The 72,089-nt window shown below is 48.9% G+C and overlaps 2 protein-coding genes across 3 annotated transcripts; one reads left to right on the top strand and one right to left on the bottom strand.

Annotated features, from left to right (window-relative positions):
* Positions 1–12,320: 12,320 nt before the first annotated feature.
* LOC135808207 (uncharacterized) lies at positions 12,321–14,609 on the top strand. 2 transcript variants are annotated; one of them, XM_065321364.1, is made up of 2 exons: positions 12,321–12,632; positions 13,225–14,609. In XM_065321364.1, exon 2 carries the CDS (start codon positions 13,362–13,364, stop codon positions 14,046–14,048), a length of 687 nt encoding a protein of 228 aa, XP_065177436.1. In that variant the 5' UTR covers positions 12,321–12,632; positions 13,225–13,361; the 3' UTR covers positions 14,049–14,609. The 2 variants fall into 2 exon arrangements, with proteins under 2 accessions (XP_065177436.1, XP_065177435.1); XM_065321363.1 differs by having other exon boundaries at positions 13,202–14,609.
* A 10,372-nt stretch (positions 14,610–24,981) lies between these two features.
* LOC135810697 (Krueppel homolog 1-like) lies at positions 24,982–46,481 on the bottom strand. Its single transcript, XM_065324186.1, has 2 exons — positions 46,087–46,481; positions 24,982–28,073 (listed from the first exon to the last, which is right to left on the bottom strand). The coding sequence occupies exons 1-2, from the start codon at positions 46,214–46,216 to the stop codon at positions 26,005–26,007; spliced, it is 2,199 nt and encodes a 732-aa protein (XP_065180258.1). The 5' UTR covers positions 46,217–46,481; the 3' UTR covers positions 24,982–26,004.
* Between the last annotated feature and the right edge of the window lie 25,608 nt (positions 46,482–72,089).

Here is a 72,089-nt window from a genome sequence, read left to right as displayed (position 1 = left end):
GACATGTTTAGGTGACACCGTGGTTTTTTAGGAGATACTTGTTCTCGTGTCGGCACTTGGACACCATTTCGGAGCGCTTGTTGAGGCTGCACGCATCAAAAGCCACAACAAAGCGGTCCTCTGCCCGCAAACGAAAAAACCGGAAAAGCCCTGCAACTGCCGAGACAAGCCATCTTGTCCACTCAACGGTGAATGCCAAACGACGGAGCTGATATATGTGGCATCCATAACGTCAGGCCCCACCAAAAAGGAATACACCGGTATGTCGGCGCCACCATTCAAGTCACGCCATGCCAACCACATGACTACAACAAGATACGAGAAGTACTCCAGCTGCACTGAGTTCTCCAACTACATCTGGAAGCTGAAGAAATCCAACGCCCAATACGAAGTCGAATGGAGGATAAAAGATCGCGCCCGGGCATACTCCAACATCACGAAGCGGTGTTCCCTCTGTACCAGAGAAAAGTATCACATCCTGAACACGCTAGGGTCACCGTCCAGCCTCAACAAGCGCTCCGAAATGGTGTCCAAGTGCCGACACGAGAACAAGTATCTCCTAAAAAACCACGGTGTCACCTAAACATGTCTCCACAGCCTCCTGCCCACACCATTCACGTTCACACACCTTGCTCATAACACCCTGCCCACACCAGACATATCCACTTACATTGCGCTATTATCACACTGCTAGCTCTACAGCCTCCTGCCTACAACATCCACACGCATTGTTCACCACCTCCTGCCCACACCAGCCACACACTTCGCGCTCACGCTGCACTGCTAGCCCCTGCCTTCAACAACCACACACTCTGCACACAGCCCCCTGCCTAAAACATCACCGCTACTGCGCTAGCCCCCACAGTCTCACACAGCTTTTTATACCACCATCTCCTGGCATATATACCGGCATGGTCGGCACCCGATCTTCATGTTGCCTGATGATTGCGTGAGCATGAAACTTAAAGTAGCAGCAAACAAGCCTTGATTGTCCTTGTTGTTCTGTTGTGTATTACGCTCTGCCTTTGTGGTGTTGAGCACTGTCAAGCACTCTGGGTACATCCTTTGGGGTATGTGGAAACCCCCTATATAATAGCAGTTTGGTCTATATTTTTAATCATTCAAGTTTATTTCAACATCTAACTTCACTGATGAGCTATATATATTATATTAGCGAAACAGCTGTCTGAAGGAGTTTATCAATATCGTCCACGGAAGTGTCCTCGCAATGGTGATGGTTGTGTGCAGGAGGGTCTAGTCGGCTAAAGAGCGCTGTTTAATGATGGAGGTGACTCAACATTCACAAAGTATGTATATAATTCAAATGGGTGTGTGCATGTGTAAGCATGCAGTGAAGAACACACAGAGAAAACATGCAGTAATGTGTAGGGATGCCGAGGAAGGAAGCAGCGCGATTAACACTGGTTACAAATTACAATAATATTAATTCTGTTCAGAGCCAGTTTAAAGGAAAAAGCCTCCCTGTGGAGGCGAATATCGCTGGGAAGGGCATTCCAAAGAGTGCTGCCCAAAAATGTCAATGACTGACGACCGGAAGGTCCAGGAAGGAAAGGCACTTGCAGTAGCCGCTGTTCCTGTCCTCCAGTAATTCGGCGATCATTCCGGGATGCTTGGCCTGTATTAGCCATTAACTGAAAGTAGGTGCAGAAAAGAGGACTTGCAAGATCATGTAGGCAACAGAAAACAAAAAAACCTTGTAGTGAAAAATTTGAGTTAGGGATCGAATAGATAAGCTCACGAGGAGAGGGGCTGTGGATGCACGGCTGGAGAGTCGGAAAAGTGCACGAATTTTAAAAGGATTTGCTGGATTTGATTAAACGACTCTGCAGCTGCTGTGTCAGCGACGGGAAGAATGCACTGGATGCGTACGTTAGTCGTGCTTGCACAATGCCAATGTACCAAAGTCTGCGGGCTCTGATGGGCAGAGATCGCCCATGGCGCCATAGCTGGCTGATGGCGACTGACGCCTTCTGCACAACACTGGAGACATGTGGCTGCAAGGATAGCTGGTCATCAATGGCTACGCTAAGGTATTTGGCAGTGGAGGTAACAGTAAGGCTTGACCCTTACATTTCACGACTGGTATGTTGCCAGTGAGTCCCCGAGATTGAATTACCATGACTTGGGCCGGTTTTGCCGGTATTCAGCAGAAGCCCAATTTCGGAGAGCCAGTCAGACAGACGTGTCACAGCCGTAGTCAAAGTCTTGCAAACAGTGTCCAGATCTGAATCAGAATAATCTAGGATGATGTCGTCCGCGAACTCCTGATGAACAACATTGCAAGGTATGACATCGGAAATGTCACTCGTGTAAAGGACAAAGAGAAGCGGCCCAAGAACACTGCCTTGAGGCTCACCTCTTGAGCATGGGACTGCATCAGAGAGCCTCACACACCTTGACACGCTGAGAACGACCAGACGGCAAGGAAAGTAAACCATTTCTCTCTCCATTTCATTAGGGGGATATCCAGGTACCATTGGGAGGAGCTTGTGATGAATAGCCTCCTCCAACGCTTGACGGCTTCGGCAGCACCCTCCACTGTCCGGCAAAGAAACGTCCATTTACTCTGCAGCGCACTCACCAAAGCATGGTAGGCTGCCTGCGGCTGCGACTCAGAAAACTCACACAACTTGTTCACCTGCCCGAGGAATCCACTCACTCTGTCAGCCAGGTATTTCTCGACGAACGAAGCAGTGCCGAGGTCTGCAACAAGATAACGACAGCCATCCATCCTCACTTGAACGCCTGTGTCAGGGACTAGATCAAGCACGGCATGATACCTGTCTGGCTTCACCAGAAGTATCGACTTGGTTGGATTCAAATGGTACCCGTACAGAAGTATCGACTTGGTTGGATTCAAATGGTACCCGTAAGCTTCCCCAAGGCTGCTCAGGGAGTCCCACCACGCACGAACTGCCGGCAATCGGCCTGCTCCGGAAGAATCATCCGCAAACCATGTTTGAATGATGTCAGCCGTTGAGATGCCCTCAATCAACGGCAGCCCCCCCCATGGCCCCAGCCCATACATGGTCATTGATAAGGTATCTCCCTGCGTGATACCCTCTGATGAGTGCACAATCTCACCATCAACATACAGACGGGCGGGATTATGGTATGTGTTGATGACCACGGTAGAGAGAGAAGGGCATGAATGACGTATATTTTGTAGACAGCATCTGCCATTCAGTCTATCGTGGATGGAGAAGAGAACAAAATAATGACAGTATCTTGGTGGAGCCACAAAGTGCAGCGACAGCGCAAACTAACGGTTAAACCAGCATGTACAGTACAATCATGGTAGTCATGGTAATCATGGTAGTCATGGTAATCATGGTAATCATGGTAGTCATGTACATATTGTTAGATTGATAGCATGAAAAAAGGTGGAGGACACTAAAAAGTTCAGGTCTCAGTAGCTACATGACTGCCAGGACGACATCCAGGAGCGATCAACGAATAAACGACGGACGTAAGGAGAAGTCTTAAAACTCCCCTAGCACAATGAGGGTCAGAACCGGGTTCAACACCCATATGGTTCAAATGGTCCGCAGGGACCGGGGCTCTGCCAACCGCGGAAGGTGGTAGTAAGGTCACTGTTTCCGAACACAGTGTCCTCCACCTTGTTTCATGCTGTCAATCTAACAATATGTGTGAACTATAACAAGGTTTATCTAATACTAGTTTTGAACTAGTGTTGGGTTATATAAGTCATGTCCCCGGATCCCTCTCTCTTTCTCTCTCCCTCTCTCTCTCTCTCTCTCTCTCTCTCTCTCTCTCTCTCTCTCTCTCTCTCTCCCTCTTTCTCTCTCTCTCTCTATCTCTCTCTCTCTCTCTCTCTCTCTCTCTCTCGCTCGCTCGCTCGCTCGCTCTCTCTCTGCTATTGGCGCGCCTGGTTGTGATGAAGCCGAGACCCAAGGTCGGCAGAGCATCCCAGACCACGCCACCACTCCTCTTATTCATGGCTCACACATGACGGGTTTACGTGGCTCTAGTAAAAACTTTAAAAAAAATGTACATATACATGCCGCCCATCTGATCTGGCTGCGAGCTTGTTAGTGATGTAATGCTCTGTGTAGCAGAGGGTATGCGAAAGCACGGTCACCTTAAGGCTAAGATTTCCTTTGTTGACAATGCATGTACATGTATGGTCTCCTAGCCTGGACTGGGAGTGGCATGTCTCTGCATGAGAATTCTCAGTTGGCACGTGACAGAGTTGCCTGGTAGTCACATCATGCATCTACTGCTTACACAGCTGCAGAAAGCCGTTTTCTTCTTTAAAAAAATTTCTCATCTCATTTTTGATTTTTTTCTCACTATTACACAGAGATTGTGCGCCTTAACCTGCAATAGTGCTCAAATCCCCGGAATGGGCAGAGCGTTGTACGCAAGAGGTACACAAAAGGAAGTAAATAGGGCTGTTTTTTGTAGTTCCCCAGAGTTTCATGGTAAAAACCAATCACCAGAAAGACAACATAAGGAGATTAGAAAAAAGCGCAGGTATATGAAGGCAATCGTGGGGTCGTTCTTCCAGCCGGATGCAATCCGAATGATCAGTTACCTCCTCCAGGACACCGTACTGAGGGTTGTACAGTAAGTATCGTTTATAAAGTGACCGGATATAATGATATACCGGTTATAGTGATAGAACACGTATTGTATTGTATTGTATTGTATTGTATTTATTTAAAAGGATTCTCCAAAAGCAAATGGATGCTTATCACGGAAGTCTCCCACATAAATATCGCAAGAAAAATGGGGAAATGGGGAGAGGAGAGTGGACGATGAAGCATGGGAAGAAGGGAAACAAGCACCTAAATATCGAGGTATAAAAGCAGGAAAGAAATCGACGAGGGAAGAAATCACCTCTGCAGATAATAGCGGGACATTTAGATGAAAAAAAAACCAGCAAGGATTAATTTCAAGGAAAAAAATTTCTCAAACGGAAAAGTTCGGAATTCCAGTCAGAGAATATCTATGCTGAGAGTAATGAGCCTTTAGAGCAATGCGAAAATTGACAGAGGACTGAACGCAGCGGATGTGTTCTGGAAGTTTGTTCCATTCCACAGATAAACTGAAGAGAGGGGATTTAAGGAAATGGGCGCCAGAACGAGGTAAAACTATAGAGGACGGGTGACGACAACTAAGGGATACATTGAATTTGAAACGAATTAGCAAAGACGGAAGCTGGTAAAACACATGATGAAAATACAGCAAGGACAGAATCTGACGACGCCACTTCAGGGATGACCAGTCACAAGTACGATTAAGAATCTGCTTCGGGGTTTCCCACTCAGGAGGGTGCCGGGTCTTACAAAGCAGATATGAACGAGCAGCAACGGCTTGCAGTCGGTCTAACGTGAGCGAATCTGAATGGGATACGGCGAATGACCAGACAGGGACTGCGTATTCTAACAGTGGTCGTACGTAACACTTGTAGAGCAAATTCACGGTTGAAGCAGAAAGGAAATGGGCCAAATGGCGCAACAGAAAAACACGACTGCGAAACTTATGGGTGATAGATTTTATATGGTCAGAAAAATTTAGTGAAGGAGTGATAGTCACGCCGAGATGACAGTGGCTATCACCTTTCTGAATAGGCACACCGTTCATTGTCAAGGGGGATGACGGGCCGGGGGCTAATGCATATTTTTGAAAGGGTAGGTGGACGCATTTACTGGTGTTAAACGTCATGGCAGTAGCTGATGACCATTGACAACACTTATCAATGTCAGTCTGGAGCAATGCATGATGGATAGGAAGTGAGGTGTTTGCTGGAGAAACAAGAATTAAATTAGAGTCATCAGCAAAAAGGGATAGGGTGCTAGAAGCAGGGGCATCAGGAAAGGAGTTGATGCACAGGTTAAAAAGAAGCGGGCCGAAATGGGAACCTTGGGGTACGCCAGCGGTGATGGGCAAAGGGTCAGAAAGAGTTTGGCCAATGCGAACGCAAATACTACGATCACTGATAAAGTCCTTCACCCAAGAACAGGCAGAAAGAGAACACCAACCTGAAACAGATTGAATAACTAAATGATGACTAACTCTGTCAAAGGCCTTAGAAAAATCAAGGAACAGCTGGTCACAAGAAGACTTAGAGTCAAATGCACGCGAAACAATTGAGGTAAGCTGTACCAATTGGTCAACTGTTGACCTCTTTCGACAAAAGCCAAACTGGCTGGAACTGATAATTTTATGGCTCTCAACAAACGAGTAAAAGTGACGGCTAATCATAGACTCATACAATTTGGCAACTGCATTTAACAGCGATATAGGACGGTAATTGACTGGGTGAGAAGGATTACCTTTTCCCTTGAACACAGGTACAACAACGGCAGATTTCCACTCCCTGGGCTGAGTACTGGACAGCAAGCAGCGGTTGAAAAGGGCGGAAAGAGACTGTGACGTGACCTCAGCTGTTTCACGGAGGATGCGATTGTTCAGCAGTCCAGCGGTTTTACGTGGAATGGGAAGTCTGGATAGCGTGTCAAATACGGACTGCACAGAGAATGGTTGTATGGAGAACTTCACAGTGGACGTGGGTGTTAAAATACCAGCTGAGTGCAGGTCAGGTGTTAGCAGTGGCGCCTGGCTGTAGCTCGCAAACACTTTGGCTAGGAGATTCGTCTTTTCCGTATTACTCGTGGCTGGGTAGGCTTGGTTGTCATGGTAGAGGTCAGGGATAACCGGAGACGGGCGATTCACATTACAAAGGATCTTTGCTTTTCGCCACCATGTACGAGTTCCATGATGCTGAGCCATGTCTCGCGCCATCCTCTCGTGATAATGGCGTTTCGCCTTCCGGAGCAAGGAAGTAAGACAGTTACGTGAGAGTCTATACGCTATCCAACTATCTGTAGATCCGAGACGTTTGGCCTTGGCGAAGAGGCGATCCCGAAGCCGCCTCTGACGATGGTGAACAGCAGAGTACCAAGGCTTGTTTGATGGAAATGTGCTTCTCCGGACAACGGGAACAAACAACGATACAGAGTCTTCCAGCGCTGTGCGCCACAATGACCAGGCCTCATAAACTGTTTGCGCATTTTGGACGGCATCTAGCAAGTGTAGATGCCACACGTGGTTGTTAAATGCTTGCACGTCAAAATCAAAATCAAATCAGAAAAAAATACAGCTAAAATATCACTATATACACTATTATCGGCTATACCGATATATCGCTTATTGTGATGGACTTCCGGAAGCGAACCATATCAAATGTACAGGAAAATATCGCATATAATGATCAAGAGTGATGATCACACATGTCCGTTTCTGGCTGTGCTACCCCTCGCAATGTGCTCCCTTTGTATGCTCTTGTCCGTTTCTGTATGCACATGTCCTTTTCTGGCTGCGCTACCCCTCGCTCCCTTTGTATGTATGGTCTTGTCCTTTTCTGTATCTTTCTGCATGCTCTTGTCCGTTTCTGGCTGTGTTGCCTCTCACGATGATGTTGCCAACTCACGTACACCATGGTACACAGCCACTCATGTCTATTTCTGGCTCTACGCAACTCGTTGGACACCGAGTAAATCTACGTGAGTACGGATCCAGCTCAGGCTTTTTTTTGGAGAACACGCTGAAGAAGCAGCCATGCCACATGATGTATCGAAGTTCTAGTACATGTACAGTCTGTACTCGTACTGCACTGCCATGCACTGCTCTGTGTCATGCACCGGTACACTAGTCCGCGGAGCATGCATGCACTTTCAGCATGCTTTTTCCAGCGTGTACGCATCATTTCGTGTGCAGTCATGTGCCATGTGTCGGTCAAACATGCAAATCGGTTATAGTGATGCACCGGATATAGTGATAAATTTTCGAAAATCAAAGGGGCACGTTATATCCGATATTTACTGTACTCCCATCCGCTAAAATAAATAAAATAAAAAAAATTCACGGTTCGCGTGAGACTCAGCTGGAAGCCGAGTTTTCCGCATCCACCGTGGGAACGCCACCACCCTCTAGGATCAAAGGCGCAGATGCAGCGCCTAAACGGTGGGAGGTGAGTAGATCAGACCCACCACCAAGTGGTCAAAGACCGAAATCCCATTAGCTGCATCCATGTTACCCTCGTGCCAGGCCACGAGTTCCCAATTAACTGTGGGTCGCAGCACGGCTGGAAAAATTCCTTCCGCTTCCAAGCAGGACTTGAACCTGGTACCCTCTGTTTCTCAATCATGGTCTTAGACCATCCCACTATGCCTGTCTGTTCTTCCCATCCGCTAAGGGCCCGTCATTCCCCACTCTCCGCGGCACACCCCAAGGTGACTCGTTGTCTCCTGTTCTTTTCATTGTGTACCTTGAGGGTGCGCTGCGTGATGTTCGGCCTCTTCTTCTACCACAACCCCCTGCCGATATCTCCCTGGGAGATAGCTGTAGCTGATTTTTATCTTGTTTTTGTTGAAGATCTTATTCAGTGCTGATCCCTTTGGAAAATGCTTTTTGATGAGACCCAGGAACCTTGCACCAACGTTGGTTCTGACCGTTGTGCTATAGGGCGGGTTAAACCAAATCACATCTCTGCTCCGCCGCTTCCTTCTTTTCCTTTATCCGGTTCGTCACTATATGCTATGGTTCTTGGATGTCCGCTTGCTGCCAGGGCGTCCTCGTATACGGGCTTGGCATTATTGAGACTTCTTCATTACAAGATATCCGCTGAAGACGCTTGTTAACACCAATCGGGATCTGCTTCAATACTTGTGGCGGGTGGCAGGAGCTGACATCAACATATATTATTATTATACTGGAGTGCTTTTTGGTTTTCTGTACGGTTGACAGGTACCGGGGTTGTAGTTCATTGATATGTCGAGGTAAGTAATCGACGACATTTCTGTTAGCGTCTATCGTAATCTTCAGGCCGTGTGTTTGGAACACCTGGATTATCTCCTTACGCAAGTGGTCAGGTCCATGGCCAGTGGCATCCTTCACTATGGCCAGACCATCATCTCGACACAACCCGACACATTCCTCGCCTACAAGAGGGCAGAGCTTGCTGAGCATAAAGGCTCCTACAAGCTCACAAGCCTCAGCTCCATCGTATGGTTTTCTCACTATTAAAGAGTCGACGAGGAATAGGCTTTCCCCAAATCGGCCCATTTTTTCACCTATTCGGCTTTTCGCTCGGTTCAAAAATACATCAGGTTTTTTTTACTTGGTAAACCGGCCTCTTGTACGGGCAGAATTAATTAAGTAACACAATGATACAATAAAAACAAGTACCAGTAGTTACATACATGGACCATACGAGAAAAAGCAATGATGACGAGGCATAAACAAGTGTCTAGTGCTGTATGGCAGCTTCCCAGACAGCGAGTCGAGCGGATGACTCAGCCACCTCCAGGTGTGAATACAGCCGTCGTGCACCACGTAGGCAAGCCACGCTAGCACGGAGAAGGGCAAAGCTGAACCTGCAGCGGATCCATGCCGTCACTACAGAGTATGGCTCACCAGAATACTGATTTGTTGGAGACCATTGCAGCTATTCTCTTGAGGAGAGCGGCAGCAGCTCGACCAGTACCACCAGTTGCTGCGAAAAACACAGGGATGAAGGTTCCACGCTCGACCTCCTTGACGCGCTGTTCGTATCGCCTCCGTTTTTCACGTTCATGACGCTGGTAGCAAGTGTCGTATCCATACGATTGGCACGTGCCTTTTAGGCCTCTACGGGACAAGTATGCCTTATTTAGTTGTTTTATTATTTATCTATCTCCCGTAAACGGGTTCATAATCGTCTTTATTTTATATTTCCCCACATGGCTCCCGCTCTTTATGCAACAGTTCGTACGCATATTTATTACGGTGATACGCTATTGCATGCGGGACCAGCAATCTCGTGGCCATGGATTTCCATGGCCGCAACTAGATCATATTGCCATCTCCTTGTTTTTCTCTCTCTCTCTTGCCTTCCGCCTTCAGGCGGAAGCTTCGGCTTTCGTCTGTCTTGCCTTGTGCTCTCATATCGTCTCTTGAACCAAGTTAGCTCCTTTTGAAGATGTGAGTCAACCTGAACGCTGGTGTGAGTGTACGTGTCTGTATATGCCTGAGTGTGTGTGTGAGAGTATGTCTAGGTATATGTGCGTGCGTGCGTAAGAGTAATTCTGTTGGTGGACTCTCTCCAAGTGGCCACCACTGCACGGCCTTGTAATGTGAAGGTTTATTAGTAAGTTAGTTCATGTCGACGACCGCAGCCTTGGGGTGCAACCCCGGGGCCGACCGGATACGACATTTGGCGCAGTGAACAGGATCCGACACCTTGTGTGCTGTCAACGAGAGAGACATTGATGATTATGACATTGTGATGCCCCGGTCGTTCGAATGGACGGGCAGTATGGATTTTCCGCTGCCCAATCCGCGAATGAACGGACTTCTACGAGATCTCAAGGATATCAAGAAGAAGGTATGGTTGTTCTTGGGCTGTTTCTCTTGATCGTAAGTCTGACGACAATTCCACGTGGCGTCGTAAATCCATTATTTTGGTTTGTGTCACTTGGTATGGACATTCGCATTCTGGAAACAGATGTGGAGCGCCGCCAAGTCAAGGGTTTGATCATGGCGTCAATGGAGAATTTGACCTGTATGACGAAGCTGGCATAGTGGCAGCAGTTTTCCTGCTGCCCTTGTGGCTTGTGTTTTTTTTTCGTGGTTTTGTGTTTGTGACCTTGTGGTTCAGCAGGTGCTGTGAAAAAGAGCTGCTGTTGCCTCCCGCGCTGTCTCAGCAGCTGCTCATGCTCGTGCAGCTATTGTAGCTGAAGCCATTGCTGTAGGGTTTCTACCGCCCCATCGGTGGGAGTGGAATCGATGCCCCTACAGTGCGATCCTCGCTGGTCCCCTGACCTTGCCGGTAAGGAAGAATTGGAAAAATACGCCAGTTTGTATTTGTTGCAAATTGACGCATTTGCAGCGCTTGTTAGCTCTGTGCATGTGGCTGATTGCAGACTGATTATTGCTGAGTCCTAGGCCTTGCGAGTTCCCAGAAGAAACCTATGAATTAGCCTCTGGGATGTAGCTGATGCTATTACCGCTCTTTAGAGATCGGATAGCTCTAGTCTAGTGCCCTTTTCTGTGGGTTCTCAGTCTGTGGGAGTACTTTCTCTGAGAGTTGTCATTATTAACAAAAGAAGGGGGGTCGTTTGCATCTGCTTCTGTAGATTTTCCCGGGAAGTGGAACCCTGGGGTTGAAGTCAGTATCTGCAAAACTTAGACTACTACAGAAAACAATAGCCTGATCTATGTGTTCTGTCTTCTTTGAACATGCGAGTGAGTGTGCGGACATGTTGGTGCCTGGAGCGGTGAATGGATGTCCAGTGGACGCTGTGATTGATACAGGATCCGCCGCTACATTGTTGTCAGAGGATTTTGCCGACCGCCTACCTAAGGAGCTGGAAAAGGAAACCTCTGACCAAGGCCCGAAGTTAATTGGCGCCAACGGGCAACCACTAGAAGCCGTGGCGTCAGCAATTGTTCAGTTGGAACTCGGAGATGCAACCTGTTGGCACCGGGTAAGAATTGTTAAGGGGTTGCCGCGTGATTGTATTATTGGCCGGGACGTATTATCCCACATTCCTTGCACAATTTCTTCGGGACAAGGGCGAATGTTCTTCTCTACCTCCCCCGCCTCAATCAGTACTGTGGGTTCGGATTATGGAGTGTTGAAACTGAAATCTAAAGTGAAAGTCTTTGACCGCCTCTTGAAGGCAGATCTGCGGTTGAAGCCCAGTAAGTGTTTCTTGTTTCGCACAAGTGTTGAGTTCCTGGGCCACATTGTTACCCGGGAGGGGGTTAGGACCGACCCGGGTAAGATCGAGAAAGTCGGAAACTGGCCTACCCCTGAAGCAGTTGGAGAAGTGTGTGGTTTCTTGGGATTCTGTGGGTATTATAGGCGGTTGGCCCAAGATTTTGCCACCATTGCCCGCCCCTTGTACAGCCTGACGAAAACTGGCCAAGTGTTTTTGTGGACCCCTGACTGTGAAACCGCTTTCCTGAATCTGAAGACAGTGCTGACGACCGCCCCAGTACTAGCTTACCCCAGGTTTGGGCAAGATGCATCACCATTTCTGGTAGACGTAGATGCTAGTGGACTAGGGTTAGGAGCAGTGCTGTCTCAGGTTCAGGAAGGTCTGGAACGGCCGAGAGCGTAGGCTAGTCGACTTCTGGCCGATACAGAAACACGGTACGCATCCACGAAAAAGGAATTGTTAGGTTTAGCGTGGGCTCTGCGACATTTTCGTTGCTACCTGCTTGGTGGACAGTTTGTGAGTCTTACGGATCATCGTTCTCTAGAACACTTGGCTAATTTCAAAAATCCACCGGCGATTGTGGCTCGCTGGCTGGAATTTTTGTCTGAATTTGAGTTCACCATATTGTACAGGGCAGGTCGATCGCACACTAACGCTGATGCACTGTCACGCCGCCCTGACGCTTCGACGACGCTGTTCGTAGGGGCCGTGAACAACGACGTTGGCAACATCCCCGCACCCCTCATCCGCCGTTTCAACTGGCCGTGGTCAAGATGGGAAACGGAACAGGAGAAGGACCGAGATCTCGCCCAAGTAGTGTCCTGGCTAGGTATGGACTCTCCGCCTTGCCCACAGGACATGATGGGTAGCAGTCCTGAGGTACGTATTTTGTGGAAAAATCATGAAATGCTGGTTCATCATGAGGGGGTGTTGTGCCGTCGTTGGGAGGACCCTTGCCCCGGTAAGCCGTCTATCTTGCAAGTTGTGGTTCCCCGGCATTTACGTTCATTGGTTTTGCAAGAGTATCATGACCAGGGGGGACATACGGGTTCTACACGCCTGCAGAAGAAACTGACGCAACAATTTCACTGGGTAGGCATGAAGAAAGATGTCTTGGATTGGGTTGCAAGTTGTTCTTCCTGTAGCCAGTTGAAGCGTCCCGTTGGCAGAGGGTCTGGCGCTCCAATGCAGTCTTCCTGGACGGGGTATCCTTTTGAGCGAGTAGCAATGGATTTGATCCCCAATTTGCCGGAGACAGCGGAAGGGAACCGCCATATTTTGGTTGTAGTTGACTATTTCACTAAATGGGTGGAAGCTTTTCCGCTTTCGAGAATGGATGCTTCCACTATTGCTTTGGTGTTTGTAAATGAGTTTGTGTCACGTTTTGGTGCTCCTGATCGGTTGCATACCGATCAGGGCAAAAACTTTGATGGCTCTCTGTTTCGCAGTGTTTGCTTTCTGCTTGGCATAGATAAGACCAGGACAACTGCGTACCATCCACAGAGTGACGGTCTGGTTGAGAGATTCAACCAGACGCTTGAGCGTGGCCTGGCGCACTATGTCTGCCGGAATCATCGAGATTGGGACATCAAGTTGCCAGCCTTCTTGATGGGATACCGCTCGATGCCGCAGACTAGTACCGGCTACAGTCCAAGCTATCTGCTCTTTGGTCGGGAGCTATGCCTACCTCAAGACTTGGCATTTGGATTACCGCCAGGAGCAGCATCCGCAGTAGCGTCCCAGCCGGAATTCGTGAGTGCTCTCCGCCGACGCCTGGAGGACGCTCATGCGCAGGTTCGGGAGCACTTGGGCAACGTGCACCGCTATCAAGCGCATATCCGTGATCGTAACGCTAAGGCCGTGACGTTTGCAGCTGGTGATGCAGTGTGGCTTCTGGTGCCGGCCATTCCCACGGGTACAACCGCCAAGTTTTCTAGACTGTGGCACGGACCGTACCTAGTCGAGGAGAAGCTCTCCGCCGTCACCTACCGCATCAAGCTGTCTGAGCCCACGGCACGTCGGCTGATAGTGCACGTCAACCGGCTGAAAAGTTGTCATCATCGACCGAGTCGGCTGCAGGAGGTTCACGAACAAGATGAGTCGGACCCACCGCAGCCCATGGCATCCACCCTGACTCCGTCCTACCAGCCTGATGCCACTGATGCCGCCGCCCGAGACGAGGAGGACACCGCTCGGGTATTCGACAGTGCTCCGCCAGTTGGCGTGATGGAAAGGCGAACCCCGCGTTCCCGCCATCCACCTCAGCTGTTTGGGAGTCCCGTCTGGCACGAGTAAGGATTTCAGTGGTATTGACTGGATTGGTTGTGGCCAATATTACAGCTAGTCTTTGAACAGTTTTTTTGATCGGAACTCCAATTTTGACCTGCACTCGTTTAGTTAAATTGTTAGCCATAATCTTAGTCTAATTTATTACGTTACTTATAACACGAGGACGTGTTCTTTTCCGTGTAAGCGAGGGGATATGTCGTATCCATACGATTGGCACGTGCCTTTTAGGCCTCTACGGGACAAGTATGCCTTATTTAGTTGTTTTATTATTTATCTATCTCCCGTAAACGGGTTCATAATCGTCTTTATTTTATATTTCCCCACATGGCTCCCGCTCTTTATGCAACAGTTCGTACGCATATTTATTACGGTGATACGCTATTGCATGCGGGACCAGCAATCTCGTGGCCATGGATTTCCATGGCCGCAACTAGATCATATTGCCATCTCCTTGTTTTTCTCTCTCTCTCTTGCCTTCCGCCTTCAGGCGGAAGCTTCGGCTTTCGTCTGTCTTGCCTTGTGCTCTCATATCGTCTCTTGAACCAAGTTAGCTCCTTTTGAAGATGTGAGTCAACCTGAACGCTGGTGTGAGTGTACGTGTCTGTATATGCCTGAGTGTGTGTGTGAGAGTATGTCTAGTGGACGCTGTGATTGATACAGGATCCGCCGCTACATTGTTGTCAGAGGATTTTGCGGTGATGGAAGAGGATCGATTTGAGGGAGCAAAGGGGTTGAAAACCCGAATATCGAGAAAGACTCTCTCGAACCGACCTCCCCAAACACCACTCGCCGCAACATCAAGTCGAGCCTGGTCTTCTGTGGAGGCAGTCTTGTAGCGGAGCTGCTCACCAGAGAGCGGTTGTAAGTGTGGCTCGATAGCGACACTATTGTCCACACGTTTCAATAGCGAGGCAGTGATGTTCCGCACCTCATTGTGTCGAAGTGACGGGAAACTTCCGGTGCTGCATGTCAGGGCATGGGCTACTGTGAAGCTGGCTCCACAGACACAGGTTGACGGTAAGCGAGAAGGCCGCCAGCCATAGCGCAGTGCCAAACCATCGCGGAACTCGCTTTTGGATAGCACAAATCCATGACGGGATAGCGGATGACAAGTGAGCCAGCTGGAGGCGCCAGGCTCACTTGCCAACTGAATTGTGTGCTGCAAAGTGGGCGATGCGTCGGCAGCGAAGCCACGGATGTCGGTCTTCGCTTTCTGGCTGTGATCTGCACGCTGTGACGCTTTGGCCGAGGCAACGCTGGCAAGAGCTTCCGTCACACTGAAGTCTTGGTCGAGGATGTTGGTGGTGAGCGCCGGTGTGATCGCGCGGGATGAGGCGCATTGGGTTGTCAGAGATGTTGGATTGACGATGCCCAGGCCATCATCCCGGCAAGGGAAGGCAAACAGCCGTCGCAGCTCCAGACTGACTTCTTCTCCAGTCAGGGCTGGCAGCAGTTTGGTAACAATGGCGTGTTCCAACTGATCAAGACCACTGGACGCATCCGGCAGAACACGACACAAGAATGTCCAGCGGCATGAGAGAGCACGAACAAAAGTAGTGTACGCTGCCTGGGGCAAAATACATCAGAATCGGCTGCAAAATGGGGTCCAGCGGATAACGCCGCCATCATATTCGGCATTATGAGACTATCCGAGCATCAGAGCATTATGGAGCATTAGAAAGGAACAAGACGAGCATGATGTGAGGTTTGAGCGGCATAACGAGTTTCATAGTGGATACTGTCGGGAAATGTCAGGTTTTTGGCAACAATCGGCTAAAGCCATGAGGTGCAACGCCATGTATTGTACAGGCTGATGATTTTGTGATTGTGTAGACACGAAACAACTTTAGCACTAATGCTACATTTAACTGACTACATAATGCCATTGATACATAAAGGCTTTATGTGGCAGTTTAGTCAGGTAAATGTACATGTGGTGTAGCATGCCCAACTAAGCGTTGCACCTGAGGCTGCTGCACAAAATCCGTTAGGATGATTTACGAGGAGTTTTACTTTTTAGAAATCATGGAGAACCACGGAGGAGACTAGACGTACGCGAAGTGAATATCAAACAGACGAAGAGGAGTTGTCCTCTTAATACAAAAGTGTTATGCCAAACACTCTGGCCATAGCATCTCTAGCGATACAGAAGTAAACACAGATCCATTGATAAATTTGGACCTGGATGAAGGAGCGACCATAAACAGAAAGAGCTTGTTCCAAATAACTACCTTTGCTGAGTCCAGCTCAGCAGGCTCGAAAAGAACTAGAATTTCTCATGGACGCAGTACCAAGTCGATTTGAGTGCTCAGCAGCGCGTGTCTTACTTTCCTGGTGAAGCACGTGCAGTTCGTTGTGGACGATTGTAATGCAAGGCCTACAGTCAAGTGCTATCAGAAAAGAAGAGTATTGTGGCCAACCATTTGTCTCCGCGCAACCACAGGAGAAGAAGACAGCGCAAGCAGAGGATGTAGAGCGGCAAAATAACTTCTGACCACGTGTGTTCAGGATTTCCGCAAATGGGATGGATCTAGATCTGAGATCGTCTCTCAGGAACTGGCCTCACGTGAGCTGTTTCAGATGAAGATATTATTAATTTTGTCACAGAGTGGAAGCAGTGACAGATTGTCTGCAGGCAGGAATATCGCTTCCCATGATAAGCTTCCAGCATCCAAATGATCACCAGCAATAATAGTTTCACCTCTCACTTCATGGATAAGCAAGGGAAAAGATTTGATAAACCCACTATGCAGCCACAGCCCTGCATCAAAGTTGCAATGGAGAGGAGCCAATGGAGACGAGCATGTCTTATAGTGCTAAGAAGTGGTGGCGCTCGTGAGAGATATTGTAGCAGCTTCAGAGGCAGATCGACTATATGCATCCTTTCCTGGAAGTTTGACAATGTGGAGCCTTTCTTTTATTTTATCCAAAACAAGAGCATTATAGACCTTGTCGAAGAATTATAATCAGCATTATGAGGTAGTTGTTCGAGCATTATAATTAGCATTATACGAACATTTTCGGAGCATTATCCGCTGGACCCTATTGCAAAATCAGCTGATTGTTCGAAAATCGGCTGCAAAATTGGACTTTTATTGTCTCCGGCGCTGGCTTGCGAATTGGATGGTTTGGAGGCAACAACATTGCGAATGGACAACGGTCCTCAGCGCTTGTTCAGCACACCCATGAGCGTTACTGACCCACGCTGTTATCTGGTGTTCAAGAGGTGTGTGTTTGTCGAGCTGGAAACGGAGCGTTTCTGTAAGTTTGTATCCCTGGTTATGTCTGTGCCTGGAGACCACTATCTACATGTATGTGGTGCATTTCAGGCACAATCTTCCTCAGCCTACTAAAACCCAACTGATGACGGGTGAATTCCCCGAAACACTGTGTATTGAGCAGGGAGTAGGCACCGGCGGATTATGCCGGCATAATTATTGGCATAATTTGGTGGTTGAAAATTTGGAGCATAATTTGGCATCTTCTCGGAGGTAGGAGCATAACTGCACGATTATACCACAGTTCTCAATTGTGCACAATTCACCTGATCAGTGCTGGTGGTCTGCATGGTAAAGAGTTCGGAGGTCATGCAGATAGTGTTTTCAATGAAAATCAGCGAAGAAATCATGGCAATACAGAATTGTATGCTCGAACTCGTCTTCTTCAAATTTCTTTCTCACACTGACACAGTACATGTAGCAGAAGATGCGAGTGAATCAGCCTTCATCAGGTATCCCGGGGCGGAAGAGATAGTGGCGGGTAGTCCGCAAAACTCCGTGTACATGTATATGAACATTACATGTGTACATTATCGTGCATGTTACGAAGTCATGACCTCTGCATTTTACCCATTGACACCGGATCTCCTCAAGTCTATCGCCGAGCACACAGAAGGCTCCGCTGGCCCTTCCGGTCTGGATGCTGCTGCCTGGCGCCGCATGTATTTGGCGTTCAAAGGAGCCTCAACACGCCTATGCGAGGCAATAGCTGATTGCGACCGCTTGCTTGCGACCCGTGTCATACCATCGGAGGGCCTCATTCCATTTCTTGCTGGTCGGCTAATTGCACTGGACAAGAAGCCTGGGGTCCGCCCAATCGGGGTTGGCGAGGTGCTGAGGTGCATTGTTGCTAAGGCGGTACTACGTGTCGCAGCCCCGGATAATGAGAAAGCCTGCGGATTTATCCAGAAGGCATGCCAATTTTATGTCGGTTCTCGAAAGTCACGCTCCCTGCGTGAAGTCAGAATCTCCACCAGGAGGACTCCCCCGCCATGGTCCGACCGTGATCTATTCCAACTGAACATGCGCAAGAATATACTTCACCGAAAGTGGCTACGAGATAAGACTAACGTGCATCTACATGAGGAGTACAAGCGAGCCCGTGCAGAAGCCTCAAATGCTTACCGGCGAAAACGCAATCAGCATTTCCAACAGCAGTGTCGTGATCACTCCTCCAACCTGCGGATGATGTGGTCCGTGATCAACTCTGTCACTAGCCGTTCTCGTCAACATCATCAGCCAACGTGCGACATTATAGAAGTCTCGGATGCCTTCCACAGCATTGTACATGATCCGTCCCGTCCGCCGCAGCTCCAGATTCCCATTGGTCCACAGCCGCAAGGCTCAATGCTGACCTTCCAGTCAACCACCCCAGATGAGGTCAAGCACCTCCTGGAACGGATAAATCCCTGCAAAGCCACAGGCAGTGATGGGATTCCTGGGTGTCTGCTACGTGCTTGCGCTGACCTGTTAGCTCCATCGCTTTCAGCGCTCTTCAGCTCATCGCTGAGGCATGGTGAAGTCCCTCTGGCTTTCAAACATGCTGTAATAAGCCCTCTCTTCAAAGCTGGCGATCCATCGGTAGCTGCAAATTATCGTCCTGTGTCGCTCCTGCCGATCGTATCCAAACTACTCGAGAAGATAGTCCAGAAGCAACTTGTTGCACATCTGGAGCGATCATGTGCCATACCACCGACTCAGTTTGCCTTCCGCCGTGACCACTCCAAAGAGGACGCCCTAGTTGTAGCAACAGATGCCATCTTAAAGGCCCGGGACAACAAGTTGACCATAGGCGTCTGCCTAATTGACATGTCAAAAGCCTTTGACAAGGTCAATCACAGCCAACTGGTCCGGGACCTATTCGATCTCAGCCTGGACAATGCCTCCCCTCGCTGGTTCTGCAGCTACTTAAGCGATCGAACCCAGCAAGTGCGCATTGGCCCCACCTACAGTGTTGCTGCTAAGTGCTCATCTGGTGTACCTCAGGGCTCGGTCCTAGGACCGATCCTGTTTAGCATGTACACCCGTGATGTCCCTGACATAGCCCATCCTGCTCCATCTCTGCAATTTGCCGATGACATTGCCGTGCACTGCCACAGAAAATCAGTGCTAGCCACATCAGCCTGCCTATCAGGGACCGTCACCAACGTCGCTGACTGGCTCAAGCATCGACATCTGCTTCTAAATGACAAGAAGAGCCAGGTCCTGTCAATTGTACCACAACGCAATGCGGGTCAGCATGTCGCTGTCCGCTGCAACCAGACAGAGCTTCCCCTGAGCCCAACAGCAAGGTACCTCGGCGTGACCCTTGACGCCGCTGTGAAGTGGGACCCCCATGTTGACGCGATGGCGAAGAAAGTTGTGCAGAAGATTGGAGCACTGTGGCGGTCCCACAGATGTCTGAGCCTCAGTAGTCGCATCCAGTATGTGAGGTCAGTCATCATGCCTGACCTCCTATATGGGTCTAACGCCTTCTCTTCCTCCCTCAAGGTTTCGCAGCTTGATCGCCTTCAGGTCCTGCAGAACCGAGCGGCGAGAGCGGTATACGGTTTGCCGCCTCACACCTCGGCTCAGCCTCTGCTCGAACGGATGTCCCTGTACAGAGTTCGCGAGTGCTACGCCCAGAAGCGGCTCGTCCTGGTGTGGCACTGTGTCAATGGGAAAGCCAGCAGTGTCCTCCAGGACCTATTCTCACCATCAGCTGGCAGCACCACCCGGCACCAGGTTTCCAGGGGCCTCACTGTCCCCTCGGCACAGTCAGAAGCCGGCATATCTCGCCTGGCCTTTCAGGCAGCCTTGGCCTGGAATGCTCTCCCAAGGAGTGTAAGGGAGATCAAGGCTGCCCAGCAATTTAAGCTTGCCTCCATCCCCTACACCTTGCAATGAATGCTCTGTCTGACTTTTCCCGTCCACACACCACGTCATTTACTCTTCTCTGCGTGCTTGTGCGCTTATGAACTCTTTGTGTTCCCTCTGTTGACGCTTCAAAATCGCTCTATTGACACTGCAAAATCGCTCTGTTGACGCTGCAAAATTGCTTATCATCTCCCTCCCTCCCTCCCCCCCTCTCTCTCTCTCTCTCTCTCTCTCTCTCTCTCTCTCTCTCCTCCCGTAGCTCTCTCCCTTTTGAAATTCGCTTCCATAGAATTGGGCACCATTGCCCGTTTGGCCTTGCGAAGTAAAATATAAATCAACAACAACAAGTGTGCGGGCCAACCAGCTGGGATAGAGGCGGCGGTGCATGCGGTGCAGCAGATTTACAATGAAGAGGAGACAGCTGGAGTGCTGTTGGTGAATGCTCGCAATGCATTTAACAGCTTGAACAGAGAAGCGGCGCTACACAATGTCCAGCGGCTATGTCCTGCCCTCTCCAGCGTCATCATGAACTCCTATCGAAACGGCTGCGAGTTTATTTGTTGCAGGTGGAGGGGAAGTCAAGTCGAGTGAGGGAACCACGCAGGGCGACCCCCTCTCCATGGCCTTTTACGCAGTTGCCACCATACCGATCATCACTCGTCTCCAGGAGCAGCACACATCAATCCGGCAGAGCTGGTATGCGGATGATTCCAGCGGATCAGGTAGGCTGAGACAGATTCGGTTGTGGTGGGACGAGCTGCAGGCAATTGGACGGCGATACGGATACTTCACGAAGTCCGAAAAGACCCAGCTCCTTGTCAAGCCAGAGCTGGATCAGGGAGCACGCTAAGTGTTTGCCGAGACAGGGATCCGCATTGTCACGGGGAGCCTGCGTTATCTCGGCTCCGAGATTGGATCGGAAGAGATGGTCGCGGAAAATGTGCAGCAACGGGTGGCGAAGTGGAAGGTAGAGCTGAAGCAGCTTACTGAGATTGCAAAAACGGAGCCACATGCTGCCTATGCTGCAATATCTCATGGTTTACGTGGTAGGTGGACCTACCTATTGCGTACAGTGCCTTTTCCTGCACAATGCCTTACCGACCTGGACAAGGTGATCACGGAGGAGCTTCTACCTGCTCTAGCGGGCCGTGATTCCTTCCTACCAGAAGAATTGAGCCTTCTCCGCCTGCCCTGTCGACTGGGGAGGGGATGGCCCTGCCGTGTTTTCAGCAAATGGGTACGGCGGAGCTCCCTGCGTCGAGAGCTGTAACGGCCCATCAGGTGGAGGAGATTGTACACCAGAATGATGTTCAATTCACCCATAACTCCACGGAGGATGTTCGCCAGGCAGCCCTATAGCGAGAAGACACGGCTAGCGCATGACCGTCGTCAGAGGGAGCAGAATGATTTCGTCACGATCAAGAGCAGTGCGTCCCCTGCCTTGGCTCGTCGGCTGGAGAGTTTATCCACGAAAGGCGTGTCGAGTTGGCTCGGGGTGTTGCCTCTGGCAGACCATGGTCACCATCTGTCCAAGGGAGACTTCCGCGACGCTCCAGCTCTCTGCTATGGTTGGTCTCTCTTGGACACACCAGCGAGCTGTGTGTGTGGGGAGCCGTTCGACGCCACGCATGCGATGATTTGCCTGCTAACCTGCGAGTGCGCATGTGATCATTCACATGCTCTACAATAATATTACTTACAAGAGCCGTAGCTACTACTACAGTCCATTCAGAAAAATATGAACTTCTAGCTTTTGGCCATAAATGGGTCAAACTTTGAGTTTTTTTAGAATTTTTTTTGGCAATCCCCTATGGAATCCTCTTCCAATTATGTTTCTGAAGTTTTTTTGTCCAAAAAGCAAGCCATAGCAAGAATAGGATTTCGGCCAGGTTTTGCCCCAAAAGCACAGAATTGGGAAAACCATCAAAATCTAGGCCGTTTGACCCCGCCTGGCAACAGTGCATTCTGCGGTTCGAACCCCAGTTCAGGCACCCTTTTTGGACCCTTTTTCAAATTTCAAAGTTCGCAGCACTGCACTGTGTACGATGAAATCACGAAAAACCGCCAAATACGGGAGCTCACCAGAGCCAGAGCCCATCTTTTTATGAATGGACTGTAGTTCTAGTAGTGTAGTCACACTATACATGTACATGTATGTACACCAATCCTACGCAACACTTGCCTATAGTCTATACAGTTTTTACTGATTTTAGCATTTTAAATGACAAATGTATGAAAGTTCTGAAGTGGAGACTGTCAGAAAATGCCACCGAATTAGTGAGTGTGTCAACGGTGAACAGGAAGGTCATCTTGAAAACGCTGGCTAACAGCTGTGAGTCAGAGAGATGTGGTTTCGCCCGCTCGTTCATTATCAAATTGCGCTACCACTCAAAATCCACCAGATGTTGTTGTTGTTGTATACTTTATTTATAGTGGAAATCAAAACAGGCAAAATGCCTAATAACATTGGACCCACTGTGAATAACATGTTAAAGGATATTGTGGAGAAAAAAAAAAAAAAAAAAAAAAAGTAGATACAAGAGAAAAAGAGAAAGGAAAAAAATGACGGAAGGTTGGTTGCAACGAACAGATATCAATCCAGTAAGCATTGGAAAACCTTTGTCGCTGATAATATATACTGCAAGGCTTGAGATTTAAAATCCAAATACCTATTTGAACATTTTGCTGCTGGTGGCAATCTATTCCACATAATGGCTCCAGCGTGCGTTAGGCGCTTAGCAGAACGAGCAGTGCTAGCAGGTGGGACCACAAGCAAGTTGCTTTGGCCTCCCCAAGTGCGAGTTGAGGGCACGACAGCAAAAAAGGACTCAAACAGGGTGCTACATGCATCATGCAAACATCGCAAGATGAAACACAACATATTCAAGTGCACAGAAACCTGTAGATCACATACATGCATTCGATTTAGCAGGGGAGCAGTACTGGTCCACGGTGGCGACTTGCAGACTGCCCGAGCGGCACGTTTGAACAGCCTATGTAGCCGTTGTTCCTGGGCAACTGTCAAATACGGGTAGTAACTAATAGAAGCATACAAAAATTCAGGCAAAACGATAGATCTGAAGTAGGTGAGTCGGCATGGATACGGCAGCGAGGAAGCATGTCGCAGCAGGACAGCAATTTTGCCGGCAACACGACGAGCAACATGGTCCACCATTGTGGTCCAACTCATGTCCGAGTCAAAATGCAGGCCAAGGTATTTGGCAGATGTGACTACTGGTAGGACTTGTGAATTGCATACAACATTGATGTCGAGGGCTGCAGCTCTATGGTGTGGTATGGCGAGTATCTGCGTCTTGGTCTCGTTAAGGATCAGTCCACGTTTCTTCAACCAAGTGGCCAGGTACTGAACTGCTGCAGTGAGGCGCTGGGAGACAACTTCTGGCTGTGGACTGCTCGCACGCAGCGAGATGTCATCAGCAAACTGAATAGTGGTGACGTCATGAGGGGCAAGGTCGCCGGCAATATCCCTCACATACAGAACGAAGAGCAAAGGTCCGAGAACTGACCCCTGAGGAACCCCTGACTGGCTGTCATAAGTTGTACTTCTGGTTTTTCCTGTCTCCACGTATTGCCGGCGATACATCAAGTAGTCTGAAAACCATTGCAAAAAGCAGTGCTAGTGAGACCCAGTTCAAAGAGGTCCTCAACCAGAATGCTATGCTTTACCTTGTCGAAAGCTTTAGACATGTCGACAAATGCTACTCCTGTGTGCTGTGCCAGTTATGCCTCTATTTCTAGCACTTTCCTTAGATAGTGGTTCACATGAACTTTTCGCTACTCTAGAACATGCATACATGATGTACTGGAACATGCAAGGCATAGTACCACTAACTCTGTCTTCATAGCCAGCAATCGCATGTCATCTCGTACATTGAAAATCAACATAATTTTGCGAATCGACCTTTTTTTCAGGATCACTTTTCAACGAGGACGAAGCAAAGTCGGCCGAACGAAGCCTAGAGGAAGAAAATCACCCTCTCCACTTCACCATCACGATACTGACATAGCTACGAGATGAAACAACTAAAAAATCCACAAGAAAACTGTACGACCATCATCGCGCTGACTTTGGTCTGACTTTGGTCTGAGAATTTCTATCACGATCAAAAATGTACGAGGAGCACTCAAAAATCAGCCACAGACGTACCTTTATCGCTCTCTACTCCTTTTTCAAGGCAGAAAAGTCGACTCTCCACTTTCAAACCAGGAACCAGACATACCAGTGGTCCTTTTCAGCTGCTCCACGAGCGCAGGAAATGTTCACCAAGGGGCGCAGAGCAGCATCCATTCCAGAAAAAGAGCTAAAATACGAGTGAGACTGCATGCCTGAGTACATGAGTACATGTATGAGTACATGCAGAAAATAGTCAATTTCAGCGTTTCTGCTCCAAACAGCAACTAGCTTCGACTAGAAACAAAGATTACACCAAAGGATCAAACAACAACCATTTTCTGCAGTTTTTTTGCAGATGGCTTCCTTGTGCTTGGCCCAGCACGCCAAAAATCACACCTCGGAGGAGTACAAAAATTACAACTCTCAGATGTCCTCGATTGCTGGCCATGTGTGCTTTCTCAGTCTAGCCACAAATAACTTTAAAAGAAGCGTCTCAAGTTACTTTCTTATGATTTTTGCTCACGAATACTTCGCTATCGAGTATTGTTTTCTATGATGTGCTTGCACATCTGTACTTCGAGTACTGGCTCACAAAATCCCATATGAATAAGAGGAAAACTCCATCCCATTATTTTGAAAACAGATACGATAATCATGAGTGTTTGAAGACTCAGCGCCTGAGACAAGACTTTCTTCAGCAGCTGTAGAATATGATAGGCCAGCATTAGTATTGACACATTTCTGCGGGATGAGCAGATCAGCCGAAAAAGTGAACTAAAAAGAAACGGGTACTATGGTTACTAATTGGAGGGGAAATACCCGATCCTGACAGTGAGTGGGTAGAAACCAGACTGAAGGCAGTGCGGATTAGGATGTTGAGCTGCAATTCTACTGATGCTACATACATGTGGCCAGCACCATGGGTGATGTTAGTGAAGACAATATGCGGAAAATGAAATTGACGAGACATTTGAAAAAGGAACTTCTACAAATGTGGCAGTCGTCTGATTGACTAGTCCCACAGCCTAATGAGCAACACCCCGGCTCCATCTATAATGAAATAACCTTGAAAACATTCAGCGTTGGACAGCGTTGATACGATAATTCAATATCACAAAAGCGAGTATTGAACTTGCATCTGTACACTTCATACCTCTTTTTTGAATTAGGTAATTATAATAAAAAAATTGTTAACTCCGTAAAACTTAGGAGTTTTGATAATAATTACGTTGAAAGTGATGATGTGCCTTAAAAACCTTATTGACAGTGTTTAACACGTCCATTCACGAAGCTGGCTGCAGTGCCATTTTGAAAAGGCAGTTGTCCAGCTCATGAGAATAGTGCTTTCAAGCGGTGTAATGTTTGTTTGCTTAGTATTGCCTTTTTGGGAGGTGTCTTCGTGCTGACAGAGAGTGAGCGTCATGCGAGGGCAGTACGGGGTGCAGCTATTGTCCTGCATGATTGATTGATTGATTTTATTTGGATTCGCGAGACCAAACGAGCAGGAGTGCTCAATAACAGGGTAGCGAATGGTTGAGTTGTGCTATGTGACAATGTAGTGTGTGCGTGGAGGGGGGGGGGGGGAGCTGCGGAGGCCCAATACAATGTAAGGGGATGGGAGAGAAGGCCAGCGGAGAGTCAAATTCAGAAGAGGGAGGAGAGAATAGCTGAAGTACACGGTTACTGAGCGAATTCAAATAAACCAAACAAACAGCAAAACAAGTACACAGCTCACGAGAATAAAGAGGACTGGATGAAATAGTGTTGGCTGAGCAGTTGCCGAATGCTGTGCAAAATGCTGCTGGTGCAGCTGCATCGGCGATGGGAGAGAGTGCTTCTGTGCCTGATGGTTGTGCGTCTGAGACACAGGTGATGACTGGTGCTGCGGTGTGTGAGCCACCAGTGCCGGCAACAGCGATAGCTGTGTGTGTGTGGGCGTCGGCAGCTGATGGTGGTGAGTTAGATAGATTTGCGACTGCTGACATTGGTCATGTGATGCCTGGTGCTGCTGATGCTGCTTCTGGAGCTGCTGTTCTGGATGTTGATGATGAGGTTGTTGCTGCAACTGCTGACGTGCTGCCGGGTATTGGAAGTGAGTATGTTGCTGCTGAACAAGCTGTCTGTTTTGAGTTAGTTCTGGCACAGCTGCTGGCACAGCTGCTGCTTCTGTTGCTGCTGTTGCTTCTGGCTGTGGTGGCGGCGGCTGTGGGAATGTCTGTATGGAACATGTAGGCAAGGGATCATTTATTGTTGCTCTACTGCCTAGGCTTGCCACTACTAGGTCACCCTTTCCGGCATTGTCATGGCATACTTCACTGAACACCGCATAGCTATCAGACGGCTGTCCAGGTGGTGTTGGTTGTGCACTGTTGACCAGATGACTACCAGCAGTTGCCTGGGCAGAGTGCAAATGATAAGGTAACTGAGGCAAAGATGACGTGGATGTTGAATTCACAGTCAGCATGCTTGAGGACGTTCCCAGTGGTAAGTGTTGCGGCTGTGCAGGCTGACACTGGTCCATGCAAGTCACAAGTGCAAAACCTTGTTGTTGATGTTGGTGCTGCTGCTGCTGTTCTTCCTGTTGTTGATGGTGGTGGTGCTGGTCTGCAAGTACCTCATCGGATGAAATCGAACTGCCATGATCACTTTCTCCGTCCACAGCAATAGAACCATCCGCAGACGGCAAGCCACTGTTCTCTGCGCTGGTGTCCGTGGTACTGTAGGAAAGAGCATTACCGCCATTGGCTGCATTTCGAGCATCATGCTGCTTAGTGTGCTTTCTAAGCGAGCTCGGGTGTGTAAATCTCTTCGTACATCCTGCTGCCCTGCATTGGTAGGGTTTATCATTCGTGTGCACGACCATGTGCTTCTTTCGATCCGAGGAATTTGCGAATCTTCTCTTACAGTCCGGGAAGGTGCAGGCAAACGGCGTTTCCTTTATGTGGACTCTGTAGTGTATCTCCAGGTTTTCGGCTCTTGCGAATGCTTTGCGTGTGCAGTCTTGATGATTGCAGACAAAGGGTTTTTCCCCTGTATGAACTCGTATATGGTTGACAAGCTTGTACTTGGCTTTAAATCCTTTCTTGCGTGAACACTGGTCCCAGTGGCAGATGTGGACGTTGCCATCCTCCTTTTCGGTAGTGTCCTGTTGCTGGAGATGAACGTTGCTTATGTGCTGCGCTAGTTCGGTGACACTATAGAAAGCCAACCCACACAATTGTAGACCGTTGTTTACACGCCATTCGCACAGGTTTCTGGGATGTCCGCCAAACAGTGGAGGGGCAGAGGGGTTGTCCAGTTGATACTCGACGCCTTGTGCTAGATGGTTCAGTGGGGTCTGTGGAAAGCCGGCGTGCATTTCCGCAGGATGGTTAGAGCTGGCCATACTGCCGTGCATTGCTGGGACACAACTCGGCAGATAGCTGCTAGCAGTGGCATGGAAGTGGTGACTCATTTGCTGGCTGTAGGGAGTCGCAAATTGTGCTGGTGATGACATAACACCAATGGTTGGTTGAGGCTGTGGTGGGAGACCCAGTGTTGACTCCACTAATGATGGTCTAAGCCCCACAATACTACTGCTAGCTCCTCTGAAGCCACCAGTGTTGATAGGTTGTCCAATAAGGCTGTGCTGCTGACCAACAGGCTGCGGTTGGTTTGCAATAGGCTGAGTTAAGCTAATGTTGGGATCAGGCTGTACTGGACCGACATTTGTCCCTGCAGCTTGCAGCCCTGGCTGTACCTGTTGATGTGTCCCATCGAATGCTGTGTTACAAAACAAGGCAAGAATTGCCAATGTGCAAATAAGGTATTAAAGATAGCAATTGTTAGATACTTGAAAACACTGACTGAAGTGGTCCCGCAGCATAGATGTGTGCTTAGTTTTACAATAGTGAATTGTCCCTCAGCACACATTAATTTTATGAAATCAATGGTCCCTGCGATGGCACACACACACACACACACACACACACACACACACACACAAACACACACACACACATACACACACACACAGATCATGCACACATACGGGCACACAAACACACATGCGCACACACACACACACACACGCGGACACACATGAACATAATTATGCACACATGCACGCAAGCACAAACCAACATGCACGCACGCACACACACGAATACACGTGTCATACAGGTACCGTTGAAGCAGTCATGTACATGACTGTACACACTGCTCTCTGAAGTAGCCAAGGACCTCGTTCTACATGGCTAGTACCAGGGAGTAGTATTTTACTACTCCGTGGCAAGTGAAGGCTAGGCTAACGCCGATGCCAACGCGAAAGGGCTGATGATGATGATGATGATGATGATGATGATGATGATGATTTTTTTTTTTTTTTTTTTGATCCCACCTTCCAACCCGGCAAATATTTTGATTTTGATAAAAACGATTCAAAGCCTCTCAATTATTTAGTACTACTTGATGTATATATAAGAATAATAACATTAGTTACACTTTCACACCAAACTAGCTCGATGATGATGATGATGATGATGATTTTTTTTTTTTTTGATGATGAAGAAGCCACTTCTTTGGGCAAACAAAACACAATTTCCCAAGATGAAGGAGTGGAACCCTACACAAATAATAGTTTAAATGAATCCACAGCAGCACGCAGCAAAGCAAAAGACAGCCGACAGCGGAGTAAACCAATGACCTGGGAATAGTGAGATCCCGATGACTCGGCCTGCATCTGGCACAGTCTCTTGAGGAACACATTGCACAGCCTCCCACAACCACCATGCACAGAGAACACGAGAGGTGTGAAAGCGGCTCTTTCTACATTTGTGACTCTTGGCCCATATTCGTTCCACTTACGCCGCTCGTGCTGCTGGTACAATGCAGGAAGGGTTCTGGACCCGTAGGAAGGAGCATCTGGGCAAAATACCCTTACATCAAAAAAAGCTTCCTCCCCACGGGTCCAAAACCCTCGAGCGGCTATGTCCAGGCGCGCATCCTCTCGGCGGTTCGTTGACCGAAGAGGAAACCTCTCACCAGAAAGAGGTTGCAGCGCTGGTTCTGTCGAAACGGCAGTGCAGACTTCAGTCAATTCCCTCGCCAGCAGGTCACGTATCTCGTTATGACGAAGTGTCGGGAAGCCGCCCCTGGCGCAACATAGCTGATGATGATGATGATGATGATGATGATGATTCTTAATATAATGCCATTTGGTTTTTCCCCTTTTTATTACTCTGTGTTCATTGCTTGTTTTTGTATTGATTTACTTCCTTGACTGCTTTTGTGTTTCATCATTTTCCGGTTGGTTTTGTGTTGATTTCCCCTGTTCACTTTACATATTGTAATGATATACATTTGCTTTGCCCGTAAAAGAGGCTTTTCTCATAATTTATATTTTATATTTTTATGACCTGATGTTTGTTTTTTATATTTGTAGTTCTATTGTTGACATCTTTTGTCTTTTCTTTGGGTTAAAAGGTTAACTTCATCCTCGTTTTCTTATTGCCTTGTATTGGAATTTGCCCATAAAAGTGGCTACGGTGTGATAATGCATTTTAATATTTCGTGTTTTAACATTATTTTCAGAAAATTGCTCTTACAATACCTTGCGTTTTATATTCATAATATTGTTGCCCGTAAAAGCGGCTTGGTCACATGATGATGATGATGATGATTTTTTTTTTTTTTTTTTTTTTTTTTTTGATGGTGATGAAGCCACTTCTTTGGGCAAACAAAACACAATTTCCCAAGATGAAGGAGTGGAACCCTACACAAATAATAGTTTAAATGAATCCAACGCAAAGATCGTTTTTCCATGAAATACAACAAATGAACACCATTCTCATCAATCTTTTTTTTTCAAACTTTGGAGCAGGGTGCAGGTTTTCGCGCTCTGAGGCTCCCACAGTTTCTCGCCAGGAAACCGGCATCAGGCCGGCCTGGTTTCAAACATTAGGTATAGTAGTAGTAGTAGGAAACTAGGTAGACATCGGATAGCTTTGGCCTACCTCCGCCATGCCTCCAGCAAAAGCTGCCGTTCGCGGGCTGACGGATTCGGAGGTAAAATTGTTGTGCTCCCTCCCCGGGATCGAGTCTTCGATTTTAGACGTAGTAAAGACGCTGGCAACATTTGTGACGGAGTCCGCAGACCGCGAGACACGACTAAAGAATAGGATTGATGATTTATCGAGGCAAATTGCAGGCCTGAACGAGGAGGTTGTCGCCCTCAGGGAGTCCGCCATTGTCGCAGCAGGTGCTTCTCCCCTGACTCCTCCAGCAGTTGCCCACAACCAGCACAGCCAGCGTACGATGGAGAGTACAGCGGGAAGAACCAGCAAGCGTACCCGTACTCGCGCAGGCCAGGCTGCCACGTGTACCACTGATGCAGACGAACACCGTAGCACTTCCCGTAGCGTGGGTGACCCTGCCAGTGACCATGAAACGTCAACGGAGGATGAGAACAAGTCCCAGGCAATTGAGCGGCCCACTGTCAAGCCCAAGCCACTGAAGCTAGAGCCAATCACGGATGACACGTGGAAACTGGTATCAAACGAACCTCACAGAGTGAAGAAAGCCGTAATCTATGTGGGCAATTTGAACTCACATAGCAGTGAAGAAAGTGTCAAGGAATTCACTGAGCAACGCTCTGCAGCAGTAAACAAACCGGTGAAGGTTCACCAGTGCAGCATACACACCACAGAAGATGGGAAAGTGTCTGCCCGCTTGATGATCGATGCGACTGACCTTGAAATCGCCACTGCGCCAAACTTTTGGCCTCGCCCACTGTACGCGCGGGTTTGGCGCCACCGTGAGCGTCCCAAGGGGGACACCTTGTCCGGCTCACACAGTGACACTCTCAGTGATGCTCCAAAGGGGGACACCTTGTCCGGCTCACACAGTGACGCTCTCTCCGAGTCCTCCGACACTCAAGCTCAAAGCTCCAATTAGATCCTTTCGGATCCTGCTGACGAACACATTTGGACTACTGAGTAAACTTGGTGACTTTCACCATGCTGTACACGTTCACCAACCTGACATTGCCATTGTCACAGAGAGCAAGCTAACCCCTGAGAAGGCTACTGATTCCGAACTGTCCTTGCCTGGGTACTACTCCCCACTGCGGAAGGATCGAACAGCTCATGGAGGAGGAGTTGCGGTTTGGGTTAAAGCCAGTCTGGCCCTCCGAGAACTCGATGACATCCAGGTCGGTAATGAGGAGCTAATCTGGCTGAGTGTCAGAACTGTGGATAAGAAGTCAGTGGCTGTGTGTGCTGCATATCGCTCTGGCTCCTGCCACGACAATGACATCAGTACCCTTGAAGCCATCAGTGCTGGCATTGACCTGGCCCGTAAATCTTGTCAATATGTGGTATTGGCTGGAGATTTTAACGTACACAACGTGGATTGGCTCGGCAGCACCAAGACAACTCATGCAGGTGTGTACACTGAAGACATGTGTGCTTTTCACTGCTTGGAGCAGCACGTGCATGAGCCCACCAGGGGCCTTAACCCACTCGACTTAATAATGACTGACCTACCGGGAGATGCGACCGTCAATACCTTAGCACCTCTGGGAAACTCTGACCATGCCTGTGTCCTAGCTGACTTTCATGTAAGTACAGCAGAGGAACCACCAGTGACCAGAACTGTCTGGCGTTACCAACGCGCAGACTGGGACAGACTCCGCCACTTCTTTAGAACAACAGATTGGCAGTCCACTGTCAGTGATGATCCTGATGCAATGTGTATGCACTTGACCCAGAATATTCTGGAAGGAATGCGCCGATACATACCGTCTAAGCAGTTGTGCATGAAACCATCTAACCCCTCTTGGTGGACACCGGAATGCACTGAGGCTGTAGCACAGAAACAAAGAGCATGGAGGAGACTCTGCGCCGACCGGTCAAGTGCCCAGCTGCAAGCCCGTTACAATGTCGCCAAGCACTCGGCTAACCATTGCCTGGCAACTGCCAAGCAGGCATTCACAGCAAGCCTGGCGCAGAAGTTAGCCTCTGGGTGTATGGCGTCTGGTGAATGGTGGCGAACCATCAAGAAGGCCTCTGGCCACGGAAACAGCCCATCCATACCTACTCTCCGCAGCACCGATGGTACGGAGCACGACACCAACCGCAGCAAAGCAGAGTGCATGGCCGAACACTTCGCCAACAAATGCAGTCTAGGGGCAGACGACCTATCCGCTCCATTTCCTTACGTCCGACCACGTACTGACCGCAACCTCTTCACCGTCCGGTTTCGCGAAACCACAGTCGAGCGAACTCTCCGCCAGCTCAACCCCACCAAGGCCACTGGTCCAGATGGGATACCTGCCCGCGTCTTGAAAGCTTGCGCTGCAGAATTGGCACGGCCGCTTTCAAAACTATTTACATGCTGTCTTCGCTCCGGTAGTCAGCCACAACAGTGGAAGGTTGCAAACGTAGTTCCAGTCCACAAGCGCAAGTCTAAATCGTCGCCATCAAACTATCGACCAGTGTCGTTACTGAGCATCCTCTCCAAGGTCATGGAGACCATAGTCAACAGGGCAATGAGCAACTTCATGGAGACGAATCACGTCCTGTCAGAACGGCAATTTGGATTCCGTCGCGGCCACAGTGCAGCAGACCTGCTGACTGCTCTCCACCACCAGTGGGTGCACACCGCCGGAGATAAAGGAGCTTCTCGAGTGCTGGCCATCGACATTGCTGGAGCATTTGACCGGGTGTCTCACACTGGTGTGTTGCACAAGGCTAGAGTGTATGGCATCTCGGGAGACCTGCATCGGTGGCTCCAAGACTACCTCTGCAACCGCACACTTCAAGTCCTCATCTCCGGCCAGACATCAGCCAGACGCCCAGTTAAGGCTGGGGTGCCACAGGGCAGTATCCTGGGGCCCACCTTATTCTTGGTCTACGTCAACGACCTTGAAGACCACCTCCCAATCGGCTCCAACCTTGCCTCATTCGCCGATGACACAACCCTATACGCCGAAATTGCAACGCTCGCTGCTGTTCCTGACAACGCTAGAGTACTCCAGGCTGCTGTCGACCTAGTATCCAGTTGGGGCTCGGATTGGAAAGTGCAGTTCGAGCCAGCCAAGTCTCAGGCCCTTACAATTTCCCACCATCGTCGGGACTGGCCAATACCCCCCATTGTCTTCAATGGAACTCCTGTCGAGGAGCAGCACTCCATCAAAGTACTCGGCGTCACGTTTGACCATCAGCTAAAATTCAGCCAGCATATCCGAACTGTTGTAGTCCGAGCAACGCAGAGACTTGGAGCCTTGCGCAAGGCATTTCACTTGCTGACTATTCCTGCCCGGCTTCGAGCCTACAAAGCCTTTGTCCGGCCGGTTATGGAGTACTGCCCAATCGTCTGGATGGGGGCAGCTCCTTCCCACTTGAATCGGCTGGACTGGGTGCAGGAGCGAGCCATCAAGGCAATACATCCGCAATGCTGGCTTCCTAGCCTCATAATTCGCCGCACCATCGCTGCCCTCTGCCTCCTGTATAAAGCCCTTTGCGATAATTCTCCCGCTCTTCTCTCGAGAATGGCTCCACCCCCGACACACCAACCCAGGACCACACGCCTCACCCTCCAGGCTGTACGACTGTCCACCGCGCATCCCCATCAGTTACAGAATGTTCTTCCTGCCAATTCCCGGAACAATGTGAGCCGAGCCTTTCCCCACTCCGTCATCCCAATTTGGAACCAGCTGCCTACCTCTATCATTCCCCACCCATTTCACCCAAAGAACATCCAAAAGTTCAAGACAGCAGCTTATCACCATCTCCTCAGAACGAACTGGCACTGGGCCACTCATAGCATACGCGAGTAAGAGGGTACAGTGTCCTACCCTGCTTGGACATACATGTAATCTCTCCTCACGGACAGTCTCCTCTTGAATTTAAAAGTCTAACAGCGTTCACATCAATATTCAACTTATTCTTTTGCTCACTGAGCAATACAATCTTTCCATTTTCTTTCTTCTGTTTTCTTTTACAATTTAATCCTCCCCACCCAATATCCCTTTGGTGCGTCCATGGAGCTATGAAGCCGAGACCTCTGGTCGGCGGAGCTTAATGGGCCCCACCACCACACTCCATCATTCACCCCAGTGTCTGGAGATATGTGGATTTTGTAGAAAAAAAAAAAAAAAAAAAAATTACATGCTTAAAGGCATGAAAGCAACAAAAGAGCAACAAAAGGGTAAGCGCCATACCAATCCCGCATGCACAGTCAGGACACAGCACGATACTTAACAAACTAGACCTGACTCGGCCACGGCAATCGAGACATCATGAAAACATCTCGCCGGATGGTGGTACCGTGACCGAGCCCCACGTATGCACAACACAGCAGCACGCAGCAAAGCAAAAGACAGCCGACAGCGGAGTAAACCAATGACCTGGGAATAGTGAGATCCCGATGACTCGGCCTGCATCTGGCACAGTCTCTTGAGGAACACATTGCACAGCCTCCCACAACCACCATGCACAGAGAACACGAGAGGTGTGAAAGCGGCTCTTTCTACATTTGTGACTCTTGGCCCATATTCGTTCCACTTACGCCGCTCGTGCTGCTGGTACAATGCAGGAAGGGTTCTGGACCCGTAGGAAGGAGCATCTGGGCAAAATACCCTTACATCAAAAAAAGCTTCCTCCCCACGGGTCCAAAACCCTCGAGCGGCTATGTCCAGGCGCGCATCCTCTCGGCGGTTCGTTGACCGAAGAGGAAACCTCTCACCAGAAAGAGGTTGCAGCGCTGGTTCTGTCGAAACGGCAGTGCAGACTTCAGTCAATTCCCTCGCCAGCAGGTCACGTATCTCGTTATGACGAAGTGTCGGGAAGCCGCCCCTGGCGCAACATAGCTGATGCTCAACTGAGAACAGCTCACCACACACACAGGTTGCTGGTGTATTGGCTAGCGGCCATGCATATCTCAATGCCAGAGCATCCCGGAAGTCCCGGAAGTCACGCTTGGTGAGACGATGATGATGATGATGATGATGATGATGATGATTTTTTTTTTTTTTTTTTTTTTTTTTTTTTTTTTTTGATGGTGATGAAGCCACTTCTTTGGGCAAACAAAACACAATTTCCCAAGATGAAGGAGTGGAACCCTACACAAATAATAGTTTAAATGAATCCAACGCAAAGATCGTTTTTCCATGAAATACAACAAATGAACACCATTACGTGCTTAAAGGCATGAAAGCAACAAAACAGCAACAAAAGGGTAAGCGCCATACCAATCCCGCATGCACAGTCAGGACACAGCACGATACTTAACAAACTAGACCTGACTCGGCCACGGCAATCGAGACATCATGAAAACATCTCGCCGGATGGTGGTACCGTGACCGAGCCCCACGTATGCACAACACAGCAGCACGCAGCAAAGCAAAAGACAGCCGACAGCGGAGTAAACCAATGACCTGGGAATAGTGAGATCCCGATGACTCGGCCTGCATCTGGCACAGTCTCTTGAGGAACACATTGCACAGCCTCCCACAACCACCATGCACAGAGAACACGAGAGGTGTGAAAGCGGCTCTTTCTACATTTGTGACTCTTGGCCCATATTCGTTCCACTTACGCCGCTCGTGCTGCTGGTACAATGCAGGAAGGGTTCTGGACCCGTAGGAAGGAGCATCTGGGCAAAATACCCTTACATCAAAAAAAGCTTCCTCCCCACGGGTCCAAAACCCTCGAGCGGCTATGTCCAGGCGCGCATCCTCTCGGCGGTTCGTTGACCGAAGAGGAAACCTCTCACCAGAAAGAGGTTGCAGCGCTGGTTCTGTCGAAACGGCAGTGCAGACTTCAGTCAATTCCCTCGCCAGCAGGTCACGTATCTCGTTATGACGAAGTGTCGGGAAGCCGCCCCTGGCGCAACATAGCTGATGCTCAACTGAGAACAGCTCACCACACACACAGGTTGCTGGTGTATTGGCTAGCGGCCATGCATATCTCAATGCCAGAGCATCCCGGAAGTCACGCTTGGTGAGACGAAAGCCATGCTCCGCCAGGGGCAGCACGCTCAGCCATGAGGATGATCCTTTCTCCGTGTGTTCTTCTATTCGTCGCTTCGTCATCTCATCGCTCGTGTCCACTATTTTGTTCCTGGCTGCCTTTGCGCGCTCCCGGTTTTCGGTGTGGACGACACGCTTTTTGTGACGCATTTCATCGATCATCCTCTGAAAGGGGGTACCAGCACCAGCAACATCAGCAGCCACATCCGGTCCAGGGTTTGAGTTGCCAGCGACCTCCCGCGGCTGCACCTCCGTTGCCGTCATCGTGGGAGTGGGAGACGCTCCACCACGGTCAGCAGTATCTGCAGAAGCCGGCACATCTCCAGCGAGAGAAATTGGATCGCTATCCTTAGCGAAATCGCCCAGAACCTCCTTCACCATAGGTCCGGACACTTGCTTGGAGCCCTGCTGCTCAAACCGTGGTCGAGTCGTGAGGTCCGGAAGGGCCATCCCACCATCCCGTGTCGGGAGCTTTAGAATATCAATGTCTTTCAGAGGCACGCTCGGTTGTCCCACGAGCTCCGGTAGAAGTGAGGAGTGAAGCTCCCGCTCCAACGGCGCCAAGTCCTCCGCAGAAACAGACATAGTTCGAAACACATAGTTCCATCTGTTGACTAAGCCATGGGTCAACGCAGAGTATGCTGCATGCGGCTCTGATGCGGCATAATTTGCTAAAATCTCTGTATGTTTCACCCACTCTTCTACTTTTGTCTCTTTGAATTCTCCGAGGAATGCCTCAGTCCCGATAGCAGCGCCCAGATACTGTACGCCACGAGACTTGACGTGGATAGTTGTAACAGGTTTAATCAAACTTGAAAAGTAAGAGGCCTGGTTGAGCGTGCCTCGACCAGTTATATGCAAAATGTGATAGTATACATGTGGCAATGGCGCCAATGAAGGTGCTAATAGACAGGCGTAAGACGCACGAGGTGCGAGGGAGTGTAAATTTAAAGAGAACAGGGGAAAACTGTTACATCATCCCCCTCCTATGGAGAGGAAGGAGCTTATAACCCAAATGCTCAAGTGGAATAGAGTACAATAAGCGCAAACACGTGCGAGACGAAAAAAGGCTTCGCACTGAAGTAACACAATAAGACGACTGAAACTCCATGCAAATAAAGTGTAATAAGCTCAACAAATGTGTAAGGTGAAACTAGAAGTTCAACTGCAAAACTCAGCGGGCAGAAGCCAAGGTTTTGTACTTCTGAAGTGGAACAATGTCATTACCAGATTCATCCAACAAATAATGTTCAGGCTCCCAAGTGGCATCAGAGTAGCCTTGCCACTTGACTAGGTACTGAAGCTGATTCTGCCGACGGCGGTGACTGAGAATGTTCTCCACCACATAGCGGGCATGACCATCAAGGTCCGTGATAGGCGGAGGCGTAGGCTGTCTCCTATTAGGAATAGCGTTCTTCTCGTAGGCACGGAGTGCCGACACATTAAATACCGGGTGACAGCGGCTGGTATGAGGCAACTTGAGCTTGTAGGCATTCGGGCCGACCACATGGGTTATAGGAAAGGGGCCAAACCACTTGGGGCGTAATTTATGGGATGGTCGGTCCCGAGCTTCAGGAGTCAGGAGGAAATCCCGGTAGACCATTACCAAATCTCCCACCTTCAGCTTTCCCTCGACCCTTGTCCGATCTGCATAGAAGGCCTGACGAGCTTGAGCTGCCACTAGCGCATCTTGTGAGATCTTGACCGCGTCTTGTCTTGCTTGCAACCAATCAGCTGAATCTCTGCCTCCCTGAATAGGGTTGAGGAAGTCGGGTGGCGCTCTGGGATTTAGACCGTAATTTAAGAAGAACGGTGTGTTTCCTGTAGATGATTGAGTAGCGCTGTTGATAGAAAACTCACAGAGAGGTAGGAGCATATCCCAGTTATCTTGTTTATGATTTACAAAAGCCCTCAGCACATCCTCTACTATTCTGTTTACTCGTTCAGTTAGGCCATCTGTCTGAGGGTGATTGGCAGTACTAAATGCTAGTTTCGTTCCTAAGCGATCAAACAATTCCTGAAAAAATGCTGCCGTAAATCTTGGATCACGATCACATACAATACTAGAACTCAAACCATGAAGTCGAAATACATGTTGAATATACAGATCAGCACTTCCTTTAGCGTCAATAGTAGAGGAAGTAGGTGCTAAATGTACACACTTTGTCAAGCGGTCTACAAATACATATATAGCATCATGACCTGTATCGGTCCTAGGCAAACCCATGATAAAATCCATCGAGATATCTGCCCACGGCTGACTGGGCACTGGTAAATTCTGCAAGAGACCAGTTTTTAGCTGGCCGCCTTTAACTCGTTGGCAGACGTCACATGACTTGACAAACGCCTTTACATCCAGTCCCATTCTGGGCCAATAGAAATATCTAGAGAGTCTGAAATAGGTGCGATCTCGACCGGGATGCCCCGCAGTCACACAGTCATGGTATTCTTGAAGCAGGGCGAGTCGGAGTTTGCTACTCTTTGGAATGCATAACCTGTTCTGTGGTGAAGATCTGAGATAAAGATAACCGGGTGTTTCATTTAGAAGGTAACGGTCGTGCAGATTGTCATGGCTTGAATTTTTCAGTCTCCTGATAATGGGAGCAAGATCCTTGTCGCACTTGTAACCGTTGACAATTAACTGCGCTAAGTCTGGATTAATCTCTAGGGTATGCTCTATGGCATTCAACTGAATGTTAGGAGGATAGGATGACCCGCCTATTTCAGAATCACTGAACAGATCTGGACGGCGTGAAAGCGGGTCGGCAATGTTTTTCTTTCCTGGTTTGTGAAAGACCGTAAAGTCATAGTCAGCTAAAAACTCTACCCATCTTGCCTCACGCTTGGTGAGAGTCGGTTTGGTTCGTAAATAGACAACACCCATATTATCAGTCATCAGGTCAAAGTGGCGGAATAGATAGATTCTCCAGCACTTTAATGCAAATACCACAGCCAACGTTTCCCTCTCGGCCGCAGTATAGTTGCGTTCTGCAGCTGACAGTTTCCGACTACAATAGGCTACGGGATGCAAATCCATATCTTCTCCCTGCTGCAGGAGCACACCCGCCACGGCAAAGTCACTTGCGTCAGTTTCTACCATGAAGCTTTTCTCAACATCGGCCAGTTGCAACACTGGCGCCTCGAGTAATGCTGATTTTAGAGACTCGAATGCCTTCTGTCTAGCAGCGCTCCATTCAAAGCGTGAATTTTTTCCGGTGATTCCTTCTAATGGACGAGAGATGGTCGAGTGTCGATCTATGAACCTTCGGAAATAGTTTGCAAAGCCAAGAAACTTCCTCACATCAGTTACTGACGACGGAGTTGGCCATGTTTCCACAGCACTTATCTTCTTGGGATCAGGGGAAATTGATGTGCCGTTGATTTTATGCCCCAAGAAGAGAACTTCTCTCACGCCGAATTCGCATTTAGACTGTTTGCAATACAGCTCACTATTTCTAAGTGTTTCTAGAACTGTTTGAAGATGATGCTGATGATCTTCCCAGGTCTTGCTGAAAACTAGAATGTCATCCAAGAATACTACAACGAATTTTCGGAGATGCGGTTGCAGAATAGAGTTCATGAGAGACTGAAAGGTGGCCGGGGCATTAGTCAGCCCGAATCCCATGACTCTAAATTGGAAGTGGCCGAACGGCGTATTAATGGCCGTCTTAGAAACATCCGAGTCTTGAATTCTGATTTGATTGTAGCCTGACCGCAAGTCCAACTTGGAGAAATATGCACTGCCCTGGATCGTGTCGAATAAGTCATCAATATTAGGAAGACAAGCTTTGTTTTTGATCGTAATTCTATTCAATTCTCGCCAATCGCACACCATTCTCAGAGTACCATCCGACTTTTTCACAAAAAACACAGGTGCACCGTATGGCGACTTACTTGGCTCAATGAATCCCTTCTCAAGTAATTCTGATAGCTGTGACTGGAGCTCGTCCATCTCTGGTTTCGGCAGGCGGTAGGCGGGTCGAGACGGTGGTCTGGCTCCATCTTCTATCTGGATTTCATGGTCGACTGGTCTCTTCGGTGGAAGCTCATTCGGCAGCTCGTCTGGAAATAAATCCTGGTACCTCTTGAGCAGGTTCTGGATGTCTTGTTGCTCTGATTCCTGGAGTTGTGGCCCGGAACGATTCTCCTCGTTTGCAGCAGTGACCCATGCAAGAAACCCCTCGGCTCCACTCCTCAGGGCATGACGAGCTTGTCGGCCACTGATAAACATGCTTTCCACAGATGGCCGGTCGGCTGTCGGCGGGTTAGCTGAAGGCAATTTGGCAACAAAGGGCTCACCGTCCAACTGAACTTCGTTCGTACGGAAGTTGATGCTGGGGTTGTTCCTTGTAAGCCACGGCTTGCCAAGAATAGCGTCGTAGCGAGTCAGGGGATACACAGTAAAGTGCTGTTCCTCACTGAAGCCCCCGACTGTCACCCTTAGCGTGCGTGTGGAAATCTGCGGGACCTCGCTGGTCGAGCCGTCCGCCAATGTTACGCTCAGCACTGCTGAGCTTGCATCCGTGTCAAGATGATGCTTTCGAACAAAACTGTCTGCAATGAAGTCATGCGTCGAACCGGAATCTATCAGCATCACTGCACGGCGACCGCCGATCTTTCCCTGTATGCGCAGTAGGTCGTGTTCAGGTTCATTGCCGACGCTGACGTTGCTGACATGACACCTTTCTGCAACGGGACAATTTCCTACAGCTATGGGTGTCTCCGGCTCCGTAGGTTCCTGGAGAGCAACGTCTTCAACCTCCAGAGCTCCGAACCGGTTAGCGACTGGTACCGGCGTGGGCGCTTGGGTCGTCGCCAGTAAGCGCACCCCCTTTCTTACTGGCGACCAGCGTTTGGGTAGCGCTGTCCACCCTCAGTACAGTCTTTAGCGAGGTGGCCTGGCTTCCTGCAAGCAAAGCAGTGTCCCATTGCTCGCAGTTGGACACGCTCTTGGTCCGTCAGCTTGCGGAGGCCCTGACCACGGAAGCTGGGCACGGAACGCGACTCTCTACTGGCTGGTGGCCCCGACGCCGGTGGCCCTGACGACTGCTCCACGGTGTTTGCTGCCATGACAGCTTGCTCCAGGGTACGTGGATGCTCACGCATGACCTGTCGCTGGATGTGCGGCACTAGACCCCTGACGAACAGCAGCGCTCTGGTGTGGTGGTCGATTTCCGGCACTTGCAGGCTGAGGCGAGTGAAAGCAGCAATGTATGCGTCCAGCGACCCGCGCTGCGCTGCGGAAATTAGTCCCATACGCGATGTTTCCTCGTTGTGCCGTGGTCCGTACACATCGCCAAGTGCCGCTTTCAGAGCAGGCCAGTCGGAAAACACTTGGTTAGCTTCCAATGCCGCTATCAACCAAAGACGAGCGTTTCCAGTCAAAAATCCTGCCGCGTAGTCGACCCTCTGTGCCGCATTTGGGAGTGCCAACGACCGTAGGGCCATGTCCATTGCAAACGTCCATTCTTTGAATGTAGCGGAATCTCCTCCAAACACAGGCGGCTCTTTCGTAAGGCGGGGTGTTGGCTCCCACGGTTCCGAGTTCGGATGTATCGTTCGGTGTCCTTGGCTAACGCGCTGAGCGGTCTTGATATCGTTTATCAGCCGAACGACGAGTACGAGGAGCGTAAGCAGAGCGACCAGAACACCTGCCAAAAGCAGAGTAGTAACCATCCTCTGCTACCAGTGTAACAGGTTTAATCAAACTTGAAAAGTAAGAGGCCTGGTTGAGCGTGCCTCGACCAGTTATATGCAAAATGTGATAGTATACATGTGGCAATGGCGCCAATGAAGGTGCTAATAGACAGGCGTAAGACGCACGAGGTGCGAGGGAGTGTAAATTTAAAGAGAACAGGGGAAAACTGTTACAATAGTTGTGTCACCAAAAGTCTCGGCAGCCAAGGACTCAAAGCCAGGCTTGACGAGTAGTTGCGTTTTTGTTTCGTTGATGTTGTAGCCGTATTTTTGGCCCTCTTCCTTAAGGAGGTTGTACCACTTTCGCAATGGGGAGAGCCCTCCGGCAGCTGCCGAGTCATCTGCAAACCATCCCTGGCACACATCTGCAACATTGGTTCCGACTGACTTGACGAGAGGGGTGAGAGCCGTGGCATAAATGGCCATCGCAAGAGGGTCACCCTGGGTTGTGCCCTCCTGTGACAATAAAGACTGGCCACCACGCACAAAGAGGGATGCAGGGTCTTGGTAAGTATTCATCATCATCATCATCATCATGATGATGATGATGATGATGATGATGATGCTGAAGTACCCACTAGTAATGGGCATACTACGCACCCGTTTGTCTTTCTGCTTGCTGCGATGGGCAGTCACCTGCTTCCGCGGTTGCCGCGGTTCGTACGGCAAGAGGCGACAGCCGAACTCATTTCTGGCCCAGTGCCGCCAGGCGGAGTAGGGTGCTGCCTTTGGCCTCAACTTAATATAATGCTATTTGGTTTTTCCCCTTTTATTACTCTGTGTTCATTGCTTGTTTTTGTATTGATTTACTTCCTTGACTGCTTTTGTGTTTCATCATTTTCCGGTTGGTTTTGTGTTGATTTCCCCTGTTCACTTTACATATTGTAATGATATACATTTGCTTTGCCCGTAAAAGAGGCTTTTCTCATGATGATGATGATGATGATGATGATGATGATGTAGTAGTTTTTATGACCTATTGTTTGTTTTTTATATTTGTAGTTCTATTGTTGACATCTTTTGTCTTTTCTTTGGGTTAAAAGGTTAACTTCATCCTCGTTTTCTTATTGCCTTGTATTGGAATTTGCCCATAAAAGTGGCTACGGTGTGATAATGCATTTTTATATTTCGTGTTTTAACATTATTTTCAGAAAATTGCTCTTACAATACCTTGCGTTTTATATTCATAATAGTGTTGCCCGTGAAAGCGGCTTGGTCACATGATGATGATGATGATGATGATGATGATGATGATGATGATGATGATTTTTTTTTTTTGATCCCACCTTCCAACCCGGCAAATATTTTGATTTTGATGATTTTGATGATGATGATGATGATGATGGCTAGTGCTACACACCTATACTAGCCTACAGTACAGTACACGTAGTGACGTACTACAACTTTTCAAGCATTACTATCTACTTATAGAGAATAGCATGACATCACGCTGGAGTAGCAAGTAGGTTCCTTCCAAGCCCTTGGCTCCCAATACTAGAAACAGGCACAAGCTTGAACCTGAACACTTCTTTCGATCAAGTGTGGTCTACACCCAGTCATGAGCTAGTACTAGTACTAGTACCAGTACAATGTATTGCCTACTATTGGACTTGAACACCTTGATACTGACTAACTTGATAGTGAACAAAACATGAACGACTTGCAGCTGTACATGATGGCTTCTTTTTACACTCTACACATGTTTTGCAGTATCAATATCCCCCCCCCCCCCCCTGACCACTCATTACATGTACATGATTGTAGTTCCGGATTTCAACACGAAGAGAACATCATTTTTCAACACGAAGAGAACATCATTTATCACACAGCTTGCGGCAGAGATTCCCCAGATAGTAAGAACGGTCCTTTGCAGTTTCTGATTTCATGCAGGAGACCCAGAGCAGGTGTAAACCTTCCGAACCCTTAGCGACCTCTCTCTGCAGCCGCACAACATGTTCCTCCGTTCTCCCTGCCGCTTGGCGACCTACAGTTTAGAAACTGTGATGCACTCATCGTACTCTCTGCTGGGGCTTCTCTCCTGGATCCTGCTTCACTGTGGAAGGAATGAAAGTCATACAGCGAGCTTCCCGTCTTGACTTCTAGAAACCATCCTCCGAACCACTCCACAGCACTGAATCTGCCAAGTACTAGTACACAGCTTCCTGACTACCTCCAAAGAAGTACGTGATTGGCTCAGCTGTGTGACACAGAAACGTACATTTGCCATCCTCTGCTCAGCTATCAACTCCCTAACGTTTCAGTGCAATGTCCCCTGAGTGCCGCCTTTCCTCAACCTCAGTTCGAAGTAGAAGACTTTGCCTTGATTGGTTGCAAAACCCAGTGAAACGGTCTACAAAGGTCGCACCGCACTTGTCAGTATCCCGGAGTTAGTGCATTCAACCAGCAATACCAGCACAGTTAATATACCATTGGCGATGATTTGCTTGTGGGCACCAGTAGATCCAAAGTTTCACGATTGCCACGCAATCATACTAGTTCTTCGCAAATTCCCACGCAATAAGTACTGTTTACTTTTCGTTTCAAGCGGCTCGTTGACTACTGCATTTTGGGTCAAGAAAGGATAAGCGACAGTGAGTAAACCCAGCGGCTAAAATGCACTCATTTCGCCCGAGCATTCTGACTGTCTCTGTGGGTAGTTAGCTGATTCGTTGCTACTGTTTTTTGCTTGACCTTTACTGTCAGTGTTGTGCGCTTACTTTCTACACATTGCCGGATCTGCAATTAGGAAATGACATTCTAACTGCGTGAGGAAAAGGAGATTCGCTGACTTGTGATAACGAGGACATGTTCAATATAAAAAAAACTGCTTGAAATAAGAGCTCTCCTTCTCTAGCTCTCCCGACCACTGGCAGGTTGTGCAAGAGCCTGATCCATGGCAGGTTGCTGAGGTCTAGTAGAGTGGTTGGCCGTGCTAGGCTGTCAAGGTCCGATAAAGTAACTGGCCATGCGAAGCTGCTGAGGTCTGACACCCTAGTATGTACATGTACATGTACATTCCGCTAACTGCTACATCAGATCAAAGTGCAGGGTGGATAGGGACTTATCACTATGCATAATTATCGTTGTCCAGCCCAGTCGCTCCATCAAAGATTCCTACCATGAGTGACAAACTAACTTCTCATCGTATAAAACTATAATTTACCACCTTTCCACCCTATAGTAAAACTTACTGCACGACTGTATACATAAGTTGAATTCCAAATTCAAAGTCATACTGCGAGGAAAATTAGATCTTCATTTTCGATTGGTTATACACAGCAATGAACACACAGAAAATTCACTGACAATTTTTTTTAATTTTCTAGAAAGGAAAAATTACCAAGGAGCTACAAGTTATGCTATAATGTCCACTAACACCACCAGTCACTGAACAATCAGCTCATGCCATAACTTTGCATGACACTGACCGACGGTACTGACGTTCTACAACTAACTGGCTATCAGCTCTAGCAAGCCTCGGATGCGCAGTCCAACAGCCTTCCAAATAATTGGAAGGTCCTAAGTTATAATGACAACATAGGAGGGGAAGGTGAGGGGAGGGAGGTGAATTGCTCACTAAATCCTTATACAATCCTATTGGGCTCTCCATCCCAGTCCATTCTAACAGGCTTGATAAACATTTACACTGTCTTGGCCAGACGGGGATTAGATGTAGTGACTGTGTTCCACAGCTTCTACTGACTGACTTAGACAATTCCATGCCGTGATTCACAGCTCGTTTCACACACACACACACACACACACACACACACACACACACACACACACACACACACACACACACACACACACACACACACACACACACACACACACACACACACACACACATGAAGTCCCATCCACGCTAGAGAGCAGAAACTAGACAATTTACAAAGCAAATAATATAACGGGGCAGAAACCATGTCTAGCAGGATAATATTCTCAAGTTTTTATCCGATACTGGAAGCACATAAAATCCCAAGACATTATGTACAGAGCATACAGGTGCAAAATCCCAAGACATTATGTACACTAGGTTGCAAAATGTTCGACTTTCGTCCTTACCCTGTACAGTAGGCATCTTTTGACGTTGTGAGTCCAACGGCGGAAAATACTGCATCGTGTATCTGGGTAGTTGAGCTCCCGTCATCCCTTGGTGGCCTTCTGCTTCTGACGTGTTCCTTGAGGAAGACATTCCGAACGTGACAACTAGGGCAGTGTCAAACAGCCAACCGAGTCTCTGCAAATTGGCTGTACTTTTTCGACCACAATGGTAGCCAAAACTAGTGAGGTGACTGGCTTGTCCAGAGAACAGCAGCAAGTTCTGGTCCGGGAGATACGGATAGAATCCACGGAACGACAGGATAGTCCTGATCCACACTATTACAGGAGAGTGACTGCTGGAGTCTCGCAACGTAAAGAAGAATAGGAGATGACCCGTTGTGAAGCGTACTCGTGGCCTTTGACTCGACGAATGGTGCCGTTTCTGCTAGTCAGAGGGTTATATTGTTGCGAGGAATCTACCTATGAAGCAAGTATGCGCTAGTGCCGGCTTGAGTCCACGGTGTTCGTGACGTCATTCAACAGGCATTACTTTACGCCTTTGTCTTTCGCTGTCGCCGGCAGTAATGTATAGCAGTAGAGATCGCACATTGTACAACGAGCCGTTCTGAGTTCGGTATATTTTTAGTAGCAGTGGGTAGACTTACTGCAGATTCATTCATAGGAAGTAGCTTAGAGCAGACCCGCTCGTTTCGGCAAAATTGCCCCGATCAGGTTTGTGATGGTATGCCAGCTTGAAAAGGAGTAGGCCAGTGATGAAACTGCAAAAGACATTCCCCTTTGTCTAACTTTCATCCGTGGTCAGCATGTTGACGCAATACGACTCAAGAGCAAGGTAGCCATTGCTATGACAAGTTCGCACTCTTCACAGTCTAACCAAGTTACTTCGTTATTATTGTTACCCCTTCACTTGTACCCTATAACACCTCTTTCTCGATTCGTCCAACGCTACTCAGTATGTGGTGACGTGATGGACATTGCGTGTAATCGGTAAACAGAGCAACGTAGTTTGCATCTTTGTGGTCTGGACTACATTGTTTGAGCGCCAACTCGGTGCAGGGTACCGCGCCTTGTACCATTAGTAGAATCCGCAGTGAACAGACACTGCAACGACACAGTTACGTGGGGTGCCTATCAAGATCTTAACCCTTTATGTACTGAAAAAAATGTACGCAGACTGAATTTGATCTTCGACTCGCCTCAAATTCCATAATTCTCCGGGTCATAACTTTATTATTATTATTATTATTATTATTATTATTATTATTATTATGAAATGACCCAAAGGCAATGTGCCTATCGAGGGGTTCATTTGATTGAAAGAACAGTAGATGTAGATGTATGTACAAAGAGAAGTAGGGATTGATGAGGAGAGAAATGGGGAAAATCAACTGCAAGGTGGCGGAATTCCGTTGATTGCATAAGCATAGTCAGCTGTAAATTTCCTGAGGGCAGCTTTGAACTTATAGAGCGAGGCTTCCGATGTTAGACTGGGGGGGTAAACAGTTCCATAGAATAGCAGTTCGGAACATGAAGAGAGACTTAGACAATGATTTAAATTTGGGAAGAATGATTTTATTTGGTCGTCGCTCACTATTCGTAATCTTGAAATGGAAATCAGCAAGGTAATCACGATGATGGAAAACATATCTGTGAAAAGTAGTGAGACTGATGATTTGACGACGATAGGCTAGTGACTCTAGGGAGCATTTAGAATTTAAGACAGATTTGGAAGAAGTGTAATCAAATGCAATTTTTTTCTTTTACAGTAGAGCTCTAGCAAACCTTGCCTGTAATCCGCGATATTCATGTTAAAACAAAATGGCGTCACGATTTATTGAAAGTGGTATAGTTGGTGGTACGAGTGTTCAAAACCAGGGAGTCGTAAAAGCCCGGGAGAGGACACGGGATGCGCGCACGCGGACGATGTTTGCCTCGGTCAGAAAGTGAAGCACGCTAGGCCGGCGCGGCCGGATCTGCTCGATCCACGGCGCTGTGCTCGCCATCAGGGCAGGGAGTCCTAAAATACCAATATCTTACAACTCGTTGTTGACACCATTATCCGAAACTGGTGGCGAAGGAAGCATGCCATAAACATGATTGTGTGTCTGTCTGTCAGACTCAGTACACAAGGTACAGGGGGTGGGGAGTTGAGTGTGTGTGTGTGGGGGGGGGGGGGGGGGGAGGCGTGTGTATGTGCACATGTGCTTGTACTTTTGTGTGTGTTTGTAGATCTACAGTGTTTGTGTGCGTGTGTGTGTGTGCGCGCGTGCGTGCGTGTGTGCGCATTTTTGTGCACAATTCCGTTATGAAGTACAAATGATAGGTTTACCTTTTGTACACTCGCCAAGACTTCGGTTAGATTCACTGAGAACCTTTCTGGCCAACCTGGAGGCTGAGCCTTCCGTTTCCTAAACGGCTAAAGTCACCGCGTACTCAGTATACGAGTAGAAAAGTGTTGAAATTATCAAGATTTATAAATAACGACCTGCAACCATGTACAATGTAGATAGATAGGGAACACACATTGATTGTTTTTAAAAGAATCCAGGCAATATCATGAATCATGGAACGAGTACGTAATAATGCTCTATGTTACGTTTTGACGATGCTGAAGGAAGGGAGCCGTTGCGATTCACTCCCAACACACGCACAGAAGTCCACTCGACTGCAATTTAAGTGCAATTTCTGACACAAATTCATAACTCCACGAGTACGAGGAAGCTCAGCGGATCTCCACAAGAACTTTCGCCCATCACCTGCAATGGAATATGGGCTGTATGATACGACCAGCGGCTTTAATACATGGGAAGTGGCTTCATTTCCCACAAATCTCGTTTCATTCACAACCATTTGGCTGCAATTTCAGTGCAATTTCTGCCACAAATTCAACTCCACGAGTACGAGGAAGCTCAGCGGATCTCCACAAGAACTTTCGCCCATCAACTGCAATGGAATATGGGCTGTATGATACGACCAGCGGCTAACACGGGAAGTGGCGTCATTTTCCACAAATCTCGTTTCATTCACGACCATTTGACTGCAATTCAGTGCAATTTCTGCCACAAATTCAACTCCACGAGTACGAGGAAGCTCAGCGGATCTCAACACGAACGTTCGCCCATCACCTGCAATGGAATATGGGCTGTATGATACGACCAGCGGCTAACACGGGAAGTGGCGTCATTTTCAACAAATCTCATTTCGTTCACCCCAACTCAAATAAAATTGAAGTACAATTAGGGATTTATCTTGCATTTCCAGCGCCTCAGAATAAATTAACTTCGATAAACTGAGAGAGAATGAGCGAGGCAGCTGGAAGAATTGAGGATGAAAATAGAGATCAGAAGACTCGACGGAGCAATCGTCTCCGTGCTCTAAGAGAAATCGGAGAATGTCCCAATTAGTATTTCAAGAAGACATCACAATTTTCGAAAATAATAATTAATATTATTTCCTTGCCTCGCAACACCGTTCCCTGGCAGCGTTCCCCGGCAGCGCGAGGCAAAGATGTTTTCTGGGAATGTGTGCCGTGTCCTCTCCCGGGCTTTTACGACTCCCTGTTCAAAACCATTTGAACTTCATACTGCTCGTCTTCTTTTTGACATGCTCTCTTTCCATCGTCCTTAGCTTTTGTTTGTTGAGAGCTGTTTTGGCTTTCTCCTATACCTCTGGGGGATGCCAAGTGATGGTTTTGAGAGGCTGGTGATGGCTGTGAGCGAGAGTTTGCCGATCGGCGTCGTCCTCGCTATAGCGATGAAAATACTAGTTACTGCGCACCTGGCAGATATCACAACACGTTGGAGCGTCCAGGAGCAAAGGAATCTTGGGTTTTCACTGGAATCTAGTTCCTCCAGCATCATGTAGCCCACCGTCGGTGAATGGCGGTCCAGAAAGGTCGAACCTGGTCTTCTGCAGCATCTCGCAGTCCTGCGAGGCACACTGAATACGCCTGTCATGTATTCTACAAATAAAAATCACGAAGTAGTGGACTTTACAGTGATGAGTGTATCCTGTATGCTGCAAAAGACGCAGGAAATGTGACTGGTGTCTGTACACTCAGTGACTGGACGCCAACACCCCAGTCTTCTCCTGCAGGATCTGTTTGACATTGACATTATGCAGTAGGTCAGTATTGACCTGGTTTGGCAGCTATCGTGATAGTATCTGTCTGGTTGGATGTAGCAGGTTGGTGTTTGCTCGTCGTCCAGTCCGGAATTTTCTTGTAACTCACGGTGGAGTACGCGCAGGGTTTGTGATCATCCCTGTTCACTTCAATATTATCAAACACAACGTTCCCTTTGTCACTCATTTTATCCTGAGTACTGAATTTGCTGACAATATTGCACCACACGTGTCACAACCTACCGCCACTGCTGGCGGTGGCGACTGGTTCGTCAATGGCGGTGACCAGGCTGACTGACTAGCTTCGAGACAGCGGCCTCGTTGTCAACCCCGCGGCAGCCTAAAGGTTGATTTTATCGATCCAGCCTCAGCGCCATGTTGACGATGCCCTAGTGACTGTGTGTCATGGATTGCCTTGCCATCAGCGGTCATTGCCGTCCACCTTGGTGCAGCCCTCAACAACTGGCTCAGCCCATGGGAGTCTCAAGTGGACAAAGTTGTTGCCAAAGTAGCTCAGAAGATTGGTGCATCGTGGTGTAGGTGAGCACATAACTAGGATTTCCCAGCGCCTATTTGTCCAGGCTGCGATACTATGTGACATGCTGTACTGCACATTCTTTTCAGCACTGCAAGGCCGGCAGCTGGACCGACTGCAGGGGCCGCGCACATGCAGGCCGCCTGTTGCCAGTGCAGCATTCTGGAACGTTCCTTCCTTCTGAGATCCGTGGAATAATAACTTTCTTTGCTTCAAAGCAAGTTGCTTACCTTTCTGTTGTGCTCCCAGTGTCCTTACAACAATAACCTACAGCAATGTTTTATTTTCCTTTCCATTCCCCAACCAATGAATACGATGTCGATTCTATTTCTGAATACTTTAGTGTGTGCCCGCGCACGCACGTGTGTGTGTGTGTGTATACCTCACTCGCCACTCGAAGTTCTGTTCCCCATCACTGGAACACTGCCTGTTCTTTCAGGACCTGCCATCATCTGCGGATGGGCATTCAATGATTGTATTGTGTGTGTGTTTCATTCAGAATCAGATCCGCTATCGATGCTATAAGAGAAAATCTGTGGGTTCACATCCAGTGCATTTGTAGATTTGCGTGCTTTTCTCGCCACGGGCGCATACATGGGACATTGTGTGTGTGTGTGTGTGTGTGTGTGTGTGTGTGTGTGTGTGTGTGTGTGCGTCTGTGTGTATGGGGATATTGTCTGTATCGGCTTTTGGTACTAATGTTCAGGTCTGTGCTTGCATGTGTGAACATGAAATTGTTCGGTTCTGTGCATGCTATTGCTATGTTGTATATTATTGTATGTATGTGTGCATTTCCACGAACAGTGTAGATGAGCGTGGAGAGTGCATTCATCCTGCATCAACCACTTCCCCTTGGGCTTACGAGAGTTTTTTCTGCGTACCTCTCATTTTTGTTTGTTTCTGATACTGTATTGATGCCGGTACCTGTACCTCGATGTGTTCCTCTATCTGCAGTCACCCTTCGGTCAAGTTAACGTTTATTGTGCTCTATTTATCGTGCGAATCAAAATAAACAATAATAACACAAGTCGTGCTAGAGTGACGACATGTGCGTGTAGTAGGGTTGATGCGATGGGACGTTATAATTGGGTGGAACAGAACACACATTGGGCAGATTGATTGGGCATCATTGATTGGGCTCAGTATAAACAGTGAACATAATAATTATCTCCAGTGACAGACTGTAGCGGCTAGCCTCCAATAGGTAGCTGGCACTAGTCGCTACTGCTTGTTTGACAGGTGCCGCCAGAACCCCTGTTGTGTCATGCTATAGATGCACATGCCCTATTCTGGGGCATACTGAGGTACTTTGATTTTGTTGACTGCATGTAGACAGCATCCAATAGTAGTACTCGTAGACCTTGGCTCTTTGTAGGTCAACCACCATCGCATGGATCGATCGGTGACTATGCACTTGGAGGTTGGAATAGCCCGCGCTGAACAGATCTTGCCATGGCCCAAGGAGTGAACTCGCTTACTCGACTATCCCGGTTTTAGTTAACCAGCATGAGTGGTGCAATTTGTCCATACCATGTTGCGAGCTCAGTTTGGTTGGGCAGGTTTTGAGCTGCACCACGAAACAAAGCGAAATAACAGCGTGACTGTAGAGCAAGGAAGCGGCGAGACGGCACTTCCAGGACTAGACAGGCAGTAGAGATGTGTTCACAGCACGAGCAACCTCTCAAACCCTGCCAGTACTCCACAGTTACAAGAAAATGTCGGACTGGACGACGCGCCAATGCAAACCTGCTACATCCAACCAGGCAGATAGCTGCCAAACCAGGCCAATGTCGACCCACTGCATACCGGTATGTCAATGTCAAATAGATCCTGCAGGAGAAGACTGGTATGATATTGGCGTCCAGTGTACGGACACCAGTCACATTTCCTGCGCCTTTTGCAGCATACAGGATACACTCATCACTGTAAAGTCCACTACTTCGTGATTTTTATTTGTAGAATACATGACAGGCGTATTCAGTGTGCCTCGCAGGACTGCGAGATGCTGCAGAAGACCAGGTTCGACCTTTCTGGACCGCCATTCACCGACGGTGGGCTACATGATGCTGGAGGAACTAGATTCCAGTGAAAACCCAAGATTCCTTTGCTCCTGGACGCTTCGACGTGTTGTGATATCTGCCAGGTGCGCAGTAACTAGTATTTTCATCGCTATAGCGAGGACGACGCCGATCGGCAAACTCTCGCTCACAGCCATCACCAGCCTCTCAAAACCATCACTTGGCATCCCCCAGAGGTATAGGAGAAAGCCAAAACAGCTCTCAACAAACAAAAGCTAAGGACGATGGAAAGAGAGCATGTCAAAAAGAAGACGAACAGTATGAAGTTCAAATGGGTTTGAACCAGGGAGTCGTAAAAGCCCGGGAGAGGACACGGGATGCGCGCACGCGGACGATGTTTGCCTCGGCCAGAAAGTGAAGCACGCTAGGCCGGCGCGGCCGGATCTGCTCGATCCACGGCGCTGTGCTCGTCTTCAGGGCAGGGAGTCCTAAAATACCAATATTTTACAACTCGTTGTTGACACCAAATCCGAAACTGGTGGCGAAGGAAGCATACCAGTAAACATGATTGTGTGTCTGTTTGTCAGACTCAGTACACATGGTACAGGGGGTGGGGAGTTGAGTGTGTGTGTGGGGGGGGGGGGGGAGGCGTGTGTATGTGCACATGTGCTTGTACTTTTGTACAGTGTTTGTACAGTGTTTGTGTGTGTGTGTGTGTGTGTGTGTGCGCATTTTTTGTGCACAATTCCGTTATGAAGTACAAATGATAGGTTTACCTTTTGTACACTCGGCTAAAGTCACCGCGTACAATGTAGATAGATAGGGAACACACTTTGATTGTTTTTAAAAGAATCCAGGCAATATCATGAATCATGGAACAAGTGCGTAATAATGCTCTATGTTGCGTGTTGACGATGCTGAAGGAAGGGAGCCGTTGCGATTCACTCACAACACACGCACAGAAGTCCACTCGACTGCAATTTCTGACACAAATTCATAAATCCACGAGTACGAGGAAGCTCAGCGGATCTCCACAAGAACTTTCGCCGATCACCTGCAATGGAATATGGGCTGTATGATACTACCAGCGGCTAACATGGGAAGTGGCTTCATTTTCCACAAATCTCGTTTCATTCACAACCATTTGACTGCAATTCAGTGCAATTTCCGCCACAAATTCAACTCCACGAGTACGAGGAAGCTCAGCGGATCTCAACACGAACGTTCGCCCATCACCTGCAATGGAATATGGGCTGTAAGATACGACCAGCGGCTAACACGGGAAGTGGCGTCATTTTCCACAAATCTCGTTTCATTCACAACCATTTGACTGCAATTCAGGGCAATTTCTGCCACAAATTCAACTCCACGAGGACGAGGAAGCTCAGCGGATCTCAACACGAACGTTTGCCCATCACCTACAATGGAATATGGGCTGTATGATACGACCAGCGGCTAACACGGGAAGTGGCGTCATTTTCCACAAATCTCGTTTCATTCACAACCATTTGACTGCAATTCAGTGCAATTTCTGCCACAAATTCAACTCCACGAGGACGAGGAAGCTCAGCGGATCTCAACACGAACGTTCGCCCATCACCTGCAATGGAATATGGGCTGTATGATACGACCAGCGGCTAACACGGGAAGTGGCGTCATTTTCCACAAATCTCATTTCGTTCACCCCAACTCAAATAAAAGTGAAGTACAATTAGGGATTTATCTTGCATTTCCATCGCCTCAGAATAAATTAACTTCGATAAACTGAGAGAGAATGAGTGAGGCAGCTGGAAGAATTGAGGATGAAAATAGAGATCAGAAGATTCGACGGAGCACTCGTCTCCGTGCTCTAAGAGAAATCGGAGAATGTCCCAATTAGTATTTCAAGAAGACATCACAATTTTCGAAAAATAATAATTATTATTTCCTTGCCTCGCAACACCGTTACGCGTTCCCTGGCAGCGTTCCCCGGCAGCGCGAGGCAAAGATGTTTTCTGGGAATGTGTGCCGTGTCCTCTCCCGGGCTTTTACGACTCCCTGGTTTGAACACTCGTACCACCAACTATACCACTTTCAATAAATCGTGACGCCATTTTGTTTTAACACGCATACGGTCCATTGATCAAGAGTGGTCATAGTCCATCGGCCAAATCTCAGAAAGGGCCTCTTTCGGCGAAGGTGATGCACTGAAGCTCCAACTAAACGCCCTTTGGCACACTAGCTCATGAGACCCCATAGAATACGAATCCGATTGTTGGACGTTGCCAATCCAGTCCAGGATAGTCGAACTGGGTCGAATACCTTCTTCCGATTTTCGTAATTTCGTCCACCATTACATCTTTCTCATCGACTTTTTTTCGCTTGGCGAATGTTCTTGAGCCGCTGAGCAGAATCTACGCACGCTCGAACACTTGAAATGCCTGCATGTTGACGGTTCGCAAGATTCTAGCGAGCTTGGTGGAAATCTATTATTTATTTTGACATTTTTGGGGGAATCTGAATTAGAACGGTAGAAGCTCATTCGGAGAAGACGGCGTGTCGCCGCTGTCGGATTGTCGCTACAGTGTTTCAGACGTATTTGCTTGAACGTGCTATTGAGGATGGACAGAAGATGAAGTGACGGCTTTCTTGAACACGGACGTTGTGTCTACATTGTAGCTGAATCATCTCATCTGGCGTCTAGAACGCAATTATTATGAGTTGTGAGTGCCAGCTGAGCTGAACACAAGCTGGACACCATTCGTCAGCTGGGAATTTGCATCGAAGCTCTTGATAGCCACGATAAGCATAATTATACAGAGGTAACCTTGTTTGACTCAATACGCATGCAGGTGATACCACTAGTGGCACTACAATGTAAATGGTGCAAAATTGATGCAACAGCGAATATGTACTTCGTACAATCACGAACAATTGTAAGGCAAGTGTTCATGCCTGTCATAGAAGAATTTCAGCCCGGAAGTCTTGTTGTCATGGTCATAAATAATACAGGACTTGAGTTGGCTCTGGACATAAACACACTTGTGGTGAATACGGTCATTGTTGCGAGAAAAATATTTAGCCACTGTATGTTAACACCTGATGCCGCACTACACGCAATATTTCATGTACATGTATGTGAGACTCAATTGCATCCACAAGGCCGTAGATGCATGTAAGCACACAATGCTGTACAGTATAAGTAGTAGTCGACATGTGGTGCCTTCCTGCTGCACATGCACATGCGGCAAGTTGGCAACGACACATGAACTATCTGCACCGCACAGCGTGAGCTTAGAAAGGAATATTGCACACATGGTGCTATTTGTGTTCCGATATCGTTAAGCCGGTATACATGTACTAGTATCCTTATACATGTACCTGGTCACTCGATAGGCGATGCCGACTGTACTAATCTTATCCATATTACCCTACAGGCTATAGCACACTGCGTCAGATCACCATGCAACAAAACAAGAGCTTTGCCCGGGGCGAATATACACTGAAGCAAAGTAGGTTTCAACGGTACAGCACTAGTCACGATGAGGGGAGTTACGAGGATGGTTAGGCCGTGACACATAGATGATGATTGTTAATGATTCATGCACGATGGAAAATTACCACCAATGGCGATGATATTTCTTTCACAACAATGACATCAGTAGGAGCAGTGACACAACCTTACTGCTCCAAGTAGGATTTACAAGCGAGTGAAGGGAGAGCAGACTGGTCTAATAGCAGACCGGGTCTAAGCAAGGAAGTAATCAGCATCAGAGGTGAGCTTGCACATCAGAAAACAGATGATGATCACCAAACACAGAGAAGTTGGCTATGTGTATGTTTGTGTCACTGTGTGTGCATGTGTGTGTGTGTGTGTGCATGTGTGTTTGTGTGTATGCGCGCACATCTGTGTGTGAGAGAGAGGCAGACAGACAGATAGCATATGGTGGGAGGGATCAAGGTCTGACCTCAGAGTTAAATGCTGACGGTGTGGAATAGCAACAGTGCGAAATCGGGCAGGGTGGTTAATGGCCCACACTGGAGCCGAGTAGGAGCGCCAGTGGTTGAGGGCTAGCACAGGAGTAGCAGCAGCTCCAGCCTAGGAAGATCAGCTTCTGGATGAAAATCTCCCGGACACAGTAGGTAAGCCAAGCCACCAGAGCCGCAGTACTTGGACACGATCCAGGTGCTTACCCGCCAACAATGCTGAGAAGGCACTGGAGCCATACAGGAACTTATGATCGAGCATGACCACAGACTTGAAATACATGGTCCGGCGTTGAATACTGAGACAGCGACGTCTCCTCCACAGAACACCACTCAGCCCCACCATTGCATTATTTTTGCTTTTTCATGATTTTTACAATTGTGTTAGAGCACACAGCACTCGATGCAACATTTACCAGTGACTAAATAACTCCGCGTCTCCGACCATAACTGCAGCGTTCCCGTGAGCCTGTTGGATTTCCGTCAGCCTGTTGAGATTATCTTCATCTCGTCACATGTGAGCCTGTGTGTTTCATCCGTATCGTGGCACAATTACACAGACACGATTTCCAACTCAGGCCGGTTCCGTTGCTCGAAGGGTTGGCGGTAAGAATTGCTACGCCGTCTGTGGCTGCATGGGAACTTGGCGAGTCGTCGTCTTTCTCCATAAATCCTGATCGTCACGCGAACAACAGCCACTATTGCCTAAAAACTACGACACAACAGTATCAAGCTCGCCCCAGCAGAAGGACACGAATGACGAGCGCTAAGACGGAGAAAGAGAGACAGGGTTAGCGAAAGCTGACTAGTGCAGGTACGCTGTCATCTCCTGAGGTGGTGGGCGAAGTAGCGAAGTGAAACGAAGGAAGATAGAACTTATTAGAAGGCATACGGAGGCACCAAAACCTATTGCCTGTCACATACTAAGTGCCATTTAGGGTTGACAGCTGTCAGCTGACAGCCTCAAAAATTTGAAAATCTGCTCAAAAAACTCTCGATCAGAACTCTGCGCACTCTCAAATGGAGCGCACAGTAAAAAACTCGGCGACGAAGAACGCTTCGTATCGACGGCCTGGACTGAATTCGGCACGTCCAACAAACGGAATAGTGTTCTCTGATATATTCTCTACGTGCTGGGTATGGTCGCGTTTAGTTGGAAGCTCAGTGCATCACCACTTTCGATTTTGAGACTTGGCCGATGGACTATCATGGGTTTCTTATTAGATCCAAACGACCACACCGTACAGCTATATTCGATCACAGGTCTTTGGTCTCCTTTTGACGATTTTTTCAATCTTGAGCTTCCTGGAAAGCTCGTCGCAAGAGGAACACATTGAGTCCACACTTGCCACCACGAAGGTCAAAACTCCAGCGCTACAGCCCAGCGTCTTAGTTGCAACGCCAATATTCCGACAGAAGTCGTCTTGTATCAGCCATTTCGCTCTCCTTGCTTGTAAAGTTTGGATGAGGAGGTGACGTTCCTCAGGCTCCTCTTGGAGCTCAATGTCTTCTTCACTTCGAACGCTTGCGTCTCAACGTAATGACAGTAGTACAGAACAGGACTTTGGTGTGGGTTCATTCAATGTCCGCGGCTTGTCGTCAAGCCTAAAGAAACAGCAGCTTGCTGATGACCTTCGGAAATACAAAATTAAAATTTGCAGTTTGCAAGAGACTAAAATAAAGGACGGCTGCGACGAACTAGCTGGTGACTACAGGATATTCTGCTTACCAACGGCGAACAGGCATTATGGGCTTGGGTTCGCTATTCACAACAGCCTGTTTGAACGTATTCATCGGATATGGTCAGTATCAGACCGAGTAGCTGCGATACAAATCAATTTGTCCAAGAGAAGTACTTTATCTCTCGTCAATGTGTATGCGCCAACGGCAACCCGCGTAGCGGCAGATGATGTCCATCTCGACGAGTTCTACTCAGCGCTCGGAGATTGCCTGGGTTCAGTAAGGTCCAGTTCGCTCGTTCTCGTCGCTGGCGACTTCAATGCCAAACTCGGCCAGAGGGATGACTCAGGCGGCTCGTGCACTGGACGATATGGTCGTGGACGTCGTAACTACAGCGGAGCTATGCTAGCGGATTTCTGCGAGTCGTTTGATCTCTTTGCATGTAACACTGCCTTTCAACATCCAGCTAGGCATCTGACAACCTGGACAGGTTGGAGGCACAACCCAAACGGCGGTTGCTCTATCCCTATATACTGTAACAGGTTTAATCAAACTTGAAAAGTAAGAGGCCTGGTTGAGCGTGCCTCGACCAGTTATATGCAAAATGTGATAGTATACATGTGGCAATGGCGCCAATGAAGGTGCTAATAGACAGGCGTAAGACGCATGAGGTGCGAGGGAGTGTAAAGTTATAGAGAACAGGGGAAAACTGTTACATCATCCCCCTCCTATGGAGAGGAAGGAGCTTATAACCCAAATGCTCAAGTGGAATAGAGTACAATAAGCGCAAACACGTGCGAGACGAAAAAAGGCTTCGCACTGAAGTAACACAATAAGACGACTGAAACTCCATGCAAATAAAGTGTAATAAGCTCAACAAATGTGTAAGGTGAAACTAGAAGTTCAACTGCAAAACTCAGCGGGCAGAAGCCAAGGTTTTGTACTTCTGAAGTGGAACAATGTCATTACCAGATTCATCCAACAAATAATGTTCAGGCTCCCAAGTGGCATCAGAGTAGCCTTGCCACTTGACTAGGTACTGAAGCTGATTCTGCCGGCGGCGGTGACTGAGAATGTTCTCCACCACATAGCGGGCATGACCATCAAGGTCCGTGATAGGCGGAGGCGTAGGCTGTCTCCTATTAGGAATAGCGTTCTTCTCGTAGGCACGGAGTGCCGACACATTAAATACCGGGTGACAGCGGCTGGTATGAGGCAACTTGAGCTTGTAGGCATTCGGGCCGACCACATGGGTTATAGGAAAGGGGCCAAACCACTTGGGGCGTAATTTATGGGATGGTCGGTCCCGAGCTTCAGGAGTCAGGAGGAAATCCCGGTAGACCATTACCAAATCTCCCACCTTCAGCTTTCCCTCGACCCTTGTCCGATCTTCATAGAAGGCCTGACGAGCTTGAGCTGCCACTAGCGCATCTTGTGAGATCTTGACCGCGTCTTGTCTTGCTTGCAACCAATCAGCTGAATCTCTGCCTCCCTGAATAGGGTTGAGGAAGTCGGGTGGCGCTCTGGGATTTAGACCGTAATTTAAGAAGAACGGTGTGTTTCCTGTAGATGATTGAGTAGCGCTGCGAGGGGGATGATGTAACAGTTTTCCCCTGTTCTCTATAACTTTACACTCCCTCGCACCTCATGCGTCTTACGCCTGTCTATTAGCACCTTCATTGGCGCCATTGCCACATGTATACTATCACATTTTGCATATAACTGGTCGAGGCACGCTCAACCAGGCCTCTTACTTTTCAAGTTTGATTAAACCTGTTACACTGGTAGCAGAGGATGGTTACTACTCTGCTTTTGGCAGGTGTTCTGGTCGCTCTGCTTACGCTCCTCGTACTCGTCGTTCGGCTGATAAACGATATCAAGACCGCTCAGCGCGTTAGCCAAGGAAACCGAACGATACATCCGAACTCGGAACCGTGGGAGCCAATACCCCGCCTTACGAAAGAGCCGCCTGTGTTTGGAGGAGATTCCGCTACATTCAAAGAATGGACGTTTGCAATGGACATGGCCCTACGGTCGTTGGCACTCCCAAATGCGGCACAGAGGGTCGACTACGCGGCAGGATTTTTGACTGGAAACGCTCGTCTTTGGTTGATAGCGGCATTGGAAGCTAACCAAGTGTTTTCCGACTGGCCTGCTCTGAAAGCGGCACTTGGCGATGTGTACGGACCACGGCACAACGAGGAAACATCGCGTATGGGACTAATTTCCGCAGCGCAGCGCGGGTCGCTGGACGCATACATTGCTGCTTTCACTCGCCTCAGCCTGCAAGTGCCGGAAATCGACCACCACACCAGAGCGCTGCTGTTCGTCAGGGGTCTAGTGCCGCACATCCAGCGACAGGTCATGCGTGAGCATCCACGTACCCTGGAGCAAGCTGTCATGGCAGCAAACACCGTGGAGCAGTCGTCAGGGCCACCGGCGTCGGGGCCACCAGCCAGTAGAGAGTCGCGTTCCGTGCCCAGCTTCCGTGGTCAGGGCCTCCGCAAGCTGACGGACCAAGAGCGTGTCCAACTGCGAGCAATGGGACACTGCTTTGCTTGCAGGAAGCCAGGCCACCTCGCTAAAGACTGTACTGAGGGTGGACAGCGCTACCCAAACGCTGGTCGCCAGTAAGAAAGGGGGTGCGCTTACTGGCGACGACCCAAGCGCCCACGCCGGTACCAGTCGCTAACCGGTTCGGAGCTCTGGAGGTTGAAGACGTTGCTCTCCAGGAACCTACGGAGCCGGAGACACCCATAGCTGTAGGAAATTGTCCCGTTGCAGAAAGGTGTCATGTCAGCAACGTCAGCGTCGGCAATGAACCTGAACACGACCTACTGCGCATACAGGGAAAGATCGGCGGTCGCCGTGCAGTGATGCTGATAGATTCCGGTTCGACGCATGACTTCATTGCAGACAGTTTTGTTCGAAAGCATCATCTTGACACGGATGCAAGCTCAGCAGTGCTGAGCGTAACATTGGCGGACGGCTCGACCAGCGAGGTCCCGCAGATTTCCACACGCACGCTAAGGGTGACAGTCGGGGGCTTCAGTGAGGAACAGCACTTTACTGTGTATCCCCTGACTCGCTACGACGCTATTCTTGGCAAGCCGTGGCTTACAAGGAACAACCCCAGCATCAACTTCCGTACGAACGAAGTTCAGTTGGACGGTGAGCCCTTTGTTGCCAAATTGCCTTCAGCTAACCCGCCGACAGCCGACCGGCCATCTGTGGAAAGCATGTTTATCAGTGGCCGACAAGCTCGTCATGCCCTGAGGAGTGGAGCCGAGGGGTTTCTTGCATGGGTCACTGCTGCAAACGAGGAGAATCGTTCCGGGCCACAACTCCAGGAATCAGAGCAACAAGACATCCAGAACCTGCTCAAGAGGTACCAGGATTTATTTCCAGACGAGCTGCCGAATGAGCTTCCACCGAAGAGACCAGTCGACCATGAAATCCAGATAGAAGATGGAGCCAGACCACCGTCTCGACCCGCCTACCGCCTGCCGAAACCAGAGATGGACGAGCTCCAGTCACAGCTATCAGAATTACTTGAGAAGGGATTCATTGAGCCAAGTAAGTCGCCATACGGTGCACCTGTGTTTTTTGTGAAAAAGTCGGATGGTACTCTGAGAATGGTGTGCGATTGGCGAGAATTGAATAGAATTACGATCAAAAACAAAGCTTGTCTTCCTAATATTGATGACTTATTCGACACGATCCAGGGCAGTGCATATTTCTCCAAGTTGGACTTGCGGTCAGGCTACAATCAAATCAGAATTCAAGACTCGGATGTTTCTAAGACGGCCATTAATACGCCGTTCGGCCACTTCCAATTTAGAGTCATGGGATTCGGGCTGACTAATGCCCCGGCCACCTTTCAGTCACTCATGAACTCTATTCTGCAACCGCATCTCCGAAAATTCGTTGTAGTATTCTTGGATGACATTCTAGTTTTCAGCAAGACCTGGGAAGATCATCAGCATCATCTTCAAACAGTTGTGGCCCGGAACGATTCTCCTCGTTTGCAGCAGTGACCCATGCAAGAAACCCCTCGGCTCCACTCCTCAGGGCATGACGAGCTTGTCGGCCACTGATAAACATGCTTTCCACAGATGGCCGGTCGGCTGTCGGCGGGTTAGCTGAAGGCAATTTGGCAACAAAGGGCTCACCGTCCAACTGAACTTCGTTCGTACGGAAGTTGATGCTGGGGTTGTTCCTTGTAAGCCACGGCTTGCCAAGAATAGCGTCGTAGCGAGTCAGGGGATACACAGTAAAGTGCTGTTCCTCACTGAAGCCCCCGACTGTCACCCTTAGCGTGCGTGTGGAAATCTGCGGGACCTCGCTGGTCGAGCCGTCCGCCAATGTTACGCTCAGCACTGCTGAGCTTGCATCCGTGTCAAGATGATGCTTTCGAACAAAACTGTCTGCAATGAAGTCATGCGTCGAACCGGAATCTATCAGCATCACTGCACGGCGACCGCCGATCTTTCCCTGTATGCGCAGTAGGTCGTGTTCAGGTTCATTGCCGACGCTGACGTTGCTGACATGACACCTTTCTGCAACGGGACAATTTCCTACAGCTATGGGTGTCTCCGGCTCCGTAGGTTCCTGGAGAGCAACGTCTTCAACCTCCAGAGCTCCGAACCGGTTAGCGACTGGTACCGGCGTGGGCGCTTGGGTCGTCGCCAGTAAGCGCACCCCCTTTCTTACTGGCGACCAGCGTTTGGGTAGCGCTGTCCACCCTCAGTACAGTCTTTAGCGAGGTGGCCTGGCTTCCTGCAAGCAAAGCAGTGTCCCATTGCTCGCAGTTGGACACGCTCTTGGTCCGTCAGCTTGCGGAGGCCCTGACCACGGAAGCTGGGCACGGAACGCGACTCTCTACTGGCTGGTGGCCCCGACGCCGGTGGCCCTGACGACTGCTCCACGGTGTTTGCTGCCATGACAGCTTGCTCCAGGGTACGTGGATGCTCACGCATGACCTGTCGCTGGATGTGCGGCACTAGACCCCTGACGAACAGCAGCGCTCTGGTGTGGTGGTCGATTTCCGGCACTTGCAGGCTGAGGCGAGTGAAAGCAGCAATGTATGCGTCCAGCGACCCGCGCTGCGCTGCGGAAATTAGTCCCATACGCGATGTTTCCTCGTTGTGCCGTGGTCCGTACACATCGCCAAGTGCCGCTTTCAGAGCAGGCCAGTCGGAAAACACTTGGTTAGCTTCCAATGCCGCTATCAACCAAAGACGAGCGTTTCCAGTCAAAAATCCTGCCGCGTAGTCGACCCTCTGTGCCGCATTTGGGAGTGCCAACGACCGTAGGGCCATGTCCATTGCAAACGTCCATTCTTTGAATGTAGCGGAATCTCCTCCAAACACAGGCGGCTCTTTCGTAAGGCGGGGTATTGGCTCCCACGGTTCCGAGTTCGGATGTATCGTTCGGTTTCCTTGGCTAACGCGCTGAGCGGTCTTGATATCGTTTATCAGCCGAACGACGAGTACGAGGAGCGTAAGCAGAGCGACCAGAACACCTGCCAAAAGCAGAGTAGTAACCATCCTCTGCTACCAGTGTAACAGGTTTAATCAAACTTGAAAAGTAAGAGGCCTGGTTGAGCGTGCCTCGACCAGTTATATGCAAAATGTGATAGTATACATGTGGCAATGGCGCCAATGAAGGTGCTAATAGACAGGCGTAAGACGCATGAGGTGCGAGGGAGTGTAAAGTTATAGAGAACAGGGGAAAACTGTTACATATACAATCAAATAGATTTCATCTTGAGTAGCAGCAACCAGAAGCAGATTTTCACAGATGCCCGATCCTATGCTGGGACACTGGTGAAATCAGACCATCGGCTCGTTGTCGCACGCGCCCGTCTGAGCAGGATCTATGGTCTGTGGGCACATAACAACAACAAAAAAGAACCGCGAAAGCTCAGAAGTTTCAGGTTCATAGATTGAGCGAGCACACCTGCCGTCAAAACTTCCAGTCCCAACTCACCCATCGGATCGCCAACGGCGCAGTAGACACATCCACACCGGAAGCACACTGGACATCGATCTCGTCTTTCATCCAGCAAACGGCAAAGAATACCATTGGACCGGCACAGCCCCCAAAGAAGCAACAGCGTTTCATGGATGATCAGCTACATTCCTGGTCAGAAGAGAAAAAACGGTTACGACTGCTGATAACTACAAGTAGGGATCCACGGCAAGTGACTGATCTGAAGCATCGGCGGAACACCCTCTCACACCGCATCCGGCTGCGGGCAAAGGAACTAGCATCGAATGAGCTGGATGCTCGGGCGAGGGAAGTAGAAGCAAAGAAGGATACAGCACAGATGTTTCATGCAGTCCATCTACTCCAGCGACAAAAACAACAGCCTATCACTGGCACGATCGGTTTATGACTGTGTTGGACACACATGCCCCGCTTGTACAAGGGGCAATGAAATCTGCAGAACCTGTGCCTTGGTCAAACCGCGACATTTATCAGCTGGACAAGAAGAAGAAAAGGTATCATCGCCTTTGGCTGGCCGACAAAGGAAATGTTCAACTCCACCAGCAGTACCGGAAGGTTCGAACTCAGGCAACGAACATGTATCGCCGTTGTAGGAATGAGTACTTCGCACGTCAATGCCAAGAACATTCCAGAAACCCCCGCCAGATTTGGAAAGTCATCAATACCGTCACCGGACGCGGGAAGCAGAAAACCGAACCAACCTGCAACATCGAAGAGGTAGCCAACGTGTTTCATGACATTGTGACGGATCCAAAGCGCCCATCATGCCTAGCCTCTCCCGTCGGCCCACTTCCATCAGATAGCCTGCACACGTTCCAGCCAGCCTCTTGTTCCGTAATCTACCGTCTACTAAGTCAAGTCAACCCTGCGAAAGCAACGGGCAGCGACGGTGTCCCAGGATTCCTCCTGAAGTCCTGTGCCGAGGTCCTCACACCATCTGTCACCACACTCTTCAACCTGTCACTGAAATCTGGTGCAGTGCCTGCCGGTTTCAAGTTGGCGGCTGTAAGCCCGCTGTTCAAGTCTGGGGATCCGTCTCAGCCGACAAACTATAGGCCAGTGTCGCTACTTCCGATTTTGTCAAAGTTGCTGGAAAAGCTGGTCCAGCGGCAGCTTGTACGGCACCTCGACCACACCGACGCTATCCCGGAAACTCAGTTTGCATTTCGCCGGCAGCACTCGACGGGTGATGCACTAGCCTTACTGGTTGATCAGCTGCAAATGGCTCGCGACAAGAAGGACTCCTCTGGAGTGTGCTTCCTTGACATGTCGAAGGCCTTCGACAAAGTGCGGCATGCAATTATGATCCAGGACTGCTTTGAAATTGGAGTTGGCGGTACGGTGATGAAATGGCTCGTTAGCTACCTTACAAACCGGACACAGCAAGTCCGCATCGGTAGCGAACTGAGCAACATCACAGTATGCACAAGTGGAGTACCCCAGGGATCTGTATTGGGGCCCATCTTGTTCAATATATACACCCGAGCGGTAGCTGCAGTAGCTCACCCGACCCCTAGCATACAATTTGCTGACGATATTGCACTGTACCAAAGTGGTTCCAACACGGCAACTATTTCACTGGGACTCTCGTCATCCGTCACTGCGCTGGCCGACTGGCTCGAAAACCGCGGCCTGATATTGAATGAACGCAAAAGTCAAGTTCTGTCCATCTGTGGGAGGGATGCGCAAACCAGTATCGCTGTAAATTGCCATCAGACCCGCTTACCTGCTTGTACTGCGGCCAAGTACTTGGGTTTAACCATCACCGAGCAACTGACCTGGGACCCTCATATCCACGATGTTACAGCGAAGGTGAACAGGAAAGTCGGAGCATTGTGGCGAGCCCGGCGATCCCTTTCCCAGAAGGCCAGGGTCCAATACCTAAAATCCGTTGTGATGCCCGACCTATTATATGGAAGTGTGGCCTATAGCACGTCCCTCTCAGCTTTCGCTCTAGGGAAACTCCAACGTCTTCAGAACCGTGCCATCCGCGCTGTGTTCAGCCTACCACCCACATCTTCGGTAAGCCACCAAAGGGAGAGCATATCCCTCCGGAAAATCGAGGAGACACAACACCACCGACTCCTCGATCTCATCTGGCGCGGCCTGAACGGCCAATGTAGTACAGCGCTTTCAAAGCAGCTGAAGCCCGCAACCACGGCCCCAACTCGACATCAAGCCAACGCCGGGCTCATTCTCCCGCTGGCCAGGACGAATACAGGCACTCGCCGACCGTTCTTCCGTGGACCTGCGCTGTGGAACACTCTGCCAGCCAGTGTACGTTCCTGCAAAGCCGTGGCCGATTTCGCAGCAGCCGTGTACCCGTACACTCTCAGGCCATAAACGTTTTTAAAAGAAGAGAAACAGTGACATGCCCCCCCCCCCCACACACACACGGACAGTATGTATAGGCATATAACGAACGGTCTTTTCCTGTTAGCTCTGTTTGTCCAATACATGAGATATAACGTCTTTCTTGTTGTTTTTCCTTCTCCATGTAGCTGCTTCCAGCATGGTAAACGACAGTACCATGGCCTTTTCAGATTTTCATTGTACCTATTTGTAGTACCTCCCGGGATCAGTATTTTCCACTTGAAATAACATCCACCCCAATGCCTCATTCTTAGCATTCTTTTATTCGCTTCCATATAATTGGGCTTATTGCCCGTTTGGTATTGCGAATTCAAATAAAAAACAACAACAACAACTGTGCATGATGAAGCGGGTAGACAAGTAATACAGCCAGTCTCGGTAGCCATCCAAATCACCGACCACTTTTCTAAGCTGTACACACCGGAGCCTGGTGCACTGTTGCTGCGGCGACCGGGCCTTGCCGACCAGGATTGCGCTATTCAGTACCGCCGGCTTGACCGGCCCATTTCTGAGGCAGAGGTGACACAGGCAGCTGGAAAGTTGAACAATGGCAGGTCAAGTGGCCCAGATAACATGCCAGGGGAGCTGCTAAAGTACTCACCTGCCCTCGTCTACTCCAATATCGCCCAGGTCCTCAACTCTGCCGTCGAGACAGGCCTGCCCCTGAACAGCATCGGTAGTGGGTCGCTTATTCCGTTACAAAAGCCTGGCAAATCAAGGGGACCAGTCGCTCACCTACGGCCCGTGGTTTTACTCACAGCGCTCAGGAAGATTCTATCATTGATTGTGCTGCGGAGGATCAACAAGGACGTCAACAACTTCGTTGCACACACACAGAGTGGTTTCCGCCCCAGCAGAAGCACCACAGATGTTGTGTGGTCATACCGATGGTTGGCGGCTCGATGCCAACGCTATCGCTGTGCGCTGGATATCCTAGGCATTGATATGTCAAAAGCGTTTGACTGTATAAGCAGGCCACGGCTCATCTCGGTGCTGGGATCGTTCTTGCAGCCGGATGAAATCCGAATGATCAGTTACCTCCTCCAGGACACCGTACTGCGGGTTGTACTCCCATCCGCTAAGGGCCCGTCATTCCCCACTCTCCGCGGCACACCCCAAGGTGACTCGTTGTCTCCTGTTCTTTTCATTGTGTACCTTGAGGGTGCGCTGCGTGATGTCCGGCCTCTTCTTCTACCACGTCCCCCTGCCGATATCTCCCTGGGGTTACCAACTGAAACTGCCTACGCCGACGATGTGGATTTCGTGACTACTGATGGTGAGAGGCTGAGGACCCTCCTTCCAACCATATCCAACAAGCTCCTCGAATGGGATTTGAAAGTGAATGAGACCAAAACAGAGCACACGCACATCGAACGGCACACTGATCGCATCGAGGAGGAGTGGCGAACCACCAAGAAACTCGGGTCCCTATTAGGTGATGCCGAGGATATGCTACGGCGACAGCAACTGGCAACTGTTGCCTTTGGTAAACTCTGGACGCTGTGGATCCGTAGGTCGCTAGTTTCGGAGGATCTCCGCATCCGGCTCTATAATGCCTTTGTACTCCCTGTACTCTGCTACAATTGTGCAACATGGGCACCAACGAAACAGCAGCTGAGCCGTATTGAGGCCTTCCACCGAAAACAGCTGCGGGCGCTAATCGGCATTGTGTTCCCGAATCGGATTAGGAACGAGAGGCTCTATGAGCGTACCGGCGCGGTTCCTCTCCGCATTATCATCTTGAGAGCTAGGTGGAGGCTCTTTGGGCACGTCCTCCGGCTCCCGGCTGACTCCCCACCATCCCTGGCCATGGGAGCGTACTTCGCAGAGCCTCGTCCAGCGGGCTGGAGGGGACGACCAAGACACACACTACCGACGCTACTACAAGATGATGCCAAGCGGATTGGACTTTCCTTGTCAAGCAAAGTCGATCTGGAGGCGTTCCGTGCCCTTGCTGCTGACCGAAGCGGTTGGGTGGGCATCTGTGCCCGAGTGGTGTCGGCACCCTAGTTTTTGTCTTCTTTTCGCATATTTCTTCTTTTTTTTGAAACTGTTATGGTCTTTTGTATCTATTCGAAGTGGCTTATGCGAACATTTTTGGCTGGTTTGCATGATTCGCATGCCCATTAATGCAGCTGCAGGCCATGCTGATGTCTACGCGAACAAGCACATAATAATAAATAATATAATAATGCTTGTAACAACTAATTTTTACTTCCAAAAAATTTTCACAATCTGCCACGAGTCCGTTTGCCATTTTGAATGTGTTTCTACGTCACTGGATGCCCAGAAAGATGGGGAAATCCCTTATTCAAATCTGCGCACGCGGCTATTGAGCGACAATTGCCGCGATTTGACTTTCGAGCTTCGTAACTCTGGAACCGCACATCAGAGTGTTTCTGCGATTGTTTCAATAGACAGCTGGGAGTTTTCTCTTCGACCTACATAATTTAGATTTTGGAAATAACCCAGAAATGATTGAGTTACGATCGATTGAAAATTTGAAAAGTTTCGATCCCAGGGGATCGAAACTTGTACAGTCCGTACACAAAGGGTTAAGTTTTTGCTCATCGCGCCCATGCCCATTGTGCTGACTATTTTCTCACGTCAGCTGATCACTAGCTAGGATTACGAGATCTCCACTCTTATTGTCTTAAGGGGGTTCGGGACAAAAAATTAATTTCAACATCAGCCCAATCTGACATCAGGTTTGAATAGGTACAGCCTTATATTTTCGCTTAGTAACATCAGTTTTTCAATTGCCCGAATAGGTCTTGCCAAAAACACAATTTTCCTTGATGACACAAAATAACACAAAATCCCAAAATTGATGAGAAATAACATCAGTTAGGACAGAAAATATGACATACAATTTTACAGACTGTTCGAGGTATTGACTAAGATGATATCAACACCGAAAAATGTACACTTTGGTTGATGATGGGATCCAGGTCGTCATTTCCTGGAGAAGAACAAAAAGACGCAAAAAATGAAACTTTGAATATTTTTTGCAGCTTATTTTTGAGTTTGCCCCATATGTGGATACTTCAAACACGTTCTATACGTGGGTTGGAACAGGTTTACCACGGCGAAAATAGGGGTCACCGTGCATATTCTGGAGAAAAATCCAAAAAACTGTCAAAATTTGCCTAAAATTGGTAAATTCACGTATCTATATTGCTTGTACTTCTCTGCTGCTGCTTTGGTCATAACTTATTGGATTTTTGGCTGTTAATAGGTGTTACATAAACTCACTAGAGCCCTCGACGTTCAGAACAATACAAGGATGGAATAGCTGAACTAGTAAATTTGCCGGAAAACCCTGGGTGCACGCATTATCGATAGGTACTTTTCTCCATGATTACTCTCCTGTTGGTACTTGGTTGTGATACATGTACATGTAGCTATGATAGCGCTTAGCACAGCCCCATATGAATGACATTTTGGAACGAATCAGACAACATTGAGTCCTCTTGTTCTTCAACTATGCGAGCTAGAACGTGTCCCCACACTGACAAAAATGATGGTATTTTACGGTGCGCACAAACAAGTGAAACACTGTGCTAGGGCGTTCCTTACAGTTGGGTTGCTGTTGGTTCTTCGCTAGGTGTTCAGCCACCACTAATATAATCTTCCTTGAGACTGTCACCCGCTTCTTACCTCCGACTTGCTCCTTCATCAGTCTGGAAATGGCTGGCTCACCACTTCGTTTGTAGGACAAGACAAAGTGCTTCATCACCAACCCACTGGCAGCTGCCCGCACTGCAACTGATTAGAAAAGCACGTTGCTTGGACCAACGGTTGATTGGTGGCCAGCCGCTTTTGCTGATGTTCTGCAAACTCCATCGCCGAACATGCTGATGCAAAAGTGACAGAGTGCTACAGGATACTGGCATCAGGGCGAGCTTCGACAATTTCAGCTAGGGCCGCAACATCCGCAACAGCATCATGAGCAGCGAACTCATTCCCAACGATGAACTATAAATCAATCTGAGGCTGTAGCTTGGGAGCTCCGGTATCGCGGTTTAGGGATCAGAGTGTTCACCAATCACAAAAATGCACACCATCGACACACACATCCGTGCACACATACACACACACACACACACACACACACACACACACACACGCACACACACACACACACACATGCATGCTCTCACACGCAATAGAACACACGCGCGCGTACACACACATACATTCACGCACGAGTGCGTACCCACCCACATGCATGTGCACACTCATGTGCATGAGTGGAGATGCCCGCATACACATGTAACACCAACATGCCCTGGGAGCGGTCATGCACGTGTGTATAGTATGTGTGCGAGGGCACGTCCACATGAGCGCATATGCATGTGCATGTTCATACATGCATATGGTGCACACATGCACAAACATGCAGGTCTATGCAAACACACAGACGCTCGCGGCCGCCGCGCATACAGTGTGCTCATACATTTCCATAGCCATAGGGTGGCAATGACTCCCAAATATCATGAGTAAATCTTATGAGATTGAAAAACGCACTTACCCAAAGCAGCTTTGGTGTTGCTTGTGGAAGCACGGGGGCCAGGGTGTTGAGCAGTTACAGGGCTATCTGTATCTATAAAATTCTCCATCCCACACTGCTGACACGGAATGACAAGTACGCTGCCCATGTCGTACCTCTTCTCTTCAACGCAATCAATGAGCGCCAGAGGTTTGCCACATCCAGGATTCTGGCACGCAGACAATCCCACAGCCAGATACCTGAGATGAACGATTCGTCGACCGTGAAGAGGGGCACTGAACGACCTCTTCGCGGGAGTCGAATCCAGTGCCAGTGGCGTTAGTGATGGAGATTGCCCTTTCCGTTTTTCAGGAACTCGATCGATCGTTTGAGAAGCGTCCCCCTCCTCGGCTTCTTGCATCGTCCAGTACGCAGAATGAGAGGCCGCGTCGTGGGTGACGGATTACTCTCCCGCGTCTTCATCTCCAGGACACGTCGGCAGGAGAACCGAGCTATCCAAAAACCGCCAATGTCAAAACAAATCCGCAAGTCCACTATAGTGGCTGAGCTTCTTCCTCAAATCTTGTCCCGACTCGAGCGCTCGAGCACTGCGAAGTCATGGTCAAACTATTTTCTGTGCATGATCGCGTCCCATTTTTCCACTCCGAAAGGCATTATTTTTCAGAAAAAAATTCGGAAATCCAACATGGCGCTAACCGTCGCGAACCTCCTTAAGAGAGCATGTCTGAGAAAACCAGAACATATGTGCAAGTCGATCTCTCAGATTTCGCTCAAATTTTGCAGG

Source organism: Sycon ciliatum, chromosome 2 (genome assembly GCF_964019385.1).
Source record: "Sycon ciliatum chromosome 2, ocSycCili1.1, whole genome shotgun sequence".
Lineage (NCBI taxonomy): Eukaryota > Metazoa > Porifera > Calcarea > Leucosolenida > Sycettidae > Sycon > Sycon ciliatum.
This window is presented reverse-complemented; position numbering and strand designations above follow the sequence as displayed.

Bases quoted from the DNA above. Each gene is read 5' to 3' on its own strand.
- LOC135808207 (XM_065321364.1), top strand. From the start codon at position 13,362: ATGGGATACCGCTCGATGCCGCAGACTAGTACCGGCTACAGTCCAAGC.
- LOC135810697 (XM_065324186.1), bottom strand. From the start codon at position 46,216: ATGTCTTCCTCAAGGAACACGTCAGAAGCAGAAGGCCACCAAGGGATG. The intron at 28,074-46,086 runs GTAAGGACGAAA...TTTGTAACACAG, and splicing joins AAAGATGCCTACTGTACAGG to CATTCGATGGGACACATCAA.